Source organism: Helianthus annuus, chromosome 8 (assembly GCF_002127325.2).
Source record: "Helianthus annuus cultivar XRQ/B chromosome 8, HanXRQr2.0-SUNRISE, whole genome shotgun sequence".
Taxonomy (NCBI): domain Eukaryota; kingdom Viridiplantae; phylum Streptophyta; class Magnoliopsida; order Asterales; family Asteraceae; genus Helianthus; species Helianthus annuus.
This window is the reverse complement of record NC_035440.2, coordinates 99,277,524-99,349,612: the sequence shown is the minus strand read 5'-3', so window position 1 is coordinate 99,349,612 and position 72,089 is coordinate 99,277,524. Positions and strand designations below refer to the sequence as shown.

Sequence of the window (72,089 nt, the reverse complement as noted above, 5' to 3'; positions counted from 1 at the left end):
TAAGAAACTCTAAGAACTTAAACAAGCCTTGAAACATAAAGGATGAAGAATGGATAAAGTAATGAAATAGTGTTAAGTGATGATAAAATCATGTTGTTCTTGTGTTTTTATGATTATTAAATGTTATTTGTTAGTAAAAATGAGATGATTCTTCACATGGACTTGCTAGATCATGTTTAAAGGCATGAACTAGCAAGATGTGAAGGTTAAAGATGTTGTGGATGATGGAATCATCCACACATGAACTTTGAACTTGAACAAATAAGTGATTTCTTGGAAAATAAAGTTATAAACTTGTAGATCTAAAGATCTATGAGTGGTTTTTCAAAAGAACCAAGTGGAAGGAATAAGTTTTGTTAAAACTCGGATCTTATATGAACTAAACACATTTTTAGTAAGTAAACAAGTGTATAAACACTTGTGTAACAAGAAAATTTCACAAAGAAATACTTTTAAAAATGTAACTAATCACATTTTTAATGGTAACAAGACTTACTAATTATGCTAGTAAGTTACTACTTGTTTTTATATATTGTTGGTTGATGATTGTTTGAATAATTTTACAAAAGAAAATGATATGCTAAAAAGCATGGACACCTCCATTTACAAAGGAAACTCTGGCGAAATTTTTCTAGAATTTCAACACTTAGAAATATTTTTCTAACAAATGTTAACAAATGTATTTTTAACTTAGTTTTCAAAATAAACTTCGCTATGATTTTTATTCCAAAAAAATTACCAAGTACCGGAGGTGGATTTTCGTAAATAAAATTTGATAAATATATATTTAGAATATATATTTTATAATAAAACGCTTGTGTGATTGTTTGTTATTCTGTGCATTAGATATATTATTTTTAGGGTAAAAATAATATAACTTGAAAATATCATGAAATTACGACTCCAAAATAATACCAACGCTCTCACAAAGTAAATATTTAAAGTTACACAAGTATTGTTGCCTTACGACACGCTAAAACGTAACTTATGTAGTATTTCGGAAAAATACTCTTATATGTATATTTTGATAAATATTATTTTGGAAAATGTATGAGGTAAAATATAATATTATTGGGAAAAATATATATATTTTGGAATTAAAATGTTTTAGACAAGTGATTAAAAATATATTTTCTAAGTGAGACTTAAAATATATTTTTCGGAATTATAACGTGTACATGTATAAAAACCCCCATCCTTGGGAAGGAATATACCTATAAAATAAATAAGAAGTGTGAATACGAAATAGTTGCCTAACTATCTTTCCAAGAACGTTAAACCCTAAGCCAAGGCACGGCCATCCGTCTAATAGGCATTAGTACGTGTAGGTCGTCACGCAGCAGATTGAGTTGGAGATTGACGTTTCAGGATACGCACTTCTGTGAGTTCAGGTCCCCCTTTTCTCTTTACTGTTTTAAGTTTTATACTTCGGGGGTGAAATACATGCGACAATTATTACAAACATTTATTACATGGTATGGTTAGCGTAGGGAGGGTTTATACTACTAGATCATGTGAGGGGTGGGTACAACGCTTGAGGCCATTAATCCTCGTTGTTAGGACCGAGGGACACAAGAGTGTAGATCTATTTGGGTGTAGCGAGCCCACACCCGTGAGGCCGGGGCGGCCCATAGAGGTGAGTGTGTCTTCCAGCCGAAGCCCGGTAACAAATTTGCTAGGTTTGAGTTACCCTGCACTTTCTCACACATACCAGTGGCTTTGCAACCCATTGATGATCTCTTTTTCCTTATTGCTACATACCAGGGACTTTTATACATACTTTAAAGGTTTATACTTACTCACTTTTACATGAACTCGCTCAACTTTTTGTTGATTTTTCAAACTACATGTATTTCAGGAAATTAGTGGATCTGGCAAGGTATGCATTCACGTCAAGCTGCGTAAGGAATAATGATGTCATCCGAGTTTAGGAAATGTGATCCTTGCCTGGACGGGTTACAAGTCTTAAACTGTGTTTTTATTCATGTCTTATGGTTGTGTCATATGAACACATTTTAAATTATGTCATGTTGTAACTTGTTTTAAGTGTCGACTTTTTAAACAATGTTGTTGTGATAACTTTTAAAACTTGATGAATGGATGACTATCATGGTTTTATTTTCATATAGCATTGTTGTGATTATGCTATGGTATTAAGAAGTCACACCAAATAAAGCCACGCTTTCGCAAAAGCCAGGGTGTGATAGCTTGGTATCAAAGCATCAATCATAGCGAACTAGGATTCTTTCTCGAGTCTAGACTATGATCACTAGGGCTCTCACAAAAACATTTTTACATTTCATACACTAAAACGTCCAGACCCAGTGCACAAAACACTTTTACAAATAAATGGCACAAAAACACTTTTTTCAAAATTTATGGTTCAGTCTTAGACACTGAGGGAGTTCAGTCTTAGAGACTGAGGGAGGTTCAACCTTAGAGGCTGGGGAGGTTCGGTCTTAGAGACTGAAGGGTTCAATCTTAGAGATTGGGGAGGTTTAGTCTTAGAGACTGGGGGTTGGCCTTAGAGGTCAGGGAGTTAGTCTGAGAGGCTAGGAAGTTCTGTCTGAGAGGCTGGGAGGGTAGTCTAGGAGACTAGGAGAATTACTTGTTTGCTTTATGGTGACTTACATGTTTATTTGATTCCATGTTGATATATGTGCATATGTGTGATTGTGTTACAGACAACATGGTTTCATCTTTAGACACAGGAGTATCAGACACCTTGGATCCTATGGCAGTTGTGTCAGATGACGAGATACCATCAGAGGGAGATGTATACACCTCAGACACCACGAGTACAGATGACGACGATTTTCAGCCCTTCGCAATGCCAGACATCGGAGTTGAGCCTGCTGATGGCATTCCTTCCGGGGATTTACCTCTTGCGGTGATCCCTGCTCCCATTCCGCTTGCTGCTTTCCCTATGGTGGATGCGCCACTCGATGTCGTATCTGATGACGACATTGATCTGTTCGATGAGGGTCCGCCTGAGGATGACTATGTGTGACAACTCGAATTTTAGACTTACTTTAATGTACCGTTACGTGCTTATGAGAACTGAATTTTATGATTATTTGATATGTGCTATGTTTAATATGTGTGTTTATTATGCGTGTATTAATTGAGCCCAACCCGAACCGCACAACACCATCCGACCGCACAAGCCCGAATTGGGCCGCACCTCTTGTACTCGGAACATGGACAACCCATTAAGGGGTTTCGGCCCACTCCCCTTTCACGCAAACAAACACCCTTAGTGGGGGTTGTTCTCTCATTTGTTACAATTCTCATAACACACACAAAACCCTAGAAGCTCCTCTCTCTCTCTCTCTCTCTCTCTCTCGTTTTGCTTGGAACCCGACGGCACAAGATCACCCTTTCCTTCGGATCATCCTCTCCTACTAGTGATCGGTTAGTGTTTAATGATGATGTGGTCTTAATTGTTACTATGTGTTCTTGGATTGAATATAAATTGTAAACGGCTTTCACATGAACATCGGGTAGGGTCGTGATAATTGAATTGTGAATTCATGAATTCCTGTTAGTGTTTCTAATGTATGTATGATTGATGTTTGGTCCTCGGATTGATTGTTATGATGATAAATATAATCAGATTTTGTATGAATGACAACCGGCTAGGTTGCATGCTAGCTTGATGATATAATTATGATTCGGTTTAGGTTTGTTTGATAATCCGATTGTTTGTTTTGATGCTGTTATGAACATGCTAAATGATGATGATTTGAAGGTGTTATGAATATGGTTGAATGCGGAATAAATGTTGATTTGATCTGTTTCCGAAACTGCCTAAGTTGTTAGCTTGAATCACGGAATAATTGTTGCATGAATTATGGAAACTAGTTACACATCCGGTTGCGACATAGATTGCGAGTCGAAACCAGCCCTTGCGACTCGAGACCATAAGCAGCATAACCCGGAACCATGGTTGCGAGTCCCGTTACGACTCGAAACCTCACACAGCAGCACGAGCCGGAACTACGGTTGCGAGTCCCGTTGCGACTCGTAACCGGACCATGACGAGCCGAGACCAGCTGTTGCGACTCGAGACCGCCGGTTGCGACTCGAGACCAGTCGTGCACGTATACTGTTTGGGCCTACACTGTCACGAGCCAATCAATTGGGCCAAATAATTGGACTAATGCAATTGACTGTTTAATGTATTGGGCCATAAGTATATTCGGTTGGACTGCTATATCGTTGGGCCGGGTACTATTGGGCTTATTAGAATCGTACAAGTATATGTGTTGTGATTGTTACTTGTATTGTTCAACTGTCAAACGTTGCCATGATTTACATGTGATGTGATGCATACGTGTACTACCTTAGTCAAAACCTGACTTGATTAATAACCATGATAGGACGTGGTTGACCATTTACTTGCTACCTGTACTCTTTGTGTATCTGCCGAGCAAACCAAGGTGAGTTCACACAGCCAAGGCATGGGATTCCCGGGTTGGGAATTGGGTTGGATTGTTAAGGTTGCATAGATTCATTCGGATACCATTACTAGACTACCATACCATCGTCCTCGGTTGTGCAGGACACGTACGTAAATCCTGCGTATACTTATGCTACTCGCTATCCTCGGTTGTGAAGGGTACTCACGTAAAACCTGCGTGAACGGATACTCACTACTGCCTCGGTTGTGTCAGGCACTTACGTAAAACCTGCATAAACCCCCACGTACCCTATCCTCGGTTGTGAAGGATACTTACGTAAATCCTGCGTAAACTTGTACGTATTACTGTTCTCGGTTGTGAAGAACACTTATGGTTACACATAGTCTAGTGGATTAATAACATGGGAAGCCCCACCAATAGAAACCTATACTGGCCCAGTAGGGCCACTTGATACTCGTGAACGTACTGTTACGCACTTACTTTCTGTGAACTCGCTCAACTAGTTTGCTGATCATTTGTTGCATGCCTTGCAGGACCTTAGGTACTTTATGGGAGCTTGCACAAGGAGGAGCAGGTCGTTGTGGGCAACGGATTGATAAACACTTATTACGTTTCAAACAAATATACTTATGTTGGGTTTTACATAAATGCTTCCGCCACACTTACTTATGTTGGTTTTGATAAACACCTTTCGTATTGATTTTTATTAATTAATTACATGTTCAATATGATTGGTGGCATGATCCTGATCATGTCACGCTCTCAAGCGGTGATACTCCGCGTGTGGATTTTGGGGGTGTGACAGATTGGTATCAGAGCCATTGGTTATAGAGAACTTGGTTTTAATATGGGAAAACGTTTTTATTAAAACCAGACTATAACCAGAATAGTGCTCTCAACGATCCACAATGACGCTTCGCTCCACGTGCAAGGCTCGACATCCTAGGTAATAAGGTTTATGTTTATTGCCTGTATGCTAGAACTGCTTAGAACTTTGCTCGCATTACTCTTAGATACACATGATCCTATTACATGAGAATACCTATGTGCTTACGCTTTTCTGTCATCGCCCTACTCGCGAACCACTCTCACTTACATTACTTTTTACAATGAAGATCATGTCTGGACGAATCAACATGACTCAAGCCCAGCTAGAGGCTCTCGTTCAAGCTCAAGTTGCTGCGGCACTTGCAGCTGCTCAAGCAGGTAGTATACCCTGCAGTATAGATTCATACTAGGATCCTTAGATCCTGCATTAACTCTCGTATTTAATCTCGTCCTATTCGTACACAATAGGTCAACACGCGCAGCAACCTGTCTGCACTTTTAAGAACTTCATGGACTGCCGTCCAAGTACCTTTAGTGGCACTGAAGGAGCAGTTGGACTCCTCCACTGGTTTGAGAAGCTAGAATCAGTATTCGAAATGTGCGAGTGCCCTGAGGCTCGCAAGGTCAAGTATGCCACTGGCACCTTAGAAGGGATAGCATTAACTTGGTGGAACGCCCTAGTTCAGATCTTAGGGTTGGCAGCTGCTAACGCCACCCCATGGAACGATTTCAAGGAACTCATCAAGCGTGAATATTGTACTCGTGAAGATATTCACAAGCTGGAAGACGAGCTGTATAACCTGAAAATGGTTGGGTCAGAGATTGAAGCATATACTAAACGGTCAAACGAGCTGGCCGTGCTGTGTCCAACCATGGTGGACCCTCCATACAAGCGCATTGAGATGTATCTCAAGGGATTGGCGCCAGAGATCCAGAGCCATGTTACTTCGGCTAATCTTGATAACATCCAGGAGATTCAACGCCTCGCTCACCGCATCACAGACCAGGCAGTGGATCAGAACAAACTGCCTAAACGTGTCAGCGCTACTGCTACCGTTGCTCCTTCAGCTACTCCCGCTACTACTAGCGACAGCAAAAGAAAATGGGATGGGGATTCCAGCAAGGGATCAGCGACAGTTCAGTCTCAGGCCCAGCAGCGGAAGACTGACAGTTATCAGAGTCCCAGTCAGCATTCTTCGGGTAATCACAGGCAGGGCGGATATCGAGGGAACCTCCCAAAGTGCAACAACTGCGGTAGACATCACGGTGGCCAGTGTAACAAGGGTCGCTGTCAAAGATGCCTCAAGATGGGTCATGAGGCTAAGGATTGTAGAAGCCCTCATCCTGCGAACCAGAACCAGCAGCAGCCACAAGCACAGCAGAATCAGCAACAAGGCAACAAAGTATGCTTTCAGTGTGGGGCAGAAGGTCACTTCAAAAGGCACTGCCCTCAGTTAAACAGGAACCAGAGCAATAACAACAACAATATCAACAATCAGGGCAATGGCAACAACAACGGGGGAAACAACAACGGCAACGAGGCAAGGGGACGTGCATTCGTACTGGGTCGAGGCGATGCAGTGAACGATCCCAACGTAGTTATGGGTAAGTTTCTCCTCGACAATATTTACGTTACTGTTTTGTTTGATTCGGGTGCGGATACAAGCTATATGTCTGTGAAAATGTGTCAACTGCTAAAACGTGCACCAACACTTTTACCCACCAAACATGTAGTAGAGTTAGCTAACGGTAAAAGTCTAGAAGCCACGCACGTAGTTCAGGGTTGTAATCTTATCCTAGCTGGTCAAGCCTTCTCTATTGATCTCATTCCCATAGTATTGGGTAGCTTCGACGTAGTGGTTGGGATGGATTGGCTATCCCAACACCAGGCAGAAATCTTATGCAGTGAGAAGATAATTCGCATTCCACGCTCTGGTCAAGAACCTCTCGAAGTACAAGGCGACAAGAGTGGTGCAGTGGTTGGCATCATCTCTTTCTTGAAGGCTCAGAAATGCTTACGAAAGGGGCACACTGCCATTCTGGCACTCGTTACAGACGCATCAGCAAAAGAAAAGAAATTGGAGGATATTCCAATTGTACGCGATTACCCTCAGGTGTTTCCTGAAGACTTACCTGGCTTACCGCCTCATCGTCAGGTCGAATTTCAAATTGAGCTCGCTCCAGGAGCAGCACCCATAGCTCGCGCACCATACCGTCTAGCTCCATCAGAATTGGAAGAATTGTCAAAACAGCTGCACGAGCTCTTGGAAAAGGGCTTCATACGTCCAAGCTCTTCGCCTTGGGAAGCTCCAGTACTTTTCGTGAAAAAGAAAGACGGTACGTTCAGGATGTGTATCGACTACCGTGAACTCAACAAGGTAACGTTGAAGAACCGTTATCCTCTTCCGTGCATCGACGACTTATTCGACCTGTTGCAAGGGTCGTGTTACTATTCGAAGATAGACTTAAGGTCTGTTTATCATCAGCTGAGAGTCCGGGAGGAGGACGTCTCCAAAACTGCATTCAGAACTCGCTACGGCCACTACGAGTTTCTTGTCATGCCGTTCGGGTTAACGAACGCGCCTGCTGTATTTATGGACCTTATGAATAGGGTGTGCAAACCCTATCGACGACATCCTGATTTACTCCAAGAGTCAGGAGGAACACGAGCAGCATCTTCGCCTGATATTGGAACTCCTTCGGAGTGAACAGCTGTACGCCAAGCTTTCTAAATGCGACTTCTGGCTACGTGAAGTCCACTTCTTAGGCCATGTGGTGAACAGGGATGGGATCCATGTCGATCCGTCCAAGGTAGACTCGATCAGAAATTGGCCTGCACCTCGTACGCCAACGGAAATACGCCAATTCTTGGGTTTGGCAGGTTACTACAGACGGTTTATCAAAGACTTCTCCAAGATCGCGCAACCACTTACACTACTGACACAGAAGGGCGTCACCTACCGTTGGGGCAACACGCAAGAAACTGCTTTTCAGTATCTAAAGGATAGGCTTTGCAGCGCACCTATTCTCTCATTGCCAGAGGGCACAGACGATTTCGTAGTATATTGTGACGCATCAATACAGGGTCTGGGTTGCGTATTGATGCAGCGGGATAAAGTTATTGCCTACGCCTCTCGTCAACTAAAGATTCATGAACGGAACTACACGACGCACGATTTGGAGCTGGGAGCTGTGGTTTTCGCGCTTAAGATATGGCGACACTACCTGTACGGTACCAGGTGCACGATTTACACCGATCACAGGAGTCTCGAGCATATTCTTAAGCAGAAGGATTTGAACATGCGTCAACGACGATGGGTCGAGTTACTGAACGATTACGAATGCGCTATCAAGTACCATCCAGGCAAAGCCAACGTTGTGGCTGATGCCCTCAGTCGGAAAGACACACTACCACGGCGCGTGCGAGCGCTACAGCTTACGATTCAGTCTAGTCTTCCTACACAGATACGAAATGCTCAGACAAAAGCATTGAAACCTGAAAATGTCAAAGCTGAAGCCTTACGCGGCTCACGACAGCAAATGGAACAGAAGGCAGACGGCGCCTACTATGTAACGGGGCGTATTTGGGTCCCACTTTATGGCGGTCTACGCGAACTTGTAATGGACGAAGCTCACAAGTCTCGCTACTCGGTACATCCAGGGTCGGACAAAATGTACCACGACATCAGCACTACTTATTGGTGGCCTAGCATGAAGGCCCACATCGCTACGTACGTTGGAAAGTGTTTGACCTGTGCGAGAGTCAAGGTCGAATACCAGAAACCAGCGGGTCTACTTCAGCAGCCTAAGATACCTCAATGGAAATGGGAAGAAATTTCCATGGATTTCGTTACAGGCCTACCTAGATCCCAGCGGGGGAATGATACCATATGGGTGATTGTGGATCGACTCACCAAGTCTGCACACTTCCTACCTATAAAGGAAACGGATAAGTTCTCCACTTTCGCAGACGTTTATCTTAAAGAAGTTGTTTCGAGGCACGGAGTGCCCACTTCCATCATTTCGGATCGGGATGCACGATTCACGTCAGAGCTATGGCAAGCGATGCATAAATCTTTCGGCTCACGATTAGACATGAGCACAGCATATCACCCTCAGACGGATGGGCAGTCTGAGCGAACGATTCAAACACTTGAAGACATGCTTAGGGCATGCGTTATAGACTTCGGCAACGGCTGGGAAAAACACCTCCCTTTGGTGGAGTTCTCGTATAATAATAGTTATCACACCAGCATACAAGCCGCTCCATTCGAGGCATTGTACGGACGTAAATGCCGGTCACCTCTCTGTTGGGCAGAGGTGGGGGATAGTCAGATTACGGGTCCAGAGATTGTAGTGGACGCCACAGAAAAGATAGCACAGATACGACAACGCATGGCGGCAGCACGCGACCGTCAGAAAGCCTATGCGGACAAGCGTAGAAAGCCTTTGGAATTTCAGGTCGGGGACCGGGTATTATTGAAAGTCTCACCCTGGAAGGGTGTGGTACGTTTTGGCAAAAGGGGCAAACTAAATCCGCGGTATGTCGGACCATTCGAAATCATAGAAAAGATTGGCAAAGTAGCCTATAAGTTGAACCTACCAGCTGAACTCGGAGCAGTTCACAATGTCTTTCACGTGTCGAATCTGAAGAAGTGCCTATCAGATGAGACCCTTATCATTCCTTTTAAGGAACTCACTATCGACGAGCGGTTGCAGTTCGTCGAGGAACCAGTTGAAATCACGGACCGGGATGTGAAGGTCCTCAAAAACAAGAGAATCCCTCTTGTTCGAGTACGTTGGAACTCCAAACGTGGCCCAGAGTACACCTGGGAACGCGAAGACAGGATGACAGAAAAGTACCCCCAGTTATTCGAAACCAATACAACCACTGCTGAGGATGAAGCTACTACTTCGGAATTTCGGGACGAAATTCCAGATCAACGGGGGGAGGATGTGACACCCCAGGAAAATCAGTGAACAATACAGCTCACCTAGCTTCCTCAGTGAGTGCATACCAAATTTCGGGACGAAATTTCCAATTAGTTGGGGATAATGTGACAACTCGAATTTTAGACTTACTTTAATGTACCGTTACGTGCTTATGAGAACTGAATTTTATGATTATTTGATATGTGCTATGTTTAATATGTGTGTTTATTATGCGTGTATTAATTGAGCCCAACCCGAACCGCACAACACCATCCGACCGCACAAGCCCGAATTGGGCCGCACCTCTTGTACTCGGAACATGGACAACCCATTAAGGGGTTTCGGCCCACTCCCCTTTCACGCAAACAAACACCCTTAGTGGGGGTTGTTCTCTCATTTGTTACAATTCTCATAACACACACAAAACCCTAGAAGCTCCTCTCTCTCTCTCTCGTTTTGCTTGGAACCCGACGGCACAAGATCACCCTTTCCTTCGGATCATCCTCTCCTACTAGTGATCGGTTAGTGTTTAATGATGATGTGGTGTTAATTGTTACTATGTGTTCTTGGATTGAATATAAATTGTAATCGGCTTTCACATGAACATCGGGTAGGGTCGTGATAATTGAATTGTGAACTCATGAATTCCTGTTAGTGTTTCTAATGTATGTATGATTGATGTTTGGTCCTCGGATTGATTGTTATGATGATAAATATAATCAGATTTTGTATGAATGACAACCGGCTAGGTTGCATGCTAGCTTGATGATATAATTATGATTCGGTTTAGGTTTGTTTGATAATCCGATTGTTTGTTTTGATGCTGTTATGAACATGCTAAATGATGATGATTTGAAGGTGTTATGAATATGGTTGAATGCGGAATAAATGTTGATTTGATCTGTTTCCGAAACTGCCTAAGTTGTTAGCTTGAATCATGGAATAATTGTTGCATGAATTATGGAAACTAGTTACACATCCGGTTGCGACATAGATTGCGAGTCGAAACCAGCCCTTGCGACTCGAGACCACAAGCAGCATAACCCGGAACCATGGTTGCGAGTCCCGTTACGACTCGAAACCTCACACAGCAGCACGAGCCGGAACTACGGTTGCGAGTCCCGTTGCGACTCGTAACCGGACCATGACGAGCCGAGACCAGCTGTTGCGACTCGAGACCGCCGGTTGCGACTCGAGACCAGTCGTGCACGTACACTGTTTGGGCCTACACTGTCACGAGCCAATCAATTGGGCCAAATAATTGGACTTATGCAATTGACTGTTTAATGTATTGGGCCATAAGTATATTCGGTTGGACTGCTATATCGTTGGGCCGGGTACTATTGGGCTTATTAGAATCGTACAAGTATATGTGTTGTGATTGTTACTTGTATTGTTCAACTGTCAAACGTTGCCATGATTTACATGTGATGTGATGCATACGTGTACTACCTTAGTCAAAACCTGACTTGATTAATAACCATGATAGGACGTGGTTGACCATTTACTTGCTACCTGTACTCTTTGTGTATCTGCCGAGCAAACCAAGGTGAGTTCACACAGCCAAGGCATGGGATTCCCGGGTTGGGAATTGGGTTGGATTGTTAAGGTTGCATAGATTCATTCGGATACCATTACTAGACTACCATACCATCGTCCTCGGTTGTGCAGGACACGTACGTAAATCCTGCGTACACTTATGCTACTCGCTATCCTCGGTTGTGAAGGGTACTCACGTAAAACCTGCGTGAACGGATACTCACTACTGCCTCGGTTGTGTCAGGCACTTACGTAAAACCTGCGTAAACCCCCACGTACCCTATCCTCGGTTGTGAAGGATACTTACGTAAATCCTGCGTAAACTTGTACATATTACTGTTCTCGGTTGTGAAGAACACTTATGGTTACACATAGTCTAGTGGATTAATAACATGGGAAGCCCCACCAATAGAAACCTATACTGACCCAGTAGGGCCACTTGATACTCGTGAACGTACTGTTACGCACTTACTTTCTGTGAACTCGCTCAACTAGTTTGTTGATCATTTGTTGCATGCCTTGCAGGACCTTAGGTACTTTATGGGAGCGTGCACAAGGAGGAGCAGGTCGTTGTGGGCAACGGATTGATAAACACTTATTACGTTTCAAACAAATATACTTATGTTGGGTTTTACATAAATGCTTCCGCCACACTTACTTATGTTGGTTTTGATAAACACCTTTCGTATTGATTTTTATTAATTAATTACATGTTCAATATGATTGGTGGCATGATCCTGGTCATGTCACGCTCTCAAGCGGTGATACTCCGCGTGTGGATTTTGGGGGTGTGACACTATGAGGGCGGGGCCCCTATTGATGCTGATGTTATTCTACCCATTGCTGAGGCCCCTGTAGAGGAGCTTCCTGTTGGTTCACCTGTCCCAGATTCATTTGAGTCTGTGGCATCTGCGTCTTTGCACGACCAGGGAGTGCAGCATCACTCTCCTGACACCGACCCCGACTTGGCGATGTCAGCTGCACCTGGTCCCTCACACGAGTCCGAGTTTGACCACGAGGTCGATGATGATCTTGATCCAGCCTTTCCCCTGACTTCGATCCTGAGCAGGATATCGAGTTTATTCACATGGACCAGCCCTTAGAGGCACCCGTAGCTCCTATTGATCCTTTGTTTGACATCCCTGCTGATTTTGACATGGATCTAGTTGATCCTGAGCCCGTCATGGCCCCCGAGCCTATTGTTGACCATGACCCTGTTCTTGATGATGCCCGGGCCGATGCACCGCCTGATATGGGTGCACCAGCCATTGCACCTCTTGTTGATGATATACCCATTGCTGATCTTCCCGTTGTTGCTCCACCCTTGATGGATGATCCTGTTGTTGATGCACCATTACCCGATCCCGTGCCGGTATTGTTTTACCGTGCACCTTTTGCTGCTCACATAGACCCTCGTTATGCCGACACCCACAACGGGTGGATCGATGACGACGACGATTACCCACCGTTTGTGCTGCCTGTCACTCCCCCAGTAGCACCCGTTTCTGCACCCACTGATATCCCATTGTTTCCCCCACACACCACAGACGCTCATCGCACTGATCTTCCCATTACGTTCCTCCAGGACATACCGCCACCTCGTCTTGGAGAGGGGTCATCGAGGCAGCCGCCTGTTTCTGCTCCACCCATGTTGTCATCACCTTTTCCGTTCACATCTCAGTTTCCTCATGTTGCACCACCTACTGCACCATCTTTTATACCATCGATCGAGCCATTTTTATGGACTACGCCCCCTATCATGCCATTGTCTGATCCGTACCACCCGTACCATGTTGGGTACTCTATGGAGGACATACTTACATCCTTGATGATACAGCAGGATGCATTGACACGTCGTATTCAGGAGTTGGAGAGAGCTCTACGACCACCTTGCCATTGTCAGCCCCATTTGCAGCACCACACACTCCTCGTCCACTTTCCCCTGATTCAGACGTTCGTTTCTTGACATCTGAGCAACAGATTGCATATTGGTTGCGCGTCTGTCGTGCTTTAGAGGAGGATTGGTTACATATGCGTCGGTTGCTTTTCTCTTGTTTTCTTCCTCCTCCTCCGCCATCAGCATAGGCATTTTGGTTCGATGAAGGTAGGCTTTTGGTGAGAAGACCGCGATTGTGCCAACTATAGAACATCTTGAAGACCGCATTTTGATGTCATGACTTTTGATGTTTAGTTTTTGGTTGTTGTAGATGACTAGATAGTTCAGACAAGGGCGATGTGGCCATTAGTCACTTTTAATGTACGATACAGTTATAAAACTTGTAAACATTGTATTGTGGTCTTGATTTTATGATAGCACAATCGCAGTATTCTGATTATATGCGTTGTTGGATTAATTGTTTTAATTTTATAACATGCGATGTTATGTGATTGGTGAATGTGATTACGTACGCATACTATTTAATTACTATGACCTGACCAACGTGAAACATCTTTTAGAAGATGCCTCCAAGACGTGAGCCGCGCATGCCCACTAATGAGGCGGAACTCCAATGGATCATTGTTGCAGCTATCGCACAATACGCTGCCTCTCATGCAGAAACAAGTGGAAATATCTCGCACAACCACGTCAATAACAATCCACCCAATGGTATGTTAAGTCGTTTGAGATATACTATGATACATTTGGATATTCATAGCACGTTCGCTAATACCATTTGTAAATTCTAACATATATGCACGGTGCACTTACAAGCATGCAAGCCCATGAATTTCGACGGCACAGGAGGTGTTGTGGCGTTTGTTAGGTCGGCTGAAAAGACTGAATCTGTCCTTAGAATGAGCAAGTGTGCTCCCGAGCAATAAGTGACCTACATCTCAGGGCTGTTTCTGGATGGAGCCCTATCGTGGTGGAATCTGCAAGTGCAAACTTTAGGTGAAGCTGCTGCTTATGCGTTATCATGGAATGAGTTGAAGGAGCTCATGAGAAGGAAGTACTGCTCACGTGCTGAAATACAGAAGCTAGAGACTGAGTTCTGGCACCTAAAGATGGAAGGTCCCAAGATTGCAGAGTATGTTCAGAGATTTCACGATTTGTCCCACGTAGTGCCGTACATGGTCACACCTGAGTTTAAACGTGTTGAGCGCTTTATCTGGGGATTGGCCCCTCAGATCATGAGTATGGTTACTACATCTAAGCCTGCAACCATCACAGAAGCCATAGATCTCAGTGTGGCTCTTACTGAGGAAGCTGTCTGATTGAACAAGTTTTCAGTTACCGAGCAGAAGAAGAAAGAGACTCATGTGGAGTCGTCTAGTGAAAACAAAAGGAAATTTTCCAACTTCAAGCAAGGTACCAGCAATGTGAACAAGAAGGGTGAATCAAGCACACCGGCCAGAGCTGCAACCGGTGTTGAGAACAAAGGAAAAGGTTATATGGGCACTCTGCCCAAGTGCGACACGTGCCAGCGCCATCATTCTGGTCAATGAAGATTGAGGAAGTGTGAATCATGTGGAAGGAACGGCCACACGAAGGATATGTGTTGGGCCGGAACTGGTGTTGGGCGCGTTGGTAATCGAGGTTATGGGAATGGAAATGGAAACCGCCAACCAGGAGGAAATGGCGGAAATGGAAATCGTGGGAATGTTGCGAATCAAGCTGGCAATGGAAATCGCAACCAAAACAACACTCAAGCTGGAAACGGAGGTGGTAATGGTCGAGGACCGGGCTGTTTCAGTTGTGGAGAAGTTGGGCACTTTAAGAGGGAATGCCCGAAGCGGAATCAAGCCCGTGGAAGAGTGTTTAACATTGGAGCAAGGGAAGCGCGCCAAGATCCTAAAGTTGTCACTGGTACGTTCCCTATAAATCAACGCTTTGCATCTGTTCTGTTTGATACTGGTGCCGACTATAGCTTTGTATCGTTAGAATTTAAGAATATGCTTGGGTTAACTGCTAGTAAGTTAGATGTACCGTGCTCAATTGAATTAGCTAATAGGAAGCTAGTTGAAACAAATGAAGTCGTCAGAGGTTGCGTAATTGAGCTGGGAGAACGCGAGTTCACTTTGGATCTACTACCAGTTGAGTTGGGAAGCTTCGACGTGGTAGTAGGGATGGATTGGTTGTCAAGCAACAAAGCCGAAATTGTGTGTCACGAAAAGACCATTCGCATCCCAATAGAAGATGGAGAAACGATTGTGGTTCACGGAGAGAAGCGCGATACGCCCCTAAGAATCATTAGCTGTCTGAAAGCTAGGAAGTGTTTACAGAAGGGGTGTGTTGCCTTCTTGGCACACATCGTGGATAAAGAAGCCGCGGAGCCGAAGATCGAAGACATTCCAGTCATAAAGGAATATCCTAAAGTTTTTCCAGAAGACTTTCCAGGATTACCGCCGCAAAGACAAGTCGAGTTCCATATTGACTTAGTTCTAGGCGCCGCGCCTGTGGCTAAGGCACCCTACCGACTTGCGCCTTCGGAGATGCAGGAGTTGTCGACGCAACTTCAAGAGTTGTTAGACAAGGGATTCATCAGACCAAGCTTCTCACATTGGGGAGATCCAGTTTTGTTTGTTAAGAAGAAGTATGGTAGTTTTCGTATGTGTATCGACTACCGGAAACTGAACAAGTTGACTATCAAAAAAAGATATCCTCTGCCAAGAATTGATAACCTATTTGATCAGCTGCAAGGTTCAAGTTTCTACTCAAAGATCGATTTGCGATCAGGTTACCATCAGTTGAGAATTCCAGAGTAAAGTATTCCCAAGACTGCTTTTAGAACTCATTATGGACATTACGAGTTTTTGGTAATGCCATTTGGGTTGACAAACGCGCCAGCCGTTTTCATGGATTTGATGAACAAAGTTTGTAAGCCGTACCTCGACAAGTTCGTGATTGTGTTCATCGATGATATTTTGCTCTACTCGAAGACGAAGGATGAGCACGAACAGCATTTAAGAGCTATCTTGGAGCTACTTAAAAAGGTGAAGTTGTATGCCAAGTTCTCGAAGTGTAAGTTTTGGTTACGCGAAGTCCAATTTCTTGGACATGTGGTTAATGGAAATGGAATCCATGTGGATCCAACAAAGATCGAAGCGATAAAGAACTGGGAAACTCCAAAGACGCCAACCGAGATCCGACAGTTCTTAGGTTTGGCTGTTTATTATCGAAGGTTCATTGAGGATTTCTCAAAAATCGCTCAACCTTTGACTTCCCTCACCCAGAAAGACAAGAAGTTCGATTGGGGAGACAAACAAGAAGAAGCGTTTCAGTTGTTGAAGGACAAGCTTTGTAATGCACCAATCTTATCGCTACCCGAAGGAACGGATGACTTCGTGGTATACTGTGACGCCTCGCATCAAGGTTTGGGTTGCGTGTTGATGCAATGACAGAAAGTTATAGCATATGCTTCTCGCCAGCTGAAGGTTCATGAGAAGAATTATACCACGCACGACTTGGAATTAGACGCGGTGGTATTTGCATTGAAGATCTGGAGACACTACTTATATGGCACGAAATGTACAATCTTCACGGATCATAAGAGTCTGCAGCATATATTCGACCAAAAGGAGCTCAACATGAGACAAAGACGCTGGGTTGAACTGTTGAACGACTACGACTGCGAGATCAAGTATCATCCAGGGAAGGCGAATGTGGTCGCCGATGCCCTAAGTCGGAAGGAAAGGATCAAGCCCATAAGGGTTAGAGCTTTGGAAATGATTGTCCAGACAGATCTCTCATTGCGCATTCGTGCCGCGCAGAAAGAAGCTCTCAAAGAAAGGAATGTTGAGGATGAATATCTCCGTGGGATGGAGAAGTAGTTGGTACCAAACGAGGAGGGAACTTTATGCTTCATGAAACGGATTTAGGTTCCTCTGTTTGGTGGATTGAGGAAGGTTATTTTCGATGAAGCTCACAAGTCACGGTACTCAATTCATCCAGGAGCAGATAAGATGTACCAGGAAGTTAAGGATTTCTACTGGTGGCCAAGGATGAAGGGCGATGTTGCAGTTTATGTTGGTAAATGTGTGACGTGCGCCAAGGTAAAAGCCGAATACCAAAAGCCTTCAGGTCTACTGCAGCAACCTGAAATACCCAAATGGAAATGGGAACAGATTTCGATGGATTTCATAACAAAACTGCCAAGGACGCCCAAAGGCCACGATACAATTTGGGTAATAGTAGACCGTCTAACGAAATCTGCGCACTTCCTGCCCATCAGGGAAAAAGACAACACGAGCAAATTAGCTGAGATATACATGAGAGAGATCGTTGCACGTCATGGAGTGCCTCTCTCAATCATCTCTGGTAGAGACGGAAGATTTGTGTCAAGGATTTAGCAATCCTTTCAAGAAGCATTCGGATCTCAGTTGAATCTGAGTACAGCTTTTCACCCGCAAACTGATGGACAGAGTGAACGAACGATTCGGACTTTAGAAGATATGCTACGAGCTTGCGTAATGGATTTAGGTGGAAGTTGGGATACACACCTACCATTGGTCGAGTTTTCATAAAATAACAGTTATCATAACATTCCTAACCACTCCTCGCGGACGCCTCCAACTCTCATCCGCCAAACTCACCATGGTGTCTATATCTTCGAGCGGACCAAAATCATACATGTCATATAGATCACCTGGTAACACACTCATGCTCGCCCCGTAGTCCAACAATGCGTGAGGAATTTTTAATTTTCCCACACAGATAGGCACGATTGGTGCTCCATGTTCTTTATCATTCTCACCATCGGCGTCCTTCCCTATACCTGTATTTATTTGACATGAAGAGGTTAGAAATTTTTCATTAAATTCGGTACTAGGAACGGTGCTTACCACATTGATATTAATGCTTTTTATGTTCTTGGGATTTGTCACCGTGTCACAAGGTAGCTGGCCTTTTGCTTTCTTCAATGTCGCCACTTCACTCGCAAGTTGACCCATTTGAGTGGTCAATGATTGAATAGCTTTGTCACGGATTTCATCTTTTTGCATACGAACCTCATCAAGCTAATTTCTTCATTGCATCTCCATTTGCATCGCTTTCAACATCTCCATGACCTCATTTCCACCCGAAGAACCATGACCCGAAAACCCACTTTGTTCATCACCCGGTTGTTGGAATTGCCTTTGGAAACCTTGATTATTAAATTGTTGGCGAGGAGCATAATTTCCTTGGTTTCCTTGAAAGTTCGGGTTAAGTTGATTTGACGAGTTCCCATATCTAAAATTCGGGTGGTTTCGTAACCCGGGGTGGTATGTGTTCGAGTTCATATTATAATTTCTACTATCCCCACCTTGACCTTCAATAACATTCACTTCTTCATATTGCGCTCCACCTCCTTGTCAATTTTCGGCCACATGCCCTAACTCATTACAAAGCGCACCGACATCATAAATTTGATTCGAAGTTTGAACACTACCATCACCTACAACATGAACTTGTGGTCTCGTTATAACATGCCTTGCCCGTCTAGAAGATTGAGCCTTTCTTTTTGAAGTAACCGCCATTTGCTCTAAAAATTGCCAATCATCATGCTCAAAGTTCGTACCGAATGTACCATTAGTGATTGACATTAAGTCACGAGCATCCTCCGAACTCAACCCTTCGTGAAAAGCGTTTAACAACTCCCAAAGTTGTATACCATGATGAGGGCAATTTTTCAACATCATGTTGAACCTTTCAAAAGCCTCATAAAACATCTCCCCCGGTTGTTGTTGTTGAAAACTTCTCAAACTCCTTCTAGCATCATTTGTCTTTTGGGCCGTGTAGAATTCTTCTAAGAAAATTTGTTGCATGTCGGCCCATGTATAAATCGATGCGGAGGGCAAAGTATGAAACCACCTCTTTGCTTTGTCTTCCAATGAAAATTGAAAGGGAACCAACTTGACATCATCCAACGAAAAACCTTGATTTCCAATAGTATTGCAAATGGAGTCGTGTGTCTCCAAGTGAAAATAAGGTTCTTCCGTTGCTAACCCCTTAAACTTTGGTAAACTTTGGAGTGCGGTTGTTCTAACCTCAAAAGTCCTTCCCTCCGGGTGATGAGGAATCACTACAGGAGAAGGATTATTATTGATAACGGGTTGGAAATGAGCTTCGATCCCCCGTACTACCTCCCGGTGATGTCTTCTTGGAGTGCCCAATGGTGCTCTTGATTGACCCATTTGCCCTTGCATAGGCACTTGAGATGCAAATGGTGGCTGAAATTGGTATTGTGGCATTTGTGGTTGTTGAATCGGCCTTTGAAATTGGGGTTGTTGATATTGTGGACGAGCTTGTTGTAAAGGTGTGGGCCGTTGCAACTGTGGCCCGTGTGGCAGAATTTGTTGTACTCCCGTTGGTGGCCTACCCATATCTGGAATTTGTTGCAATTGTTGACTTTGCTGACCCGCTCCTCCTTGAGGTCCCAAATATCCTCCATCACCCCCATAATAAAAACCTTCCTCTTCGTACCCCCCAAATTCGTCGTCATAACCCCCGTCATAACCATCTCCTCCTATTCCCAAAGATTGCCTAAAGGGAAGAGACGAATATTGAAAGCCCAATTGGTTTGACGGTCTAAATGTAGAAGTAGCATGGACAATGGTTGAATTTGGTGGTATTGGATAATTAGAGGATGATTGACCCGTAGTTGGGGGAAAGAAGTGTGACAATGGTGGAATTGTGGCAGAAGGGCTAAAGGTAAGATTGGGTTCAACTTGAGTAGTAATAGGCGGTGTGGTGTTGGTTGGTGTAGTGTGACGTGCTGTCGTGGTACACGCAAATTTAATCCAAATTACAACTAGTAGATAGTGGTAAATGGGTATCGAACTCAGGGAGTATGTGGAAAATGTGTTGATGTTATAGCTTTGAACTTTAACTAAAATTAAACTAATTTGCAGAAATAAAAATCAAGAGTTTGGTTTGTTTGGTTTTAAGGACTAAATTACTAGATAATTGCAAATCAAGATTGGTTGTTTAACAGATTAGGGGAAAATGACCATCTTAGGTTCCGGTTTCCATTAACAATTGTGCATAAATCAAACTAGAATGAGTTACATAGACATATCTCATGCATAAACGTTGCTGTGATAAAAGGGAACGAAGTACTCGGATTATATAAACGCGAGGTTGTTACCCGATGATCAATTAACCAATATCCAACCCTAACCCTTCCCGTGATATCTCGATTGTCAACGACACAAAGAACGTACGATTAAGACTAGGAGCAAAACATCAATTAACAATTTACAAGCAAACATTTACGCACCATAATAAACATAGCAACATACCAAGTTTATTGTTCTATAAATAACAATTCATCACACAAAAGTCATAAGAAACCTTCACCTAAGATGATCACCGAAAGTTTAGCCAGACATTGTTTGGTGGATCATCATAACTTCAATATCCAAGTTCATACGAATCGAAAATACAAACCGAATGTTTAGAAATTGATTAGAACCAACAAGAACCAAGCAAAATCGCCCCCAAAGTGCAGAGAAACTGTCCAATCATGAATAATATGAAAGACACCACTAAAACCGTTTTAATGAGGCAGTTACGAGTTTTTCCGCAGCGTCCACCGTAATTTACGGTCTCCACCGTAAACTACGGTCGACTTCAGATTGTTACGGAGAGAGTCTACTGAGTTACGGTGGGAACTGGGCATGTTTCAGGGCCACCGTAAATTACGGTGGCCACCGTAATTTACGGTGGAGCCCTGAATGTTGGGTTTTGTTTCTTCATTCCTTCCATGCACGACCCGTTCATCTCCAAACCGTCCAAAGCTGCGTTTTATTCCTTTTTAGCTCCCGAACTGTACCTGAAACATATGCAACTGTAGTTATCTAATTCAAGATAATTACATGATTAAGTGAAGGATAAATTCATCTTTTAACATCACTAAGGGTTATCCTATGGACCACCCGTCACATCCCCACACTTAACGGTTGCTTGTCCCAAGCAGCTCATCAAAACGTTTTTAAAACAAGCGACCAATATAAATCAAGTGCAAACATGCAATCCTTTTACTACCCTTTTCTTAACACCCAAAAAATGCACCCCTCGCTATATCTCTCCTCTCGGCAACAAGTAAGCACTAGCAACTACAAGCTAGACACACAAAAGGTAAACGGGCGGTTGCACAACTATAGGCTTGTACCTAAATTGATCCTTCTCCTAACAAGTTCCAAACATGAATGCAAATCAAAGGGGCTTTTAAGGTTGTAACGTGGCTAGCTGTACGGGTAGGAAATGGAATATATATGAAGTAGCGAAAATTTAACCCGGTCTTTTATTACACAAAGAAACAAACAAACAACTACCAAACTTAACTACTATATACAAGATAATTAAACATCACTTCTTTTTTTATTTTGCATTGCTTTTTCTCTCTTTTTTTTTTCTCTTTTCTTTTTCTGATTTATTTATTTTTTTTAACAAGCTACATAACATTAAATAAAATTACATACTACTAAACAACCACTAACACTATAAGACCGGGTCAAATTGGGTAAATTTTTAGGTAACTAGCTAGAGGGGTAACAAACGACAGGCTTTTAGGCACAAAATTGGGCAACTAAATGTCCAAACCCCCACCCCTCTCACTACCAAGCTCATATATATAATTTATGAGGTCCAACCCCCCAAATCCCACACTCGCACACACTAAGACGAGGCTACCTAAATGCCCTTATCCTTTCTACATTCATGTCCAACTAAGGACTCAAACCGTATCAAGGCACAAGTTCTAATGCACCCCCACCCGTTGCCACTCCCATCAAAGACAAGTATTATTTATTTACATGTGTGGCTTCAACTCTCACCAAGAATAAAAGGGTATTAAGGGTTGCCGGTGCATCATTTGGGGTTAATCCAAGATGTTCAAATTCTCACATTGTTTCGCTTGATTTAATTTTTTTTTTCAAAAACCTCAAAAATTTCCCCCCATCCCCACACTTGGGATACATTGACCCCAATGTATGGTTTTAGGAGGATTTGATCGCTTAAAACTCTTTCACACCAACTAAAGCTCAACACTCAAACCACAAATTTCTTTTTGGTATTTTTTCATTTTATATTTTTTTTTTATTTTTCTTCTTTTAAGACATCACACCGCCAACTTCCACCACCCACATAACATCAAAGACTCAACACCACCCAACCACCCGACCATAAACATAACAAACTACATAAATATTCACAAAATATACAAGGAAGGAACACGACCTAACTAGTAATAGCGTGGCTGCGGAGGCCCAAAAATGGAAGACATCATGTCATTCCATTCTCCAAAAGCGAATGCACCGCTACTACTCCCACCTTGTTGTGGAGCTCCTTCTTGTTGGCGTGGGTCGATCCACTGTGAATGATGGAGCGGCGGGGTCGGATATGATACACTACCATCGTAAGGTGGTAGAGACGCATAATCCACATGTTGTGGATCCACAACCACCGGCCGCCCGGCGTGCCAATCTGCATGTATTCTCCTTGCTTGGTCATCATGGTATCGATTATTCATTTCCAATTCATGGGAACGCGTGTGTGCGATTCCATGCCTCTTGATGATCGAAGTTATGCTTCAAAGACCGCTCCATGCTGGCACTCATCTTCGCGTGTTGATCAAATAACGTACGCTCCGAACCCGACCATGACTCAAAAATGGGTGCCGGAGGACGTTGATTCTCGATAACCTCTTGCATCGTGCCATCATAAGCCCAATTTGGCTCATACGAACGCTCCGTGTAATCATAAAAAGCACCACCGTGTCCTCCACTTGGGCCCCCTTGGCCCACATGCACATTCGCACCACCATGAGGTTCGTCCACATAATCTTCATCACCACTTGGAAGTTCCGCATCACTTTCTGGTTCGTCCGCCTCTCCCGGTAGACGTGCTCTTGCATCGACTTTCAGTGCTCGCCATCGCTGACCCTCCGACTTGAGTTTGTGATACCTTTCCGATTGGGTGTAAGTCCACCCGATACCCATCTTCTGTAAAGTAAAAGGCTGATGCCTTTTTGGGTGTCCCCTATCCTCCGACGTAATTGCCTTTTGCTGCTTCATCAATCCCGTGATAATTCGGCAATACGGGACTATATCTCTCCCCAACTTGTTTCGACAAATCCAGAGATGGTTCATAATCAAGTATCGGATTGGAAAACGCGGAGACCCATTGAGTAACGAATAGAGAACGGGTACTTTCGGGTACCTCACTTGCTCCTTATCTCCTCTTCTCGGTATGACATTCAAGATGCAAATGTCTAACAACAACTTCGCTTCAATTTTCAAGTTCTTCCGGTACAAGACTCCACTATAAGTACCGGGCAAGAACAATGTCGTTAACATATCATTCCAACAAGGATGCTTCTCCGGTTTTATCAAAAGGTCATCAAGGCTAGGAATCAAGTAGTCACGAGCTGGAAAACTGTCATATTTCCCCAATTTCTTTAGTGTGTCGAAAGACATCTCTACCGGAATCCCATTCACTTCACCCATTAACTTCATTTGTGACGGCCTATCATATGTGTTGCACTTGAGGGTTGCCATCCATTCTTGGATTTCATCCATGAATAAATTTTTGCTATCCTTGTCATAGCAACTTAGAGCCGACTCCCATCCTAGGGCGCGGAATTGGGCAAACACGTTGAATGGCCAAAATTCAACCTCTCTCACCTCCCTTTCACAAATGAATGCGGCTGCCTTGTTTTTCAATCGGTTCATACTATCATGGTATAGAGTTGGCTGCCATTCTTCCGGTTACTCATCCAACGGACCCGTCTCCCATTTTGGCTTGTTAGTCGGATCCAACTTAACCATCTCTTCATCTTCTCTTTCACTCTTGCTAACTCTACCCAAGTACTGCCTCTTCTTTGGTTGTACCTCCGGCTGTTTGCCCTTGCCTTTCGACGAAGAAGATGAACTAGCTCCCGCTCTTTCCTTCGTTCGTACCATTTTCCTACACATAATAAAGCAAACAACACAACCAAACACAAAAAGTTAGTCCCTTCTCCAAACATCCCCACACTTGCTTGTTACTATGGTTGTAAATGTTAGTGAACCAAAATTTTATAAGTCATTTTCAAAAAAATTTGGGCTTGGTGTCTCTACAATGTAGAGATTCCCAAAAGTTCACTACTTTAATCATCAAGCCTACATCTACAAACCATAACCATGTTCAAGTGACTAGTTTCATGACAGAATCTAAGACAAGAAAGTGGGTATAAACAAGTAACACTAATAACCTTCTTTCTCACAATGCATCAACAAAACATAGTAAATAAACTTCATACCTTTGTTTGAAGATGTAAGAAACACAAATGAAGCAAGAACTTCAAAAACCCCAAAAACTTTCGGACCTAGGGTTTGTGATTCGGACCAGAAAACTTCGTTTTCTCACAAATCTCTTGGCAAAATCAGCAAGTACGTGAAAAATTAGTCAAGATAGACCTAGATTTCACTTGATTTGGTCAAGAATTGAAAGAGATGTGAAGCTTGAAGGTTGAAGAAGGTTATGGAGTTTGGGGATTTTGTGGGGCAATAGAAAGTGATGGATGAGAATGAATGGATGAGAAAAGTGAAGGAAAATAAGTGGCCAGGGATTAATTCACGTGATTCTTTATTATTATTTTTTTATAACTGCTGTACAGGAACGACACCTACACTCGCCAGGTCCACCGTAAATTACGGTGGACACCGTAAATTACGGTGGACTCTGGCAAAAAAGTTCCACCGTAACTCAGTAACATTTCACCGTAAAGCCCCAACTTTTTCACATTCCACCGTAAATTACGGTACAGACCGTAAATTACGGTGGCCTCTGGGCATTTTTGCTTCGCCAAAAACTCCAATTTTAGGTGTCTTTTTTCATATTTTTTCAGTTTTTTCAATTTTTTGTGTTTTTAAAATTTTTCAAAAACATATAAAAATTACCCTACCCCCTCGAAAGTCCCGTGTTGTCCTCAACACAATGTTAGAGCAATTCGTGACCCGAATATCCCCACACTTGTTTCAAACACGGACTTCAAGCAAATACGGCAATTGTGCAAATTATACAAAACAAATAAGATAAAATGCTAACTATTTACACTACCAAACCTGGGCCTCTCGTGGTTGTTCCTCATCGACCGGGCGTAGAATGTAGCCCACTTTGTCAAGTTCCAAGTTGTTAATGTCGTTCCCCTCCAAGTACGGCTTCAACCGATGACCGTTCACCGTTTGTTGTTTGTTCGTTTGCTCGTCTTGGATATCTACATCACCAAACCTCCCAACTCGCCGAACGACATACGGGCCCATCCATTTGCTTTTAAGCTTGCTCGCAAACATCTTGAGTCTTGAGTTGTACAACCAAACCTTTTGACCCACTTCAAATCTTTTCTTCCTCAATTTCGCATCGTGTGCTTTCTTGAGCTTGTCTTTGTAAGCCGATGCACACTCATATGCCTCATCTCGAAGTTCTTCGATTTCACACAATTGCAACTTTCTCAACTTTCCCGCTTCATTATAATCTGCGTTTACCGTTGTGATTGCTCAATATGCTCGATGCGCTAACTCCATCGGTAAGTGACAACCTTTCCCATACACCATCCGGTAAGGTGTTGTGCCAATCGGAGTCTTGTAGGCCGTTCGGTATGCCCACAATGCATCGTCTAACTTGCTAGACCAATCTTTCCTATCTGTTCTCATCGTCTTCATGAGGATTTCTTTTATTTGACGGTTGGAAACTTCGACTTGTCCACTCGTTTGCGGATGGTAAGGTGTGGCAATCCGGTGATTCACGCTATATCTCTTCAATAATTTCCCGAAATTAAAGTTCTTAAATGCGAACCACCATCACTTCTAATAACACGCGGGATACCAAAACGAGAGAAGATGTTAGATTGAACAAATTTACAAACAACCGAATGGTCGTTTGTTCGTGTTGCAATAGCTTCAATCCACTTTGAGACGTAATCCACCGCTACCAAAATATATAGGAAGCCATTCGAATTCGGGAAGGGACCCATAAAGTCAATACCCCATACATCAAATATTTCGACAACCAAGATTGGTTGTAATGGCATCTCGTCCCTCTTTGAAATGCTTCCCATCTTTTGACAATTTATACAAGTTCTTGCAAACTCACGCGCGTCTTTGAAAATTGTGGGCCAATAAAACCCACATGAGAGAACCCGGTAACCCGTTTTATGACCACTAAAGTGACCTCAACATGCGGATGAATGGGCATGAGTTAAGATTTCCAACACCTCCGTTTCGGGCACACATCTCCGAATAACTTGATCCGGCCCGATCTTGAAAATTTCCGGTTCATCCCAAATGTACTGCTTCACTTGGACCATAAATTGTTGTCGTCGCTTCTTGGTCCAATGATTTGGGATGGCACTCGTGGCTAAGTACTTGACATAGTGAGCATACCACGGTGCAACAAAGGTGGATACGGCTAGTAGTTGCTCATCGGGAAACCTTTCCTTTATTTCACTTACATCGTCAATCCCTTCCCCCGGAATCCGAGACAAGTGATCCGCCACTACGTTCTCACTTCCCTTTTTGTCTCGAATCTCTAAGTCAAACTCTTGTAACAACAATACCCACCGAATCAAACGAGGCTTCACGTCCTTTTTCTCCATCAAATATCGGACCGCACTATGATCGAATAAACCACCACTTTGCTCCCCCAAATATACGAACGAAACTTATCCAAAGCATACACCACCGCTAATAACTCCTTTTAAGTTGTGGTGTAATTCAGTTGCGCTTCAGATAAAGTCTTGCTTGCATAATAAATCACCACCGGCTTCTTGTCAACCCGTTGACCCAAAACTGCACCAATAGTAGTGTCGCTTGCATCACACATGATCTCGAACGGCTTTGACCAATCCGGTGGATGCAAAATAGGAGCTTTGACCAAGTGTTCCTTCAAAACAGTAAAAGCTTGCATACACTCATTAGTAAAATCAAATGGAACATCTTTTAATAACAAGTTGCATAAAGGTTTGGTGATAACACTAAAACCTTTTATAAAGCGTCTATAGAACCCCGCGTGTCCCAAAAATGATCTTACACCCTTAACATTTTTCGGAGGTGGCAAAGATGCTATTACCCGTATTTTTGCCTTATCCACCTCCATTCCCCTTTCCGAAATCACATGACCTAGAACAATTCCGTCTTGCACCATAAAATGACTTTTCTCCCAACTAAGCACTAAATTTTTCTCAACACATCTTTTTAAAACTTTTTTGTAATTCGTTGAGACAAGATTCAAAACTAGTGCCAAAAATGGAAAAGTCATCCATAAACACTTCAAGCGACTCTCCAACCATGTCCGAGAAGATACTCATCATACATCGTTGGAAAGTTGCCGGTGCATTGCACAAGCCAAATGGCATTCGCCGAATGGCAAAAGTGCCATATGGACAAGTGAAGGTGGTCTTGTGTTGGTCATCCGGGTGTATTGCTATTTGATTGTAACCCGAATACCCGTTCAAAAAACAATAATACTTTTGACCCGACAGTTTTTCAATGATTTGGTCAATAAAAGGTAACGGGAAATGGTCCTTAGAAGTGGCGGCATTCAATTTCCGGTAGTCAATGCATACACGCCACTCGGTGACCGGTCGGGTGGCAATTTGTTCACCGTTTTCATCTTTGACTACTTGAATGTCGGCCTTCTTAGGCACAACTTGTGTGGGACTCACCCAAGCACTATCCGAAATCGGATAGATGATTCCCGCGTCCAACCATTTGATTACCTCCTTTTTTACTACGTCCCATAGGTTCAGATTCAATCGCCTTTGAGCTTCTCTTGTCGGTTTTGCATCTTCGGTGGTAATAATCTTGTGCATGATGATTGATGGACTAATTCCTTTGAGATCAGCAATCGTCCATCCAATAGCTCCCTTGTTCTCCTTTAACACTTCCAATAAGGCTTGCTCTTGCACCATCTCTAAATTAGAGGCAATAATGACCGGTAGAGTGTCATTATCCCCTAGGAAAGCATACTTCAAGTGGTTTGGCAAGTCTTTGAGTTCCAACTTCGGTGGTTCTTCTAATGATGGTTTTGTACCCGAATTTATCTCCACCGGCAAGCCTTCGAATTTGTGAGTCCATGGCAGTCAACCTTCCTTCAAAGCCATAGCATCCTGCTTTTCTTCTTCAACGCCTAGTGCACACGCATGTACCTGTTCGGAAAAATCACACAAACAAATATCTATGCCATCCTCTTCGTACTCGTGCGGGTTGCATTCATCGACTAAATCTGCCATGAAACACTCATCAACACCAACATCATTAGAATTGTTAGTAAAAACATTCAAGCGCATTTTTCGATTCCCAATAGTCATATCGACTGTACCTAATCTACAATCGATCACAGCATGCGCGGTGCTCAAAAATGGCCGACCCAAAATAACATTTTGTTGTTGCTTTGGGTCCGCGGATGAGTAGTCCAAGACTAAAAAGTCAACCGGGTAATAGAACTCATCAATTTTCACAATCATGTTTTGAATCATCCCTCGGGGTAGCTTATGAGACAAGTCGGCTAAAACAACTGTTGTCTCTACTCTTGTTAACGGACCAAAGTTGTATTGGTCATATAGGCCCCCCGGTAAAATGCTTACCCCGGCTCCAAGATCAAGTAACGCCTTTGCCATTTGAAAATTACCAACTTGTATATTTATCAATGGCATACCCGGATCTTTGAGCTTAGGGGGAAGCTCCCCGTTCAAAACCGCACTTACTTGCCCGGTCAAATCTACCCGCTTAGGCATTTTTTTTCTTTTGTTGCCTTTTTTGTGTACATAATTCCTTTAGAAATTTAGCATAAGCGGGTACTTGTTTTATTGCGTCAAGTAGTGGAAGATTGATTTTTACTTGTTTAAGCATGTCCCACAATTCTTCTTTTTGGGGACATCTTGATGCAATAAAGTTTTTCTTCCCCGGGTCAAGTAAAGCTGATGGAAATAGGACTTGACTCGGTTCACCCTCAACTTTTTCACTCTTTTCATTTTCACCCAACCCCGGTTTGTTAAAATTTGATTCTTGAGGTTTAACCGGTGAAACTTCATCATCACTCTCATTACCCGTAACATCCTCAACTACCCCCTAAACCAATTCCGGTGACAAATTGGCTTTAAACTCCTTACCACTTCTCAATACACTAACATGACTAATATTAATATTATTACCTCGTGACGAACCATGAGAAGGATTTACCTTGGTGTCGCTAGGAAGTTGACCTTTTTTTCTTCAACTCCGCCATGTCGGTAGCCAATTAACCCATTTGGGTCGTCAGTGATTGAATGCTCTTGTCACGAACCTCATCCTTTTGCATTCGGACTTCATCGAGTTGATTCCACTTTTGCATATCTTGTTGCATAGCCCGAAGCATATCCATGACTTCATTCACGCTTGATGAGCTTTAACCCGAACCACCTTGACCCGTTTGTTGAAATTTCCCTTGATAACCATAGTTGTTTCCACCCCGATAATTGCCTTGATTGTATTGTTGACGAGGTGCGAAGTTACCTTGAGCTCCTTGAAAGTTTGGGTTAGCTTGGTTCGCCGCATTCCCATAACAGAAATTAGGATGATTTCGTAACCCGGGGTGGTATGTGTTGGAGTTCATGTTGAAATTTTGACCACCCCCTCCTTGAATTGCATTAACTTCCTCTACTTGCTCATTAACCACCCCCACTACACAAACTTCCGCCGTATGGCCTATTTCATTGCAATTGGTGCACACGTTGTACACTTGATTGGTGGTTTGAACATTGCCACTCTCTACTCCATGCACTTTTGGCCTTTGTGTCACATGCCTTGCCCGCCTTGAAGATTGAGCTTTCCTCTTCGAATTCACTACCATTTCTTCTAAAAATGCCCAATCAACATGTTCATAATTCGTACCGAATGATTTTAATAGTATAGATTTGGGGTATTTGATTGACTTCTAGACTAACTGTTGTGATATAATGCCACTGCCACCTCGGCTTAGTAACGCTCCACACACCGCCTTGGGGCGCCAAAGATGGATTCGCCAAGCCCATAATGTGCGTTTCCATTGCTATGTGTGGGGGCCACCTAAAATCAACCAATCACTTCCATTAGTGATTGACATTAGATCCCGTGCATCCTCCAAACTCAACCCTTCATGAAACGCATTCAACAATTCCCAAAGTTGGATCCCGTGATGAGGGCAATTCCGTAACATCATATTAAACCTTTCGAAGGCTTCATGAAACATCTCCCCCAATTGTTGTTGAAAACTTCTCAAACCTCTTCTAGCATCATTGGTCTTTTGAGAAGTGTAATATTCATCCAAGAATGTTTGCTGCATGTCGGCCCATGTAAAAATGGACGCGGAGGGCAAAGTGTGAAACCATCTCTTTACTTTATCCTCTAGGGAAAACTGGAAAAGGACCAACTTGACATCATCCGCAGAAAACCCTTGACCTCCAATAGTGTTGCAAATGGAGTCGTATGTTTCCAAATGAAAGTAGAGTTCTTCCGTTGCTAACCCTTTGAACTTTGGTAAACTTTGGTAAACTTTGGAGGGTGGTTGTTCTAACTTCAAAAGTTCTTTCATCCGCACGATGAGGAATCACTACCGGCGAAAGATTGTTAGTGATAATGGGCCGGAAATGAGCTTCAATTCCCCGTACTACTTCCCGTTGATGTCTTTGAGGGGCACCTAATGGTGCTCTTGGTTGACCCATTTGCCCTTGCATAGGCCCTTGAGGAGCAAACGGTGGTTGATATTGATGTTGATGCATTGGTTGTTGTTGAATCGGCCTTTGAAATTGAGGTTGCATGTTTTGAGGCCGCACTTGATGTAGTGGTGTAGGGCGTTGCAATTGTGGCCCTTGCGGTCTAATGTGTTGCACTCCAACCGGTAGTCTACCCATATGTTGAAATTGTTGAATTGGTTGACTTTGTTGACCCGCTTCCCCTTGTCGTCTAATGTGGCCCTTGCGGTCTAATGTGTTGCACTCCATTGGTTGACTTTGTTGACCTCGCTGAGCACAGCCCCATGGGCGGGCAATTTTAATTTTTTTTAGTGCTCGTGTGAGTGCCCTTGTTTCCCAAAAACTTGGTTAGAAGACTTACCGATTTAGATGTCAACCCGTTTGTTTGTAACTTACCAGGTATGACGTTGATGCTTTCATTCTTCGATCGTTTGAAGCGAGATTTCCTCCTCCTCATCCTCAATGAATCCTTGATAGAGCTTCAGCCATTGGCCATTGACTTTGAATGGAATTCCATTCCGAGATTTAATTTCTACTGCAGCGCGTGGGAAAATATGGGTGATGGAAAAAGGTCCTACTCGAAATTCATTAGGTTTAATGTGTTTATCATGCAAGTTTTTCATTCTTTCCTTATAAATTTCGGAGTTAGAGTATGCATAATTCCTTAGTTCGTCTAATTCATTTAATTGACAAAATCGATTTTTACCGGCAAATTCTAAATCTAAGTTTACATTTTTAATTGCCCAGTAGGCTTTGTGTGCAATTTCTACTGGCAAATGACAGTTTTTTCCATAGATGAGCTTATATGGGGTTGTACCTATTGTTGTTTTTGTGACAACCCTCACAATTCCAGGTATCCGTACAATTAATTAATAATTAATTTATGCTTAATGATTGTGCTTGATTACAACTGTGATTAAACTGCTTTCTGTTTTCTGTTACATACATACACATGCATCACCTTTTATACTCTCACTCTATTATTTACACACAAACATTAGTAACAAACTTGATGCACAAAGCACAGTTAGCACACTAAACGGATAACCCAGAGACATGCTGACAATGCCAGCACATAGACAGACAATGTCATTGAGGCCAGTATGAGCCAGAGTTAGAATACTACACTAGTAAGGAGTGTAGGGAGGTGAGGACCATAAAACTGCGTCACTAGGAGATAGTTATAGTGCCCGGAAGTGCCTAAAACATACTTTAAGTGCAGAATTCTGCACTAAATAAACAAAATTCAGCATTTAACAATGCTAGTAAAGTGCAAAAACTTGGTAAAATAGTCCTAGATACTTTCCAAAGTGTTGGGAATTTATCGTGTCACTAAAAATAATATAAAAGACACTTTCAAGACTAATTTAGCACCTTAATGGATCAACACCCAACCGAACAACCGGACTTTACCCGGAACATAAAAATATTGTCAAACACATTGTTTTTACTTTTCTGAGCTAGTTAGGGTCCCTGAACACCCTAACACACATTATATTACATAACACACAATAATACACTAACTAAACATTAAAATCCTTACTAGATCCTAACTAAATTGGTAACCTTAACATTACAACCCAACCCTATACCCCCCCTCCCTGACGGTCATGGATGTGGGGACATCCCCACATTTCTTTCCATTATTATATTGTGGATATTGGTGGATTAAAGGACATAATACATGTCGGATAAACAAGAACTTGGTTTATAAATTAACACTTAGGGTCATAGAGAACTCAACACCACCATCACAACACTTGCAAACCTCTCTTCCTTTCCCCCTTGTTCGGCCGCCACCCAATCACCAACATCCCACCACCTTCAAGTCTTGTTCAAGCAATCTACACTCATCCAAAGGTGCAAGAGGTCCAACAAGTAAGCTTGGTGCACTCGGAAGCTCAAGGACCCCTCTTGTTTTCTTTTATCCACCACTTTTACGCTTTGAAACTCCCCTAGCCTTATGCTAGTAGTAAGTGCTTTAAATCTTCGTCTTGTTCTTATTTTGGTGGTTAATAGTTGAAAGAATGATAAAATAATAAGAAACTCTAAGAACTTAAACAAGCCTTGAAACATAAAGGATGAAGAATGGATAAAGTAGTGAAGTAGTGTTAAGTGATGATAAAATCATGTTGTTCTTGTGTTTTTATGATTGTTGAATGTTATTTGTTAGTAAAAATGAGATGATTCTTCACATGGACTTGCTAGATCATGTTTAAAGGCATGAACTAGCAAGATGTGAAGGTTAAAGATGTTATGGATGATAGAATCATCCACACATGAACTTTGAACTTGAACAAATAAGTGATTTCTTGGAAAACAAAGTTATAAACTTGTAGATCTAAAGATCTATGAGTGCTTTTTCGAAAGAACCAAGTGGAAGGAATAAGTTTTGTTAAAACTCGGATCTTATATGAACTAAACACATTTTTAGTAAGTAAACAAGTGTATAAACACTTGTGTAACAAGAAAATTTCACAAAAAATATTTTTGTAAATCATGACTAGAAGTTGTAAATGTTCAAATCCTTTAAAAATAAAGCTTTTAAGAAACTAATCACATTTCTAATGGTAACAAGACTTATTAATTATGCTAGTAAGTTACTACTTCTTTTTTATAAACTTTCAAGTTCACAAGTTTATGATTTATGCTTATTTTTGTCAAGTTTGGTAATTAGAGATTATATATTGTTGGTTGATGATTGTTTGAATAATTTTACAAAAGAAAATGATATGCTAAAAAGCATGGACACCTCCAATTACAAAGGAAACTCTGGCGAAATTTTTCTAGAATTTCAACACTTAGAAATATTTTTCAAACAAATGTTTACAAATGTATTTTTAACTTGGTTTTCAAAATAAACTTCGCCATGATTTTTATTCCAAAAAAATTACCAAGTACCGGAGGTGGATTTTCGTAAATAAAATTTGATAAATATATATTTAGAATATATATTTTATAATAAAACGCTTGTGTGATTGTTTGTTATTCTGTGCACTAGATATATTATTTTTAGGGTAAAAATAATATAACTTGAAAATATCATGAAATTACGACTCCAAAATAATACCAACGCTCTCACAAAGTAAATATTTAAAGTTACACAAGTATTGTTGCCTTACGACACGCTAAAACGTAACTTATGTAGTATTTCGGAAAAATACTCTTATATGTATATTTTGATAAATATTATTTTGGAAAATGTATGAGGTAAAATATAATATTTTTGGGAAAAATATATATATTTTGGAATTAAAATGTTTTAGACAAGTGATTAAAAATATATTTTCTAAGTGAGACTTAAAATATATTTTTCGGAATTATAACGTGTACATGTATAAAAACTCTCATCCTTAGGAAGGAATATACTTATAAAATAAATAAGAAGTGTGAATACGAAATAGTTGCCTAACTATCTTTCCAAGAACGTTAAACCCTAAGCCAAGGCACGGCCATCCATCTAATAGGCATTAGTACGTGTAGGTCGTCACGCAGCAGATTGAGTTGGAGATTGACGTTTCAGGATACGCACTTCTGTGAGTTCATGTCCCCCTTTTCTCTTTACTGTTTTAAGTTTTATACTTCGGGGGTGAAATACATGCGACAATTATTACAAACATTTATTACATGGTATGGTTAGCGTAGGGAGGGTTTATACTACTAGATCATGGAGGGGTGGGTACAACGCTTGAGGCCATTAATCCTCGTTGTTAGGACCGAGGGACACAAGAGTGATAGATCTATTTGGGTGTAGCGAGCCCACACTCGTGAGGCCGGGGCGGCCCATAGAGGTGACTGTGTCTTCCAGCCGAAGCCCGGTAACAAATTGCTAGGTTTGAGTTTCCCTGCACTTTCTCACACATACCAGTGGCTTTGCAACCCATTGGTGATCTCTTTTTCCTTATTGCTACATACCAGGGACTTTTATACATACTTTAAAGGTTTATACTTACTCACTTTTACATGAACTCGCTCAACTTTTTGTTGATTTTTCAAACTACATGTATTTCAGGAAATTAGTGGATCTGGCAAGGTATGCATTCACGTCAAGCTGCGTATGGAATAATGATGTCATCCGAGTTTAGGAAATGTGATCCTTGCCTGGACGGGTTACAAGTCTTAAACTGTGTTTTTATTCATGTCTTATGGTTGTGTCATGTGAACACATTTTAAATTATGTCATGTTGTAACTTGTTTTAAGTGTCGACTTTTTAAACAATGTTGTTGTGATAACTTTTAAAACTTGATGAATGGATGACTATCATGGTTTTATTTTCATATAGCATTGTTGTGATTATGCTATGGTGTTAAGAAGTCACAACAAATAAACCCACGCTTTCGCAAAAGCCAGGGTGTGACAGCTTGGTATCAAAGCATCGATCATAGCGAACTGGGATTCTTTCTCGAGTCTAGACTATGATCACTAGGGCTCTCACGAAAACATTTTTACATTGCATACACTAAAACGTCCAGACCCAGTGCACAAAACACTTTTACAAATAAAAGGCACAAAAACACTTTTTTCAAAATTTATGATTCAGTCTTAGAGACTGAGGGAGTTCAGTCTTAGAGCTGAGGGAGGTTCAACCTTAGAGGCTGGGGAGGTTCAGTCTTAGAGACTGAAGGGTTCAATCTTAGAGATTGGGGAGGTTTAGTCTTAGAGACTGGGAGGTTGGCCTTAGAGGCCAGGGAGTTAGTCTGAGAGGCTAGGAAGTTTAGTCTGAGAGGCTGGGAGGGTAGTCTAGGAGACTAGGAGAATTACTTGTTTGCTTTATGGTGACTTACATGTTTATTTGATTCCATGTTGATATATGTGCATATGTGTGATTGTGTTACAGACACCATGGTTTCATCTTCAGACACAGGAGTATTGGACACTTTGGATCCTATGGCAGTTGTGTCAGATGACGAGATACCATCAGAGGGAGATGTATACACCTCAGACACCACGAGTACAGATGACGACGATTTTCAGCCCTTCGCGCTGCAAGACATCGGAGTTGAGCCTGCTGATGGCATTCCTGCCGGGGATTTACCTCTTGCGGTGATCCCTGCTCCCATTCCGCTTGCTGCTTTCCCTATGGTGGATGCGCCACTCGATGTCTTATCTGATGATGACATTGATCTGTTCGAGGAGGGTCCGCCTGAGGATGACTATGAGGGTGGGGCCCCTATTGATGCTGACGTTATTCTTCCCATTGCTGAGGCCCCTGTAGAGGAGCCTCCTGTTGGTTCACCTGTCCCAGATTCATTTGAGTCTGTGGCATCTGCGTCTTTGCACGACTAGGGAGTGCAGCATCACTCTCCTGACACCGACCCCGACTTGGTGATGTCAGCTGCACCTGGTCCCTCACACGAGTTCGTGTTTGACCACGAGGTCGATGATGATCTTGATCCAACCTTTCCCCCTGACTTCGATCCTGAGCAGGATATCGAGTTTATTCACATGGACCAGCCCTTAGAGGCACCCGTAGCTCCTATTGATCCTTTGTTTGACATCCCTGCTGATTTTGACATGGATCTAGTTGATCCTGAGCCCGTCATGGCCCCCGAGCCTATTGTTGACCATGACCCTGTTCTTGATGATGCCCCAGCCGATGCACCGCCTGATATGGGTGCACCAGCCATTGCACCTCTTGTTGATGATATACCCATTGTTGATCTTCCCGTTGTTGCTCCACCCTTGATGGATGATCTTGTTGTTGATGCACCATTACCAGATCCCATGCCGGTACTGTTTGACCGTGCACCTTTTGCTGCTCACATAGACCCTCGTTATGCCGACACCCGCAACGGGTGGATCGATGACGACGACGATAACCCACCGTTTGTGCTGCCTGTCACTCCCCCAGTAGCACCCGTTTCTGCACCCACTGATATCCCATTGTTTCCCCCACACACCACAGACGCTCATCGCACTTATCTTCCCATTACGTTCCTCCAGGACATACCGCCACCTCGTCCTGGAGAGGGGTCATCGAGGCAGCCGCCTGTTTCTGCTCCACCCATGTTGTCATCACCTTTTCCGTTCACATGTCAGTTTCCTCATGTTGCACCACCTACTGCACCATCTTTTATACCATCGAGCGAGCCATTTTTATGGACTACGCCCCCTATCATGCCATTGTCTGATCCGTACTACCCGTACCATGTTGGGTACTCTACGGAGGACATACTTACATCCTTGATGATACAGCAGCATGCATTGACACGTCGTATTCAGGAGTTAGAGAGAGCTCCACGACCACCTTGCCATTGTCAGACCCCATTTGCAGCACCACACACTCCTCGTCCACTTTCCCCTGATTCAGACGTTCGTTTCTTGACATCTGAGCAACAGATTGCATATTGGTTGCGCGTCTGTCGTGCTTTAGAGGAGGATTGGTTACATATGCGTCGCTTGCTTTTCTCTCGTTTTCCTCCTCCTCCTCCGCCATCGGCATAGGCATTTTGGTTCGATGTAGGTAGGCTTTTGGTGAGAAGACCGCAATTGTGCCGACTATACAGCATCTTGAAGACCGCATTTTAATGTCATGACTTTTGATGTTTAGTTTTTGGTTGTTGTAGATGACTAGATAGTTCAGACAAGGGCGATGTGGCCCTTAGTCACTTTTGATGTACGATACAGTTATAAAACTTGTAAACATTGTATTGTGGTCTTGATTTTATGATAGCACAATCGCAGTATACTGATTATATGCGTTGTTGGATTAATTGTTTTAATTTTATAACATGTGATGTTATGTGATTGGTGAATGTTATTACGTACGCATACTATTTACTTACTATGACCTGACCAATGTGAAACATCTTTTAGAAGATGCCTCCAAGACGTGACCCGCGCATGCCCATTAATGAGGCGGAACTCCAAGGGATCATTGTTGTAGCTATCGCACAATACGCTGCCTCTCATGCAGAAACAAGTGAAAATATCTCGCACAACCATGGCAATAACAATCCACCCAATGGTAATGTTAAGTCGTTTGAGATATACTATGATACATATGGATATTCATAGCACGTTCGCTAATACCATTTGTAAATTCTAACATATGTGCAGGGTGCACCTACAAGCAATTTCTCGATTGCAAGCCTGTGAATTTTGACGGCACAGGAGGTGCTGTTGCGTTTGTTAGGTGGGCTGAAAAGACTGAATCTGTCCTTAGAATGAGCAAGTGTGATCCCGAGCAACAAGTGACCTACATCTCAGGGCTGTTTCTGGATGGAGCCCTATCGTGGTGGAATCTACAAGTGCAAACTTTAGGTGAAGCTGCTTCTTATGCGTTATCATGGAATGAGTTGAAGGAGCTCATGAGAAGGAAGTACTGCTCACGTGCTGAAATTCAGAAGCTAGAGACTGAGTTCTGGCACCTGAAGATGGAAGGTCCCAAGATTGCAGAGTATGTTCAGAGATTTCACGATTTGTCCCATGTAGTGCCGTACATGGTCACACCTGAGTTTAAACGTGTTGAGCGCTTTATCTGGGGATTGGCCCCTCAGATCATGAGTATGGTTACTACATCCAAGCCCGCAACCATCACAGAAGCCATAGATCTCAGTGTGGCTCTTACTGAGGAAGTTGTCTGATTGAACAAGTTTTCAGTTACCGAGCAGAAGAAGAAAGAGACTCATGTGGAGTCGTCTGGTGAAAACAAAAGGAAATTTTCCAACTTCAAGCAAGGTACCAGCAATGTGAACAAGAAGGGTGAATCAAGCACACCAGCCAGAGCTGCAACCGGTGTTGAGAACAAAGGAAAAGGTTATATGGGCACTCTCCCCAAGTGCGACACATGCCAGCGCCATCATTCTGGTCAATGCAGATTGAGGAAGTGTGAATCATGTGGAAGGAACGGCCACACGAAGGATACGTGTTGGGCCGGAACTGGTGTTGGGCGCGTTGGTAATCGAGGTTGTGGGAATGGAAATGGAAACCGCCAACAAGGAGGAAATGGCGGAAATGGAAATCGTGGGAATGTTGCGAATCAAGCTGGGAATGGAAATCGCAACCAAAACAACACTCAAGCTGGAAACAGAGGTGGTAATGGTCGAGGACCGGGCTGTTTCAATTGTGGAGAAGTTGGGCACTTTAAGAGGGAATGCCCGAAGCTGAATCAAGCCCGTGTAAGAGTGTTTAACATTGGAGCAAGGGAAGCGCGCCAAGATCCCAACGTTGTCACTGGTACGTTCCCTATAAATCAACGCTTTGCATCTGTTCTGTTTGATATTGGTGCCGACTATAGCTTTGTATCGTTAGAATTTAAGAATATGCTTGGGTTAACTGCTAGTAAGTTAGATGTACCGTACTCAATTGAATTGGCTAATGGGAAGCTAGTTGAAACAAATGAAGTTGTCGGAGGTTGCGTAATTGAGCTGGGAGAACGCGAGTTCACTTTGGATCTACTACCAGTCGAGTTGGGAAGCTTCGACGTGGTAGTAGGGATGGATTGGTTGTCAAGCAACAAAGCCGAAATTGTGTGTCACGAAAAGACCATTCGCATCCCAATAGAAGATGGAGAAACGATTGTGGTTCACGGAGAGAAGCGCGATACGCCCCTAAGAATCATTAGCTGTCTGAAAGTTAGGAAGTGTTTACAGAAGGGGTGTGTTGCCTTCTTGGCACACATCATGGATAAAGAAGCCGCTGAGCCGAAGATCGAAGACATTCTAGTCATAAAGGAATATCCTGAAGTTTTTCAAGAAGACTTGCCAGGATTACCGCCGCAAAGACAAGTCGAGTTCCACATTGACTTAGTTCTAGGCGCCGCGCCTGTGGCTAAGGCACCCTAACGACTTGCGCCTTCGGAGATGCAGGAGTTGTCGACGCAATTTCAAGAGTTGTTAGACAAGTGATTCATCAGACCAAGCTTCTCACCTTGGGGAGCTCCAGTTTTGTTTGTTAAGAAGAAGGATGGTAGTTTTCGTATGTGTATCGACTACCGGGAACTGAACAAGTTGACTATCAAAAATAGATATCCTCTACCAAGAATTGATGACGTATTTGATCAGCTGCAAGGTTCAAGTTTCTACTCAAAGATCGATTTGCGATCAGGTTACCATCAGTTGAGAATTCAAGAGGAAAGTATTCTCAAGACTGCTTTTAGAACTCATTATGGACATTACGAGTTTTTGGTAATGCCGTTTGGGTTGACAAACGCGCCAGCCGTTTTCATGGATTTGATGAACAGAGTTTGTAAGCCGTACCTCGACAAGTTCGTGATTGTGTTCATCGATGATATTTTGCTCTACTCGAAGACGAAGGATGAGCACGAATAGCATTTAAGAGCTATCTTGGAGCTACTTAAAAAGGAGAAGTTGTATGCCAAGTTCTCGAAGTGCGAGTTTTGGTTACGCGAAGTCCAATTTCTTGGACATATGGTTAATGGAAATGGAATCCATGTGGATCCAACAAAGATCGAAGCGATAAAGAACTGGGAAACTCCAAAGACGCCAACCGAAATCCGACAGTTCTTAGGTATGGCTGGTTATTATCGAAGGTTCATTGAGGATTTCTTAAAAATCGCTCAACCTTTGACTTCCCTCACCCAGAAAGACAAGAAGTTCGATTAGGGAGACAAACAAGAAGAAGCGTTTCAGTTGTTGAAGGACAAGCTTTGTAATGCACCAATCTTATCGTTACCCGAAGGAACGGATGACTTCGTGGTATACTGTGACGCCTTGCGTCAAGGTTTGGGTTGCGTGTTGATGCAACGACAGAAAGTTATAGCATATGCTTCTCGCCACCTGAAGGTTCATGAGAAGAATTATACCACGCACGACTTGGAATTAGGCGCGATGGTATTTGCATTGAAGATCTGGAGACACTACTTATATGGTACGAAGTGTACAATCTTCACGGATCATAAGAGTCTGCAGCACATATTCGACCAAAAGGAGCTCAACATGAGACAAAGACGCTGGGTTGAACTGTTGAACGACTACGACTGCGAGATCAAGTATCATCCAGGGAAGGCGAATGTGGTTGCCGATGCCCTAAGTCGGAAGGAAAGGATCAAGCCCATAAGGGTTAGAGCTTTGGAAATGATTGTCCAGACAGATCTCTCATTGCGCATTCGTGCCGCGCAGAAAGAAGCTCCCAAAGAAAGGAATGTTGAGGATGAATATCTCCGTGGGATGGAGAAGCAGTTGGTGCCAAACGAGGAGGGAACTTTATGCTTCATGAAACGGATTTGGGTTCCTCTGTTTGGTGGATTGAGGAAGGTTATTTTCGATGAAGCTCACAAGTCACGGTACTCAATTCATCCAGGAGCGGATAAGATGTACCAGGAACTTAAGGATTTCTACTGGTGGCCAAGGATGAAGGGCGATGTTGCAGTTTATGTTGGTAAATGTGTAACGTGCGCCAAGGTAAAAGCTAAATACCAAAAGCCTTCAGGTCTACTGCAGCAACCTGAAATACCCAAATGGAAATGGGAACAGATTTCGATGGATTTCATAACAAAACTGCCAAGGACTCCCAAAGGCCACGATACGATTTGGGTAATAGTAGACCGTCTAATGAAATCTGCGCACTTCCTGCCCATCAGGGAAAAAGACAACACGAGCAAATTAGCTGAGATATACATGAGAGAGATCGTTGCACATCATGGAGTGCCTCTCTCAATCATCTCAGATAGAGACGGAAGATTTGTGTCAAGGATTTGGCAATCCTTTCAAGAAGCATTCGAATCTCAGCTGAATCTGAATACAGCTTTTCACCCGCAAACTGATGGACAGAGTGAACGAACGATTCATACTTTAGAAGATATGCTGCGAGCTTGCGTAATGGATTTAGGTGGAAGTTGGGATACACACCTACCACTGGTCGAGTTTTCATAAAATAACAGTTATCATGCAAGCATTCAAGCCGCACCGTTCGAAGCTCTTTATGGGCGCAAATGTCGATCACCGATTTATTGGGCTGACGCAGGTGATAGACAACTAGTTGGCCCGGAAGTGGTCCAGGAAACCACAAACAAGATTGCACAGATCCGAGAACGCATCAAGGCGGCTCGCGATCGATAAAAGTGTTATGTGGACCGAAGAAGGAAACCTCTAGAATTTGAGGTGGGAGATATGGTTCTATTGAAGGTTTCACCCTGGAAGGGAGTGGCACGCTTTGGGAAGCGTGGAAAGTTGAATCCGCGCTACATTGGCCCATTCAGAATCCTGAAAAGGATTGGGCTTGTAGCATACAAATTGGACTTACCTGCTGAACTTAATGGCGTTCATGATACATTCCATGGCTCATGTTTGATTATTTATTTGTGATGAAAGGGAACTAAGTACTCGGATTATAAAATGCGAGGTTATTACCCGATGATCAATTGATAATTATCCAACCCTAATCCCTCCCATGATATCTCGATTGCCAATGGCACCAAGAACGTATGGTTTAGATTAACATCAAACAAAAATCAACACTTTACAAACAAACATTCAAACACCATAATAACTCAAACAGATATTCAAAGTTATTATTCTAGAAATTCAAGCACGAACATAGTGTTTCAAATGCAAACCTTACATCTAGGATGATCCCCACAAGTTTAGCCACTCATGACTTGGTACATCATCATCACACAACGATTAATGTTCATATGAATCGAACACACAAACCAATTGTTTAGAAATGTTTGGAACCAAGAAGAACTAGCCAAAATCGCCCCCATTATGCAGAGAAAACGTCCCAATGATGAATGACATAAAAAGACACTTGAAAACGGTTTTAATGGAGCAGCTACGTCTTTTCCTCGTCACCTCTACCGTAACACGTCATAACGAGCTTGAGCCGCCATCTCGCTAGCATTGAATCGAGTGAATTTCTTGGCCATCTGAAAGGAAACACCAAAATATTAGCAAGAAACAGTGAGAAATTCGGAGAAAACTGAAAACAGTCGACTGAACACGCCCCCATGTTCCGTGGACACGCCCCGAGTTGGACTGATTTTGGCTGGACACGCCCCTGGGCTCAGCGAGCACGACCCCGTGTCCAGGCGTCTATTTACCCAAATTTCCATTTTTCGACCCGGTTCTGAAAACTTGAAAATTTTTGGTCCAGTAGGGGCGGTTTTCCCCGAAAATGAAACCCCAAGTGCCATTTTTCTCAAAACAAACCATTTACCCCTTAAATTTTATCTTTTTCGGTTCAAACACAAGGGTTTGAGGTTTTTGTGAGAAATCGGGCAAATCTACAAACAATACAACTTGATTTACTTCCTATAACATGTATCTAAACTAATGCTAACAGATTTATGCAAAAACTTGAGGTTCGATCCGGTTCAAGTTGAAGAACCCTAGATTTTTTTCCCAAATCTTGATGTTAAACTACATGCAAATGCTTAATCTAACTACTAATAATGATAGAATCGTACCTTGATGTTGTTAGAAGTAGAGGAGACGTCAAAATCTTGCAGAAGAATCGCCTGAACCAGTGAGTTTTCAGGGAAACGGGGCGTGTGGAATGAAGAAACTGTGTTGAAAAGGGGGTTTTATTCCGACAATTGCGTGGACATGGCCCCGTGCTCGCTGAGCACGGCCCCATGGGCGGGCAATTTTAATTTTTTTAGTGCTCGTGTGAGTGCCCTTGTTTCCCAAAAACTTGGTTAGAAGACTTACCGATTTAGATGTCAACCCGTTTGTTTGTAACTTACCAGGTATGATGTTGATGCTTTCATTCTTCGATCGTTTGAAGCGAGATTTCTTCCTCCTCATCCTCAATGAATCCTTGATAGAGCTTCAGCCGTTGGCCATTGACTTTGAATGGAATTCCATTCCGAGATTTAATTTCTACTGCACCGCGTGGGAAAATATGGGTGATGGAAAAAGGTCCTGACCACCTAGACTTTAATTTACCAGGAAATAATCGAAGTCGTGAATTAAACAATAGAACTTGATCTCCTACTTGAAATTCATTAGGTTTAATGTGTTTATCATGCAAGTTGTTCATTCTTTCCTTATAAATTTCGGAGTTAGAATATGCATAATTCCTTAGTTCGTCTAATTCATTTAATTGACAAAATCGATTTTTACCGGCAAATTCTAAATCTAAGTTTACATTTTTAATTGCCCAGTAGGCTTTGTGTGCAATTTCTACTGGCAAATGACAGCTTTTTCCATAGATGAGCTTATATGGGGTTGTACCTATTGTTGTTTTTGTGACAACCCTCACAATTCCAGGTATCCGTACAATTAATTAATAATTAATTTATGCTTAATGATTGTGCTTGATTACAACTGTGATTAAACTGCTTTCTGTTTTCTGTTACATACATACACATGCACCACGTTTTATACTCTCAGTCTATTATTTACACACAAACATTAGTGACAAACTTGATGCACAAAGCACAGTTAGCACACTAAACGGATAACCCAGAGACATGCTGACAATGCCAGCACATAGACAGACAATGTCATTGAGGCCAGTATGAGCCAGAGTTAGAATACTACACTAGTAGGGAGTGTAGGGAGGTGAGGACCATAAAACTGCGTCACTAGGAGATAGTTATAGTGCCCGGAAGTGCCTAAAACATACTTTAAGTGCAGAATTCTGCACTAAATAAACAAAATTCAGCATTTAACAATGCTAGTAAAGTGCAAAAACTTGGTAAAATAGTCCTAGATACTTTCCAAAGTGTTGGGAATTTATCGTGTCACTAAAAATAATATAAAAGACACTTTAAAGACTAATTTAGCACTTTAACGGATCAACGCCCAACTGAACAACCGGACTTTACCCGGAACATAAAAATATTGTCAAACACATTGTTTTTACTTTTCTGAGCTAGTTAGGGTCCCCGAACACCCTAACACACATTATATTACATAACATACAATAATACACTAACTAAACATTAAAATCCTAACTAGATTCTAACTAGATTTGTAACCTTAACATTACAACCCAACCCCATACCCCCCCCCCTTCGACGAACATGGATGTGGGGACATCCCCACATTTCTTTCCATTACTATATTGTGGATGTTGGTGGATTAAAGGACATAATACATGTCGGATAAACAAGAACTTGGTTTATAAATTAACACTTAGGGTCATAGAGAACTCATCACCACCATCACAACACTTGCAAACTTCTCTTCCTTTCCCCCTTGTTCGGCCGCCACCCTATCACCACCATACCACCACCTTCAAGTCTTGTTCAAGCAATCTACACTCATCCAAAGGTGCAAGAGGTCCAACAAGTAAGCTTGGTGCACTCGAAAGCTCAAGGACCGCTCTTGTTTTCTTTTATCCACCACTTTTACGCTTTGAAACTCCCCTAGCCTTGTGCTAGTAGTAAGTGCTTTAAATCTTCATCTTGTTCTTATTTTTGGTGGTTAATAGTTGAAAGAATGATAAAATATTAAGAAACTCTAAGAACTTAAACAAGTCTTGAAACATAAAGGATGAAGAATGGATAAAGTAATGAAGTAGTGTTAAGTGATGACAAAATCGTGTTGTTCTTGTGTTGTTATGATTATTGAATGTTATTTGTTAGTAAAAATGAGATGATTCATCACATGGACTTGCTAGATCATGTTTAAAGACATGAACTAGCAAGATGTGAAGGTTAAAGATGTTGTGGATGATGGAATCATCCACACATGAACTTTGAACTTGAACAAATAAGTGATTTCTTGGAAAATAAAGTTATAAACTTGTAGATCTAAAGATCTATGAGTGGTTTTTCGAAAGAACCAAGTGGAAGGAATAAGTTTTGTTAAAACTCGGATCTTATATGAACTAAACACATTTTTAGTAAGTAAACAAGTGTATAAACACTTGTGTAACAAGAAAATTTCACAAAGAAATATTTTTGTAAATCATGACTAGAAGTTGTAAATGTTCAAATCCTTTAAAAATAAAGCTTTTAAGAAACTAATCACATTTTTAAAGGTAACAAGACTTACTAATTATGCTAGTAAGTTACTACTTGTTTTTATAAACTTTCAAGTTCATAAGTTTATGATTTATGCTTATTTTTGTCAAGTTTGGTAATTAGAGATTATATATTGTTGGCTGATGATTGTTTGAATGATTTTACAAAAGAAAATGATATGCTAAAAAGTATGGACACCTCCATTTACAAAGGAAACTCTGGCGAAATTTTTCTAGAATTTCAACACTTAGAAATATTTTTCTAACAAATGTTTGCAAATGTATTTTTAACTTGGTTTTCAAAATAAACTTCGCCATGACTTTTATTCCAAAAAAAATTACCAAGTACCGGAGGTGGATTTTCGTAAATAAAATTTGATAAATATATATTTAAAATATATATTTTATAATAAAACGCTTGTGTGATTGTTTGTTATTCTGTGCACTAGATATATTATTTTTAGCGTAAAAATAATATAACTTGAAAATATCATGAAATTACAACTCCGAAATAATACCAACGCTCTCACAAAGTAAATATTTAAAGTTACACAAGTATTATTGCCTTACGACACGCTAAAACGTAACTTATGTAGTATTTTGGAAAAATACTCTTATATGTATATTTTGATAAAGTATTATTTTGGAAAATGTATGAGGTAAAATATAATATTTTTGGGAAAATATATATATATTTTGGAATTAAAATGTTTTAGACAAGTGATTAAAAATATATTTTTCGGAATTATAACGTGTGCATGTATAAAAACCCCCATCCTTGGGAAGGAATATACTTATAAAATAAATAAGAAGTGTGAATACGAAATAGTTGCCTAACTATCTTTCCAAGAACGTTAAACCCTAAGCTAAGGCACAGCCATCCGTCTAATAGGCATTAGTACGTGTAGGTCGTCACGCAGCAGATTGAGTTGGAGATTGACGTTTCAAGATACGCACTTCTGTGAGTTCATGTCCCCCTTTTTCTCTTTACTGTTTTCAGTTTTATACTTCGGGGGTGAAATACATGGGACAATTATTACAAACATTTATTACATGGTATGGTTAGCGTAGGGAGGGTTTATACTACTAGATCATGTGAGGGGTGGGTACAACGCTTGAGGCCATTAATCCTCGTTGTTAGGACCGAGGGACACAAGAGTGATAGATCTATTTGGGTGTAGCGAGCCCACACCCGTGAGGCCGGGACGGCCCATAGAGGTGACTGTGTCTTCCAGCCGAAGCCTAGTAACAATTTTGCTAGGTTTGAGTTTCCCTGCACTTTCTCACACATACCAGTGGCTTTGCAACCCATTGGTGATCTCTTTTTCCTTATTGCTACATACCAGGGACTTTTATACATACTTTAAAGGTTTATACTTACTCACTTTTACATGAACTCGCTCAACTTTTTGTTGATTTTTCAAACTACATGTATTTCAGGAAATTAGTGGATCTGGCAAGGTATGCATTCACGTCAAGCTGCGTAAGGAATAATGATGTCATCCGAGTTTAGGAAATGTGACCCTTGCCTGGACGGGTTACAAGTCTTAAACTGTGTTTTTATTCATGTCTTATGATTGTGTCATGTGAACATATTTTAAATTATGTCATGTTGTAACTTTTTCTAAGTGTCGACTTTTTAAACAATGTTGTTGTGATAACTTTTAAAACTTGATGAATGGATGACTATCATGGTTTTATTTTCATATAGCATTGTTGTGATTATGCTATGGTATTAAGAAGTCACACCAAATAAACCCAGCTTTCGCAAATGCCAGTGTGTGACAGTTTTATAAGCAGTTCGAAAAGCCCATAAAGCATCATCTAATTTATCGGTCCATTCCTTTTTATTTAACCCTACGGTTTTTTTTGAGTATTCGTTTTAAACCTCTATTAGTCACTTCGGGTTGTCCGTTTGTTTGAGGGTGATATGATGTTGAGACCCGACGATAGACCCCATATCTTGTTAAAAAAATTTCAAGTTGATGGTTACAAAAATGGGTACCTCTATCACTTATTAATGCTTTAGGTGTTCCAAAACGAGAGAATAATTTTTTTCAGAAATCTTACCATGACTCTTCCATCATTTGTTGGAAGTGCCTCGGCCTCTGCCCATTTAGACAAGTAATCTACCGCCACAAGTATATATTTGTTTCCTAACGGTGGGAAGGTTCCCATAAAGTTGAGTCCCCACACATCAAAGATTTCACAAACAAGAATGCCATTTTGTGGCATTTAGTTTTTGGAGGAAATATTACCTTTTCTCTGGCAAGCATCACATGTCTTGACAATACTTTGGGCGTCTTTGTAAATGCTTGGCCAATAAAATCCTGAATCAAATACCTTTCGTGCGGTACTAGCGGCACCATGATGTCCTCCGTATGGACCTTCATGACAATGGCGGAGAATTCTTCTTGCTTCACTACCATGTACGCATCGGTGGATGAGTTGATCGGCAAACATTTTGAAAAGATAAGGATCTTCCCAAAAATAATGCTTCACATCAGCAAAGAATTTCTTTCTTTGATGATGTGGCCAACCTTTCGCGACTATACCATAGCTAGGTAGTTAGCGTAGTCGGCGTAGCATGGTTCTTCTCTGTATTCCACCATTTCCAGGGACTCCGTTGGAAAATTTTCATTTATTTGCTCATCCATGATTGCCTCCAAAGCTGGGTCTTCTAAGCGCAAAAGATGATCTGCTGCGGTGTTTTCTGCTCCTCTTTTGTCTTTAATTTCAATGTCAAATTCTTGGAGGAGTAGAATCCACCAAATCAAACGTGTTGGTGCATACATCTGTCGTCTTCTTCTGGTATCGAGTCTTGTAACTAGATATGTTAGATCACGGCACGTTGTTCGAGAAAATAGCAGATTTATGTGTAAATTAGGGAGATTCCGCTTGAACATGATGATTTCGCTTGAAATAACAAGTGACTATTTCAAGCGAAATCACATTCAATTGATTCCGCTTGAAATGGTTCCTGTCACTTTCAAGCGGAACCTCATGCACTATATATAGGTGGTTCAAGCGAAATCATGTAGAACAGTTCTGCGTTTTCATACCGAGGTGATGCCGGTTTGTTTTCTGCGTGTAATCAGTGTTACATCAATCAGAAAGGTGTTTAAAGTGAATTGCAACCTGTTTCAAAGTCTGTTTCTAAGTTTCCGCCTCTGAAACAGATAAAAACTCCTCTGAACGACTCGTTTGGGTCATTACACGATCCTTCAAATGGTATCAGAGCTCAGGAGGAGGAGTTCTTACCGATTCAGCTCACAATTTCTGTTTTCTACACCTTCTTTTCAAAATTAACAAGTTTTTATGGTTAAAATTGGCTCATTTTCTCACAGATAGTGTAAAACTGCATAATAACAAACCCTTGAGAGTTTCAGCATAAAATTCAGCCTAAAAATGACTAAAATTTACCAAAATTGTGATTCCGCTCGAATGAACACCTCCTGATTCCGCTTCAAAATTGATATTCCGCTTGAAATTTCAAGCGAAATCTGTTATTCAGCTTGAGTTGTCGTTATTCCGCTTGAAAATTTTCAAGCGAAATCAGTGATTTCGCTTCAAACGATATTCCGCTTGAAATTCAAGCGAAATCAAGTGATTCCGTTTGTAATTATTATTCCGCTTGAAACTTTGATCTCGCTTGAAGTTGGTATTTCAGGTGATTCCGCTTGAAGACCTTATTTCACTTGAAGTAGTAATTTCGCTTGAAGAGTGCAGTTTTTGAAAAACGTGTTACAAAATCATGAGTGAAGAATTTTACAACGCGTTCGCAACATCCCCGACTACACCGGCTTCCATTGCTCAGAACATGAATTTGGAAAACGAAACTGGAACATTGCACAACCCCCGAAGCTAATGAGCATTGAAGAGTATTATGGATGGAAAGATAGATTTGAAAACTGGGTTCAAGCTAACCATCTGAGATCATGAGAGTGTATTTTGAAGAAGTATGTTCTACCACGTACAGAGTTGCGAGTTAAAAAAGAAATATCGGAATTCAGTGACCAAGAACGAGATATGTACAAAGCTGAAAAGATGATGATTAGTCTACTTCAGCAAGCCATTAAAGAAGACATCTTTGTATTACTTCAACATGACAAAACTTCTAAATCAATATGGGATGCTCTTAAAACCAAGTATGAGGGAAGTGAGAAGATGATTAAGAGTAAAAAGGCATTGCTTAAGAAAGAATTTGATCGTTTCACCAGTTTGCCAGGAGAAGATACAAAGAAATTAATCGAAAGATATTGCCACTTAGTGCGATCTATGTCTATGTTAAGTATAACCAAAGATCGAGATGAATGGGTTGACAAGTTAGCTGACGCTTTACCTCAGAAAGAGTGGGGTACATATTTGATGGTCTAGAAAAACACCGAAGAATATGATGGTTTGACGATTTCTCAGTTCATCGAGAAGATTGAGGGTCAAGATCTTGAACAGCAAAAGATTGCAAGGATGAATAATTGGAGGATCGGTTTTGACACCGTACGATTGCGTAACGAACGTTCGACGTGCGAAAACCGTGAACGTGCGTGACCGAACACACAAGAACGTACTAGAACCGGGATTCTATTGAATAAGATGACGTGTACAATGCAAGAATCACGTGGAGAGAACTTTCTCTCTCTAGACTTTCTCTCTCTAAGCTTGAATCTCCTAAAAGTCACAATGAGCAAAAGTCTTCTAAACTATGACATAACTCTCCTATATATACCCCTTGGAATTAATGAGACTTCTCATTAATTACCAAAATGCCACCTTGCTAATTCTATCTAAATATTACAATATAAGCTCGATTTCTTCGGTTTCTCACTACGGCTCGGATTGACGAAGGCGATAGACATTACTGCACTAACAGACTCCCCCTTGGATATTGCCGCAGTCAATCTCGTAGCGTATTGTCTTTCTCTTTCTCGAACAGATTCCTCGTGGATCTGTCTTCGAGCTTCCGTTGCTCCCCCTCTCGGTAGTCTCTTTCTGCAGGCTCCCCCTTTCGTCAAGCTTCCGTGCTTTTGGGATCGACACCTGGATTTCCGTATACAACAGAATCAGAAACCTACACATCTCAACCTCTCGTAAGACAAAATAGTTTTGACTCTAAAAGAATTCACTCAAAATTCTCAAACATATAACACACAATATTGTGATTCAAATTAATGAATCATCTAAACATTTGAGGATTATCTTCCAACTTCTCATAATCTTAACCAAACCAATTGTTCATCTTGTTTAGCCTTTGAGATTTTGAATATCAGCTTTTCAACATCAGTTGTCGAAAATCTTTTTGGATTTTTTTTCAATAATATGAAACATAAGTGCAAAAACAAAATTTAAACGTAGAAATAAAATATGTACAAACACTATTTTTGTGAGTTTGTGAAAGAGGATCATATCAGTTTTTAAGACAAATCACTAGCACCATTAAGCTTTAAACATATTAAGTTCTAAACGATTCACATAGATTGACGATGTAGTTGTTCTCTTAAGCTCAATCTAAAAACTTTCGAAAATGCTTACCGATACGTTAAGGTATATTAATTTTTGCACTAAATTCTTATAGACCCCACAATCTCAGCATATCCCCTCAACATGCAATACACTAACTCAAGTAATGCCTTTAAACTTTCATCAACTGTGATATGTGCGAAAACAAAGCAGAATGTTTAAACATTAACAATCAGGTCGATATTTCCGTATACGCAGAGAAAGTCCAATGTTTAAACAAAATAAGAAAATAAAACAAGCTGAAATTGTTTAGGCTTTAACCACCAGGTTGATACTCCCGTATACGCAGAGGAGGTCCAAAGCTTAAACGAAACACCAAAGAAAATAAAGCAGAACGTTTAGGCAATAACATCCAGGTCGATACTCACGTATACGCAGAGGATGTCCAATGCTTAAACAAAATAAAGAAATAAAACAAGTTTAAATCTTTGCAAAATGAAATGCACAATCACAGTGACTTTTTCAGCAAGTTGTGAAAGTTCACAAACTGACCGGTTTTTATGCTCTTTGCATTCAGCGATTACTGAGTAGGTACACAATCAAGAAGGACAAAACTAAGTACTATGCTTTCAACCGCGTTTCCCACTAGAACTAGGCTTTTTCATTTAAGTTTGTATCATTATCGCAAATCTACTAGTCTAGCTGAGCCTATCGTCACATCTTTAGTGAGACCGTTTATCACATTTGACATTTCATTTCTTTAACGTGCTGTGCTAGTCCATTGATGTACAATCATTTCCTCTTGTCTTAACAAAACTCATTTTTGATTTTTCAATGTTTTTGATATTTTCAAATTTTCTAATTTTTTTAAAATTTTTCTCCCCCGAAAATCAAAATATGTTTCAATTTTGATTTTCTGGGAAAATTTGAAAACAATAAACTGTACAAAGTAAAGTGACAACTTGACGAGAATTGCTTCAATTCTCCATCCACTTGGCGTAAACAATCAGAACTCCCCCTGACAACAAACTATTTTCCCATTATGATTTCAAAACACTTAAGTTTGTTTTAATCAAAATGGTTTTTCCGGAAAATTAGTTTTGTGTGTCGTTTCACAAACATGGGGTTTAATTCATGAAATTGTTTTCAACCACTTGTAAGTTTATCACAAAAATAATTTCCAATATTCATACCATTTGTAAGATAGTTAAATCAAGTACAACTTAATGTCCTTGATTAACCACTTGTAAGTCGAAATATCACAGTTACCAACCTGTGAATTTCTCAAGAAAGATGCCGATTCCTACTCCCTAATTACCAACCTGGGAGTTCCGGCAAGTCAGGTTTTTCATTTGAAAAGATCTACCCAAGCCTGACCTTTCTTGGGAATTTTTGAATTCTTGTTCAACAATGGTGGAAAATGTGCATCATCCATTGTTAGACCAGAATTCTCATTTTTTACCTCAACAACTGGCTCCTCTGGTTTTGATGAACCAAAATCATTGCCTGAATGTGGCTTGTCTGACTTTGAAGAGCCAGATTCATCGCCGACATGTAGCTCCTTTGTTTCCGAAGAAACAAATTCATCGCCAAGAAGTGAAAATTTCACTTTCTTTGTTTTGTTAATCTTTTGATTAACAACTTTGTCTTTCTTCAAAATTCCTTTCTCTACTGTCCTCAGATTTGTATCTGATGAATTCGTTTTGCAAGATTTATCATTCTTTGAAAAGCAAGACGATTTATCAGAACTGCTGTTTGGTTTTCCTGATGTACCCGAGGACAAAATCCTTTCGAGATACTCTCGTGCTTTCTTTCTTTTCTTTCTCAGTCTGTCTTTTTGCCCTTGTGAAAGCTTCACTTTCTGTTCTTTCACTTTCTGTTCTGAAACTTTCAGTTCCTTGGGCTTTTCTTTGACTTTGACTGATTTCATCACCCTTTTCTGAGATGCAGCCCTCGATCTTTCATTTGATCTCATTGGGCAATCTCTGGCAATGTGACCTTTGATTTGGCATTCATAACATCTTCTTGTCTCAAATCTCTGTCTCTGGCAGTTAACAGCAATGTGTCCTTGAAAACCACAGTTGTAACACACCTTGTTATCGTACCAATCTCCTCCATCAATCCAAACACTCAGATCATAGCATTGTCTGGCTTTGTGGTAATCAGCACTCCTCTGGAAAGCTGGATTTGACTTTTAAGTACTGTGGTCAAACCTGCACCACATATTACCAACTTTTTGTGAGTTTTGATTTTTCAATTTTTGTGGTTTTTTATCTTGATTCGATGATTGAACTGATGAGCTTTTATTCTTGTTTTGAACATTTTCTGAATTTTTAACTTTTTGTTTCTGTTCTACTTTCTTCTTCAAAGGTTTTTGCGTAGAACATTCACCCTTTTCAGTTGATTGCGGAACAGTTTATTGAAAGTTTTCTTTTAATTTCAAAAATATTTTCTTTTTCTCATTTTTCTCATTTTCATCATCAGTTTTCTCATCACAATCTTCAATTTTGACTTTGTCAAAATTTGTGACATTGTCACTTATTGGAACAGAATTGATCGGTTCTGGACAAACATATGATGCAGAAGTCACAAAACCTTTCAACTTCTTTTCAAACTCAGCAATTTTATTTCTAGCAATTTCAGCTTCTTTTTCAATTCTAACGATTTTCTGAAGATGAGAATTGATTGCAATTTGTTTTTCAAGATTATTTTTACCAAAAATATCTCTCTCATCTTCTAAAATCTTGATTTGACTTTGAAAATCTTTTTCCATTTTTGATTTTTCATTTTCAAAAACTCTTATCTGATCTTGAAATTCTGTTTCTTTTTCTTTTAAATTTTTGATTTCCAATGTCAAACTGTCCAAACTACTCAACAGTTTGACATTTTCATATTTCAATTTCTCATAATTTTCTCTCATTTCAAGAATCTGTTTATCATCAGATCTTTTCTCATCCTTCAAATGACTGATTTTCAATGTTAAACTCTCCACATCCTTCAAGATTTTGACATTGTCTGCTTCGAATTTTTCGCATTTTGAGCACTTCTCAGTCCTCTTTACAGCTTCAGCTTTCCTCTCAACCTTGATAGCTGAAATTTCTTTAACCTGCTCATCTACCTCTTGAACAATTTCCTTAGATTTGAATTTTGCTTCATCAGCTGCTGCTTTACTCTTCTCTCTTGAATCAGACCTCAATTTTCTAATCTTTTGGAACTCAAGTTCTTGAGCTTGAATCTTCTCGACGAACGAGCTCAAATTGAGACTATAATATTCACCGCTCTTCTTCCAAGCAAACAAATACGTTCCCCACACATCAATTGGTAAAGCATTCGCCAACTTATCAAGCCACTCCTCATTCATTTTGTTAATTTTCAAATTTCTCATCTCTCTATACAACTTAGCATACCTCTCAATCAAATCTTTTGTAGACTCTCCCTTGATACCTGTAAAATTATCAAACTTGTTCAGTGCAATATAAATCTCAGAACCCATGTTTCGATAATGAAAGATTCTCAAAGACGAATTTTCAAACAATACAAAAAATTCACACAATCTAAGATCAGTTCAATCACTCTCTCAAACAAATGAATCAGATGAATATCCGATTTAGTGGCAAAAATCAGGCGACAACGGTTAGAATGTGGATTCGCTCGGGTGAGTATTCAATACTTGACAAGTTACCTGAAACACAGACAAAAAGAACTGATTAGGATCAGGTGGCAACTTGTACAGATTGTTACTCGATTTGATGCACCTTAAACTTTTGACCACATAAAATCTTTTGAATCAGATTGTAACTCAAACAATTTACTTGTTGTCCGAACAGTGTGACTTAATGACTACTGACACAATTCAAACAAACAACCTGAATTACTATCAAACAATCTTTACATTACAAAACTTCAAACAAACTAGACTCTTACAAATGACACAAGGTACTCATGCAATGTGTAACAACAACTCAATCAACTTGATTCAAACAATTTAGTTCAAACAACTGTTTTTGAATCGATTGATTTTATTGGGCTGATAAAAGAAGAGTCACTGACAATACTTGAACTTGATTGGGCCGAGATTATCTAAGAAAGTCACATGGGCCAGTGAACTTTTACCTCAACCAAATTTCAAACTTAAAAACCTTTGATTGGGCCTCTAACAAATGAACAGACTTATAACTTGTTATGATTTTCAACAAAAAAAAAATGATTGATTGGGCCTTCACGTTAAATGAGTCTGATTGGGCCTCAAAATCAACTAGTCCGACATCATTAAATTTTCAACAAAATCGATTGGGCCGTCAAATTCACTAAACCAATGATATTAATGAACCGACACTTTCGACAGAACAGATTCAAAATAGTGATTTTTATCAAATAATCATGCAAGAACCGACAATGTGATTGGGCCGAGATGCCTATTATACACGTGATTACATCAAGTTTTCAATAAAATTGATTAAATGACCGATCAATCTCGATGCAAAACAACTTTCCCGTGAATTGAACTTGAATTAATTGTCAACAAAAGGTGATTGGGCCATTCAATTTCAAACTGAAAACCTTTTGATTGGGCCGCTAACTAAATGTAACGTGAGACACTCGATTATGATAGGGCCGTTTGTAGGGAATTATCAATTTACAACAATTTTAGCCGACAACAATATTAAAGTAAGGATCTCATTGGGCCGCTAATATACTAATATGATTGGAACTTTTGAACTTGGCCAACAAACTGAATTCACATGTAAAGTCTGACAAACCCTTCAATCTCTAAACAATCAAGTGTCAACTTTAATCCTATGAATTGTTTTAGTTGATTTTGATTGGACCTCAAAGTCAATCACACATGGGCTGATATAATATGCAATTCACATATGTTAACAAATTCTTTAAATGAAACAAGTAGTGGCCGACAACAATTAATGTTCACAACTTGAAATCTCAGATTTTCATTTACAAAGTCCGACAATCAGTTTTATCGTAAAATTATAACAGGACCGATGATCTTTAATCACGTGAACTGACACACGCAATTATGAGCTCAAGCGAAATCAGGCAATAAAGTTTCAAGCGAAATCTGATGCTCAAGCGGAATCAAGCCAAAGAGTTCGAGCGGAATCACCGGTTTTAATTTCAAGCGAAAATAGGATGTAATTTGGAACGAAATCTAATTTCGCTTGAACTAACACAAACTGTTTCGAGCGGAATTAACTGTTTACAAGCGAAATTAAAGTATTTTCGAGCGGAATCAAGTGATTTCAAGCGGAATTAGGTGATGTCACTCGATATCGGACCGAAAAATTCAGATTTCTCCTAAACGGCTAGGAATTTGGATCTGAAACTTTGTAGGGTTGTAGATCAGGTGTTTTCGCACAACATATCCAAAAATCAGCTGATTCGGACCGTAAAATCCCGTTCAATTTTGAAAAATTCTGTTAAAAAACGTGAAAGAATGAGTAGAAGTCAGAATTTTCAGTGAAAATAAGCTAAATCGGTAAGAACTCTTCCTCCTGAGCTCTAATACCACTTGTAGGATCGGTTTTGACACCGTACAATTGCGTAACGAACGTTCGACGTGCGGAAACCGTGAACGTGCGTGACCGAACACACAAGAACATACTAGAACCGTGATTCTATTGAATAAGATGACGTGTATAATGCAAGAATCACGTGGAGAGAACTTTCTCTCTCTAGACTTTCTCTCTCTAAGCTTGAATCTCCTAAAGGTCACAATGAGCAAAAGTCTTCTAAACTATGACATAACTCTCCTATATATACCCCTTGGAATTAATGAGACTTCTCATTAATTACCAAAATGCCACCTTGCTAATTCTATCTAAATATTACAATATAAGCTCGATTTCTTCGGTTTCTCGCTACGGCTCGGATTGACGAAGGCGATAGACATTACTGCACTAACAATAATCTGAGTGGTCAACAAGATGTGAAAATGTATTACAAAGGCAGTGTTCAAGAGGTCGAAAGAAGTCCGAAAATACAAACTGCATTTAGTGCTGGAAACTCATCTGAAAATGCTGAACAACGTCCTAACAACAGCAGTGGCTTCTCTTCATATCCAATTGTGAATCCCAAGAGTTCATCATCAAGTTTTCATTCTCAAAGTACAAAAGGTGGTGGTTGTGTGATACAGTGCAATATAGCTTTGAATCTTCCAGAGGGTCAAAGTTTTTCTGAAGAAATTGCAAATGATCACATGTCTTTACTTGCAACTGTGCTACAATCCTATGAAGGTTTAGTTGCAGGGAGGATTGGAAATCCTATGCTGACAAGGGAGGATTACGATCAGATAGATGCTGAAGAATTGGAACTAATGGACATCAAATGGTGTCTAGCTAGTGTCTTGAGGAGAGCAGAAAAGTTCAAGATGATTACTAGAAGAAATGATTTTCTTGATGCACATGTTTCTACTTTAGGTTTTGATAAATCTAAAGTTACTTGTTTTCAATGCAGGGAGAAAGGTCATTTCAAGAGGGAATGCAAGAATAGAGAAGCAAGTGAAGCAAAGAATCCGTTTGGAAAAGATGACTACTACCGGAAAGCCATATATCAACAAGTTGGTCAACAAAAACAACAAGAACCACAAGTGGCTCATGGTAGAAAAGTGATAGAGGATTCTTCAAAAAGAGCATGTTTAGTGAATCAAGAAAATTTTAGCTGGGATAAATACATTTCATCCGACAGCAAAGCATGCTTGATCAATCAGGATGATGAAAGGTTGCCTGAAGGTTTTAGCTGGGATATGTTTGTGGATGAAAAAGGATAATTTAAAGCTTTCATTGCTAAAATTGTGAAAGAACCAGATATGTTTACCGAGTGGATGAAAGCTATTGGTGTTAGTGTGAAGAATGAAGAAGAAAAGTCTGTTTCATTAGATGAAAGCTCACTAAGTTCAGAAGAAATTTCAGAAAAAAACAACTGTTTTTGATCAAACACCATCTGAGTCTAATTTTTCAGATGATAGTTCTGACAAGTCAATAGAGTTTGATCAATCACCAACTGATGACAGTGGTGATGATGAAGAAGAAAGACATATTAATGTTGCAAAAACTCATCAATCTCCTGAAAGCTTTCATTTTTATTTTGCAGATCGCTTGGAGAAGCTTAAGGAGAGACGAGCAGCAAAAGAACAAAAGCAAATTAAGTCTGAAAGTATTGCTCAAGAAGATGAGACTATTCAAAATGATGAAGTTAAAATTGTTGCTGAGAAGATTGGTGAAATAGAAAAGGTGATTAAAAGTGAAAAAGTTGTTGAAACTGATAAGATCATTGAAGTAGAAAAGATTGTGGAAGTTATCAAGCCTTGTTCAATGTGTCTTGAATCTTGCAAAGAATGTACAGCAAAAGATGAAAGGTTGGTTGAGTATGAGAAGATGAAAGAGCAATTACTGTTCAATCTCAATTATGTGAAGGAATCTTACGATGTATTGAACAAGACAGTAACTGGTCTTCAAAAGACGAATTCTGAAAGAGAAAAAGCATTAACCATGATGAATGCTGTGATGATGACAAAACAAAAAGCTATAAATCATTATATTGAAGAATGTGCCAAGTTGAAACAAGAGTTGGAGACTGAGAAAATTGAGAATCATCAGACGATTATTACAGAGTTATTCTAGTTCTAATTATCTTATTGATCGAATTTATCCAACTATTGCAGGTTTCAAAGCATTTCAGGATGAGAAGTCAAAGAAGAAGGATACTGGTAAGAAACTGAGTGTTAGCTATAACAAGTGTCCACCTCCGATCTGGGAAGGTTATTCTCCCAGAAAACTAAATGAGGAGCAAGTTCAAAAGGCAGTCAATATAAAACTGAAGTCTGATATAACCGATGAATTACCAGAAAACATTGATGTCACTTTCACATCGTCTGACACTGATCATGAGTCTGAGTTAATTAAAAAGGTGGTCGATCAGGTGTTGGATACAGATGAGGAGTCTGAGTCAAAGTCTGAGTCTGGAGGTTCAAGTTCATCAGTCAACAGTCCAAAATCGTCGGTTAAACGGGCTTACAGTAAAGAGTTTTTGTTATCAAAATCAAATTTGAATGATGAAACATTTGAAGTAGCATATACTTTGAATGATTCTGATAAATTATATGCTGACTAAGAGTTTCCAATAAGAGGTGTTAAACCAGAAATGATCAAAAAGGTTTTCAAAATGACAGAAATTAATATTTCTAAAATAAAAGATTTAAATCTTACTAGAAAACCTAAAAAATACACTTGAAGAGTTCAACAGCGATTAAACAAGAAAAAGAGTTACAATTCTGGTTCTGTTTTTCAAAAGAAACCAAACCATAATGGTAATTCAAAAAGAAAGGTCTTGGTTTTATTCCACCTGAAAATTGTAAAAATGACAAAATTACTAAAACAAACACAAAATTTGTTTCAGGAGGAAGTGCTGAAGAAGAACAGAAGAAACCTTTCTGGAGACAATCAAACCAGGAGTTTCTTGCTGAGAGGAAAGGAACTGGAGTTTTTCATCGAAAGGAGACTAGAACCTGTTACAAGTGCAATGAAATTGGTCACATTGCATGGAACTGTTCTCAAGCTACAAAGACAAAACAGGGAGTCTCTGAAAAACTTAAAGAAAAAGTTGTCAATGTTGAACCACCAACTGAAAAGTTCAAAATTTTTGAAAATTCAACCTATGAAGTTGGTGAATGTTTAAAGAAAAATGTTTACAAAAAGAAAGCCAAAGACAACCAGATGTGGGTTGTTAAGAAGTTTGATGAGAAAGTCGGCGATGATTCTGGTTCCACAAAGCCAGAAGAGCCACAAGTTGAGGTCAAAGAAGAGAACTCAGTGCCTTCAGTGAATGATGATAATTTTCCATCTTTGAGGGATGAAAAAGTTAAACAAAAGGTTGGTACGGTTGAGATCTCAAATCAATTCTATTCTGAGGAGAAAGAATTTGATGTTGAGAAAGCATTCAATGGAAATGTTAAGAAAATTTTTGGGAAAATGGTCGAGGGAAGGCCAAAGGGGTTAAAGATTTTTATGCAACAAAGAAAGCAACTTATAACCCAACTGAATCAGAGTTAAAATCACCCAAGGTTGGTCAGACTTAAAAAATCTGACTTGCCGGAGATCCCAAGTTTGTAATCGTGGATCAGGAATCGGTATCATACTAGATAAAGTTTTTGTTTTGTGAATGAAGTTTAACATTGATAAATTTTGGCAAGTCATACTGCAGGAATTGCCGAAGCTTCCAGGTTGGTAAGTGTGAAGCAGGAATCGGCATCTTTATCGGTAACATGAATTTGTGTAGATTTGTGATTCCTACAAATGGTAAATCAGGGACATTAAGTTGTACTTGATTTTCTTACATGTGTTTACTTACAAAGTGGTAAGAAGTTTGTTTTGACAAAGTGATTACTCAAGGTCATTAATTTGAACTTGATGTAATCCTCATTCATGTGATTTAAAATTGACAATGTGATGAGTTTACCCTGAACCTATAAGTGGTTAAAACAAAACTTATTTTCCGGAAAAACCATTTTGATTAAAACAAACTTAAGTGTTTTGAAATCTAAATGGGAAAATAGTTTGTTGAAAGGGAGAGTTCTGTTTGTTTATGCCTAGTGGATGGCGAATTAAAGTGATTTGATATCAGTTGTCATTTTTCTTGTACAGTTTGTTTTCAAATTTCTTTAAATGTGTTTGCATTTTAGGGGGAGTGAAAATTTCAGAAAATCCAAAAACATTAGAAAATTTGAAAAAATCAAAAACATGATAAAATAAAAAATGAGTCTTGTTGTAGAAAGAGGAAATGATAGTACATCAGTGGACTATCACAACATGCTAAAGAATTGGATAGTTAAAATGTGATAAACAATCTCACTGATAATATGCCAGTAGGTTTTTTCACATTTAGTAAATTGTGACGAGATATAAACCTAAATTCAAACTTGCTTATATCGTGGGTAACATTTCTTGGATATATGGGTGTTGGTACATTAATGTCTATCGCCTCCGTCATCTCAGTTCGTAGCTGAAACAGAAGAACTTTGTGTTTACAATGTAATATCTTGTTACTAAAAGGCAAGGTGGCATTATTGTAAATAAGGAAAGTTTCCTTATCACCTTTGGCCTATAAATAGAAGCCTTAGGCTTTTAGTTAAAAACTTTTGCCATTTTGATCTTTGGAGCTTAGAGGTTAGAGAGAGAAGCTAGAGAGAGAAAGTAGAGAGAGAAAGGCAAAAGGTGATTCACGGTTCTTGTATCTTTTCAGATCTATCAAAGAATCACATTAATAGTACGTCTCGTGTGTTTCGGTTATTCACGTTCACGGTTTCCGCACGTCGAACGTGTCATACGCAATCGTTTCGGAGTCAAACCGGTCCTAACAAGTGGTATCAGAGCAGGAGCTCGATTGCACAGATCAAACGCACGAATACGCACAGAAATCCTTCAGATTCAGAGTCGAATTTACTCAGATTTGTCAAATTTCTTCATACTTTCTTGTTCTTCACGTTTTTATCTGAAAATCGTAAAATTAACAGTGTTTTTACGGTTGAAATTGGATGAAATTTTGATATGTTGTGCGCCTATATCTGATCTAAGATCCTACAAATTTTCAGGTCAAAATTCCAAGCCGTTTGAGAGAAATCAGTGATTTTGTGTTCGTTTGAGCTGAAACTGTTCGTCATGTTGATGTCAAACTCTGTTCGATCGAACAGCAGAATTTCCTAACCGATCGGCTAGCAATGTCCCACTCGAACAGCAATACCTTCCTACTCGATCGAGTAGGCCAACCGTTCGGTTAGGCTACTCGAACGGCTAGCAAAGTGCTAACCGTTCGAACAGAAAAATCTCACTCGAACAGCATATTTTTCTATTCTATCGGACAGCTCTCTTGTTTTGGATCGAACAGCTTATTAGTGCACTTCAATCGAACAGCTGTTCGATCGGCTAGAAACTCTTGATCGAACAGCATATTAGTGCATTTCAATCGAACAGCTGTTCGATCGGCTAGAAACTCTTGATCGAACAGCATATTAGTGCATTTCAATCGAACAGCTGTTCGATCGGCTAGAAACTCTTGATCGAACAGCATATTAGTGCACTTCAATCGAACAGCTGTTCGATCGGCTAGAAAGTCATTCAATCAAACAGCTGGTTAAAATTGGTTCGAACAGGAAATTATCACTCGAACAGCAACTACACTCAGCCGAACGAACAGAATAAGCATACCTTTGAATCGAACAGTTGTTCGATCGATTGGCCTAATCGAACGGCTAGCATCTCCTGTTCGATCGAACAGCAGTAGGTGTAGCATTTCTAGCCGAACGGCTAGCACCTCCAAGTCGTTCGAACAGCAGCATTCATTAAAAGCCATTGACTTTTTGACTCTGTTCGATCGAACAGCACAACATTCCTAGCCGAACGACTAGGATAACCCCTCTACTCGATCGGTTAGCATAGTACTCCTACTCGATCGGCTAGCATCCATTACTACTCGATCGACTAGTAACCATCCCCATCTATTCGGTTGACAAAAATCAAATTGAATAAATATTTTAGAATTGATTTGAATCTTAAAAATTTTTAATCATATCAAATCAATTAACTTTCAAAATTAAGTTTGTTAAAAGTCTTTGAACTAATTGGTTGTTTACATAATTCATTCAGGTGATTCGAGGTAATTCAAAGAAAAAGCATCATGGCTGAAGAATTTTATAACACGTTTTTCAACGCGTTCACATCTGAATCATCCGAAGTTACAACTGTTACACCAAAAACCATCACGAAGGCAATCAATGAGAACATCAAGCATGATAACTTTTACGGAACGCATTCTAAACCACCAACGCTTGAAAGCATTGAAGATTACACTTGGTGGAAAGAAAGATTTATTAATTGGGCAAAAGCTTATGCACATGAAAGTTGGTTTTGTCTTGAGTACGGATACGAAAAACCAAAAGATGACAAAGGTGAAGATTTACAGTTCAAAAAATTCTCCAGAGACGACAGAGCAGAATTTGCCGCCGAACAAAGGATGATCGCATTGATACAGTCAGCAATTAGAAACGATATATTTGCATTACTAAATCATAGCGGGACATCCAAATCAGTTTGGGAAGCTTTACGTATTAAAGCTGAGGGTGGCAAACAAATTAAAAAGAACAAAATCGCGCTAATTAAAAAAGAATTTGATCTTTTTGATAGTTTAAAAGGAGAATCGGTGAGGCAAATGATAGAACGATTTTGTCACCTAAAAATCGAACTCGAAAGATTTGAAATTACTAAAACAAGAGAAGAAATCATCGATAAAGTGATTGAAGCGTTACCACGAGTTGATCAGTGGCAAACGTTTGTGTTTATTTTGAAAAATGATGATTCATATGATACAATTTCTCTTGATACATTGTTTGAAAAGATTGAAAGTCATGATCTAGAGCTGCAGAAGCAAAGCAAGATGACAGAGTCTTCACGACAACAGAATGTCGGCTTGTATTACAAAAGTAGTGTACTTTCAGAGAAGGGCGTTGGTTCACCAAAGACAGCATTCATTGGTGAAAAGATGAATGAATCTCAAACAACGTCAACAAGTCATCAGTCTGGATATCATTCATCTTCACAAACAAATTCAGAAGACACAGATGAAATTTTATGCAACATTGCTCTTAAACTGAAAAATTCTCCAGCAATGAGTATCAATGCAGCGAAGCAGCAAATGAGCTTTCTTGCATCTGTCCTGGAATCATATGAAGGTCTGGTAGCTGGAAAAATCGGTAATTCTGAACTGACGAAAGAAGACTACGACCAGATTGATCCAGAGGAGATGGAGCTTATTGATATTCGTTGGTGTTTAGCAAGCTGCATTCGGAGAGCTCAAAGATACATGGAAATTACTGGGAAACAATCTCTTGGTGGTCCATCAACAAAGCTTGGATTCGACAAGTCAAAAGTGACCTGCTTCAAATGCAAGCAAAAAGGTCATTTCAAAAGAGAGTGTAAGAATGTAGAAGTTGATGAAAGAAATGAACGTCCTTTCAATGATGATTATTATCAAAAGGCGATCTACCATCGAAGCAGAGAAGAGCCAAAGTTGATTGAAGATAGACCAAAAACAACTTCAAGAGCTTGTCCTGTCATATATCCTGATGAAGGATATGATTGGTCTCAAATTTGTCCAGAAGAAGATCGAAATGATATTGTTCGCAAAACAGCTCATGGGAAAGCTACGACAGCACCAAGAAAGTTTGCGAATGTTGCTGAAATTAAAGAAGAAAAAGAACCTGCTAAAAACCATGAAGAAAAGATTGAGAACAAAGAGAAAACTCGAGAAGAGATCTTGAGTGAGAAAACACATAAAGAAAGAGATGTGGTTTACAGAAGAATGGATGAGATGCAGGAAGAATATGAGAATGCTGTCAGCAACAAACGATGGGACAAGAAGAGAGAGTGTTATTACAACAGAGAAGGAGAACCAGTTGTTCCAAAGAAAGATATAATCTTTGATGATGTTCTTCTTGCTGTCCCGTTGAGAGCTGAATATTACAGAAGAGTGACGAAAGATGATGCATATGTTAAACAATACGAGAAAGATATCCGATATGCTATGCTGTCATGCTTGAGAAAAAGGGATGAAGAGAAAATGAAGAAGAGTATTGAAGAGATGGTAGTTAATCTGAAGAAGGTTGCTGAAGAAGTCGAAACAGAAGCTGTAAAAGTTGAAGCTGTGAAAGAAGTTGAAGAACAGCAAATTGAAGAAGAAGAAATGAAGGATGTCAAATCAGATGCTGGTGATGTTGGCAAAGAAGTCAGTGTTGAACAAAAGCTGAATGATGCTGAGATGAAGCAGCCAGAGAAAGCTGAAAACAACGAAGTGCCAAACACTGAGGTACATTCTGATTCTGAATTCTTAAAACCATTTGAACAGTGCAAGAAATGCATGGTACCGTGCAGAGCTTGTACAGAAAAAGATGAGCAGTTCAGAATAAAAGAACTTGAATTCACAAAATTCGAAAACATTTTCAAAATTAAATGCAAAGAAATGTTAGAAAAAGAAAAAGTTTTAAAAGAAAATGATGAAAAACTTTCAGAAAAATGTAACAAATTAGAAAAAGAAAATGAGGTTTTGAAAGAAAACGTTTTGAAAATGACAAATGAATGTGAACAAAAAGAGATTGCTTGTCAAGAAATGAAAAAGGAATATGATTCAATGAAATTATCATATGAGATTATAAAAGAGTCATATGAAAAGGTGAAAGACGAAATGAAATATGCTCAATCTAGAATGAATTATATGTCTGAAACAACAAAAGAGCTAAAACGAATGTATGCTATAAAACAAGATGTTGTTAATTCATATATTGAGGATGTTGCTAAGCTAAAGCAACAGATTGTTGATTTAGAACAGGAAAACAACAAGTTAAAAAGTTACCATGTGTCGTCATATGTGCTTGAACGAATTTTCAATATAAAACCGGGTGATGGTGAGTCTGAGCAGAACAAGAAAGGCATTGGCTCAGAGTTTCATCAAGTTCCACCACCGGAAAAGTTTGCATTTTATGATGAGGAAAAGGTCGAAAAAGCTTTCAACATGGTAGACAAATTGCCAGACAACATTGACATAACCTATTCCAAATCTGATGATATTCATGATTCAGAGGTGGTAGGTAAAGTTGTTGAAAGTGTCTTGAACGAAGAGTCGGTTCATACAGGTAAATCTGAATCACATGATGAAGATGAAGGAAATCTTCATGATGCATATCTGAAGAACACAAAATCTGAGAAAAGTTTGAATGATGATTCAAAGGGATTGGTTTATACCATGATTGGATCGGACAAATTATTCTTAGACGTTGTATTCCCGATTCAGAATGTGATTTCAGAAAAGATTGACAAAGTTTTCAAGATGGTTGAGATTGAAAAATCTGAAATTCCAAAATTTGTTGGTAAGGGTCACAAAACTTTTTATAACAAACCTGGTTACAAGAAGAAAAACATGAAGGCTGGGTTGGGTTATAAGAAGAAACAAAATTGGAATAAAAATAAAACTCCGAATTTTCAGGCAAAAATGAACTTCGTTCACGGAACAAGTTTAGAAGAAGAGAAAGAACTCAAATTTAGACAACAGTCAAATGAAGAGTTTCAGGCCCAGAAAAAGCAACAACAACAGGTCAAAGATGTTTCAAAGAGAACATGCTTTAAATGTGATCAAACAGGACATCTTGCTCGCAAATGTCCAAATCTGAAACCTGTTGGTGTTGAGACGAAAAAGAAGTCTGTTTATGTTCAAAAACAGAAATATGAAGTTGTGAATCAAAATTCAACCAAGTTTGAATCAAAGCAAACTTGGAAGCCAAAATTGTCAAAAGCTGACTCACAACAAACTTGGAAACCAGTGACACCCGAACTTAGAACAACACAAAGTTGGAAAACAACTGTTGATGCAACAAAACCAAACCAATTTTGGAAACCAAAAGATGTTGTTCAGAGTTCAAATGTTCAAAAAGAGTCACATTTTTACAAACGTGGGACTCCAAAAGGTCAAACATGGAGTGTTAAGAAACATGTTGATTTGGTTAAAAATGAGAAACAAAAACAAATCTGGAAATCGAAAACAGAAACAGAAAGTTCAACTTATGAGGTGAATAAGGCTGAGGAGTCAATTTCGATTGATTATGATGCAAATTTTCCACCACTTAAGGCTGAAAACTTTAAAATTCAGATTGCTAGAGTCAAGGTTACACCCAAGGCTGGTGAGGCTTGGGTGAATACAATGTTTGATTAAACAATTTGATTTGCCGGAGCTTCCTTTATCGCGAAGCATGAATCGGCATCCATCTTTATTGAAAAGAAAATTATTGTGTCGTATTTGATAAAATTTGAATGTGCAGGTGTTTCTGAAGAAAACTGAATGTCAATCAAAGGAGAAACGAAGCAGCCTGGCACCGGAGGCTGCTGATCCCTGCAACGGTTAAACAGGGAGTTTGTTTGATTTCTGTACATAAATAAACAATATTTTCAAAAAACTCTAAAAATTGAAAACTTTTTAAAAAAAAAAAAAAAAACCAAAAATATGTTTTCATTTTGTCAAAAATTTGAAAATCAAAAATATGTTTGTCTCTAAATTTCAAAAATACAAAAATTCAAAAATATGTTATTTGAATTTGCCGGAACTCCCAGGTTGGTAATTGAGGAGTAGGAATCGGCATCTTTCTTGAGAAATATTTTATCAAGGACATTAAGTTGTACTTGATTTAACTTTCGAATTCGTTGATGAAAGAACAAGGTGATGAATAAACCCCGAGTGTGAATTAAACAAAACTTATTTTCCGGAAAAACCATTTTGATTAAAATAAACTTAAGTGTTTTGAAATCATAATGGGAAAATAGTTTGTTATCAGGGGAAGTTCTGATTGAATACGCCGAAACCCTCACGGCTGAACAAACATGATTAATTTCACAAGATTGAAAAACGGTTTTCAAACTGTAAAAGATCAATGTGTTGTAAATCATGGGGGTACATCTGCAAATCTATGCATGAGATGCAGAAAATGGATGGCGAGACAAAGCTATCAGTATTAGGTTGTCAAATTTTCTTTAAATGGTTTTGAATTTTAGGGGGAGTAAGAGATATTATTGTCAGAAAATCCAAAAACATTAGAAAATTTGAAAAAGCCAAAAACATGATAAAATTCAAAAATTTGAGTTTTTGTTGATAAAAGAGGAAATGATAGTACATCAGTGGACTATCACAGCACGCTAAAGAAATGTAATGTCAAATGTGATAAATGGTCTCACTGATGATGTGACGATAGGTTTTCGTACATTTAGTAGATTTATTCGGGATATAAACCTAAAATTTCAAACTTGCGAAATTTGTGGGGAACACTACTTGGATATATAGGTAACCCCTGAAATCTCGTTTGAAAGGTCTCGTATTCTGATATACTAGGTGGTAATACTCTATGATGTCTGGGGTATTATTCCGGGACTTCTGCTGAACGGTAGTTCTGACCTAGTCCTTGGATAATGCTTTGCAGTAAATGCTTGAAACATAGCATTCTAGCCCTCAGTGATTAGACAATAAAATTGATAATCATCTGTTGTAGCTAAAAGATTCTCTAAAGGGGACACACCGCAAAGACGAAATTGATATCTCTCTGCTGAACGGAAGTTCTGACCTGAGATCCCTCAATTCTCGCATTTAACCCCTAATTTATGTACAGACATCATTGTAGTACTCTTGCCTGTAAGACTGAATATTGAGATTCTGGATACGGGAGTATATTCAAGAGGTGGGACACATAAATCGAGCTAAGTTCCTAAAACATCTAAAGCGTATCCTGAATATATTGAAAATTGTGTGAAAATTTAAGAGGACAACTATATCGTTAATCGAGGTGAATCGTTTAGAACTTAAAATGATTAAAGCTTAACGGTGCTAGTGATTTGTTTCAAAAACTGATATGATCCTCTTACATGAACTCAAACAAAAATATTGTCTGTAAATATGGTTGTACATATTTCTTTACTGCTTTATATTTTCAGAAAAATACAAAAAGATTTTGATTTCCGTTCTATTTTCGACAACCGATGTCTGAATGTTGTGTTTCAAAATCTAAGTATGCTAATCGTGTTTCTGGAAATAAATCAAGTTCATTAATTTGAAACTTGAAGTTTTTAAAATTAAAATCAAAATTTAAAAACAGTTTGTGATATCTCCAAGGTCATTAATTTGGACTTGGATGATCAACCGTGAAGGATTTGGATGCTCATATTGTTAAAATCTTAAAAGAGTCAATTTTTCGATTTGGATTCTTTAACGCTGTCAAATCTATAAAGCATTTTGATAGGGGGAGAGAGTCAAGATAATCCTGGATATATTCATATTATTATATCTTAAAGCCAGAATCTTGATTTAGAAAGTTTAAAGAGCCAAATTACGATTTCTGGACAATTTCAAAACACTGTCACTTATAAACGTATGAGTGTTGCAGATGTTATTCCAGACTACGATCCCGACAGCCGAGTCTGAGGGGGAGTCTGAAGACGAGCTCAATGCTAACGGAAGCGTGTAAGAAGCCAGGTATCGTTCCTGGAAGAGCTTGTAACTGGAAAGCCAGGTGTCGATCCCAAAGCACGGAAGCTTGTCGAAAGGGGGAGCCTGAAGAGTTCACCGAAAGGGGGAGCTGAAGCTGAAGATAAATCCACCGGGATTATATTCAAGCTAAAGAAAGAGAAAGAAAAGAAAAGAAGCTACAAGTCTGAAGATTTGAGATTGACTACGGCAATATCCAAGGGGGAGTCTGTTGGTACATTAATGTCTATCGCCTCCGTCATCTCAGTTCGTAGCTGAAACAGAAGAACTTTGTGTTTACAATGTAATATCTTGTTACTAAAAGGCAAGGTGGCATTATTGTAAATAAGGAAAGTTTCCTTATCACCTTTGGCCTATAAATAGAAGCCTTAGGCTTTTAGTTAAAAACTTTTGCCATTTTGATCTTTGGAGCTTAGAGGTTAGAGAGAGAAGCTAGAGAGAGAAAGTAGAGAGAGAAAGGCAAAAGGTGATTCACGGTTCTTGTATCTTTTCAGATCTATCAAAGAATCACATTAATAGTACGTCTCGTGTGTTTCGGTTATTCACGTTCACGGTTTCCGCACGTCGAACGTGTCATACGCAATCGTTTCGGAGTCAAACCGGTCCTAACAATGGGTAACCCCCGAAATCTTGTTTGAAAGGTCCCTCTTTCTGAGATACTAGGTCTTTATGCTCAGTGATATCTGGGGTATTATTCCGGGACTTCTGCTGAATGGAAATTCTGACCTAGTCCCCGTATAATACTTTCTGCAAATGCTTGAAATATAGCACCGCCCTCAGCATAAAAAATGATGAAACATTGAAAAATGCTAATCATGTGCTGTTGAAGAAAATATCCTCTAAAGGGGACACACCAAATGTCGAGTCGTCATCTCTCTGCTGAACGGAAGTTCTGACCTGAGCTCTCACGATTTCGCATCTAACCCCCTACAGATATCATCTAGGTATACTCACCTGTAAGACTGAATATTGGGATCTGGATATGAGAGTATATTCAAGTAGTGGGACACGCGAATAAGTTTAAATGCTTAAGACATTAATTTCATATCTCGAAGCAATTGAACTCTGTGTGAAAATTTAAGTGGATCAATATACTGACAATCTAAGTGATTTGTTTAGAACTTAAAATGAAATGAAGCTTAACGGTGTTGGTGATTTGTCTCAAAAACTGATATGATCCTCTTACACAAACTCACAAAAATATTGTCTGTAAATATTTTCTTTACTGCATTTCTTTTCATTCATAAATCCAAAAAGATTTTATGTGTGTTTTTGCATAAATTTTGAAAAATTCAAAAAGATTTTTAACAAATGGTATTGAAAAGCTGATTTTCAAAATTTCAAGTGCTGAACATGATGATCATTGTGAGGGGGAGTTGGTTAAAATCTAAAACGCTTGAATATTCTTCTGCAAGTGGTCATAGATATTCTGGTTGTTTTGAATAGGAGAGTCTGAGTTAGTGCATACATCTTAATATTAAATTTTTAAAATTGTGGGATTTATTGTGTGGAAGAGACTGTGCAGATTAAGTAAGAACTGGGTTAATCGATCCTGAGAAGCTGGTAATTGAAGAAAGCCAGGTTTCGATACCTGAGGACTCTGAATTGAAGAATAGAGCTAGGTGATCTTGGGATAAAAGCCAGTTTTCAATCCTAAGCATGAATTGAACCAGGATACGATTATGAAGCAGATGATGCTGATGAACTTAAGGAATCAAGAGATCTGATCAAGAGAATTAGAAAGCTCAAGAGCCAGACTCAGATCCTGGAAGTTTTTATTATTGAAAAGGAGGAATCTACTGGAGCTGAATAGAGAAGAGCCAGGTCAAGATTCTGGATGAGAAGAGATTCTAAAAGCCCAAAGACTGATAAAGACTGAAGATGCGAAGGCTCGACACTTAAGACTCGTCAACATCTGAGGGGGAGTCTGTTGGTGCATACATCTGTCGTCTTCGTCTTGTATCGAGTCTTGTAACTAGATATGTTAGATCACGACACGTTGTTCGAGAAAATAGCAGATTTATGTGTAAATTAGGGAGATTCCGCTTGAACATGATGATTTCGCTTGAAATGACAAGTGACTATTTCAAGCGAAATCACATTCAATTGATTCCGCTTGAAATGGTTCCTGTCACTTTCAAGCGGAACCTCATGCACTATATATAGGTGGTTCAAGCGAAATCATGTAGAACAGTTCTGGATTTTCATACCGAGGTGCTGCCGGTTTGTTTTCTGCGTGTAATCAGTGTTATATCAATCAGAAAGGTGTTTAATGTGAATTGC

General features: G+C 40.0%; 2 protein-coding genes across 2 annotated transcripts; both read left to right on the top strand.

The window, feature by feature from the left end:
- The first annotated feature begins 12,810 nt into the window (after positions 1 to 12,810).
- Positions 12,811 to 13,942, top strand: LOC110870395 (extensin-like). Its single transcript, XM_035976095.1, has 2 exons — positions 12,811 to 13,413; positions 13,931 to 13,942. Exons 1-2 carry the CDS (start codon positions 12,811 to 12,813, stop codon positions 13,940 to 13,942), a joined length of 615 nt encoding a protein of 204 aa, XP_035831988.1.
- Positions 13,943 to 36,722: 22,780 nt separating this feature from the next.
- LOC118481018 lies at positions 36,723 to 67,683 on the top strand. Its single transcript, XM_035976094.1, has 5 exons — positions 36,723 to 37,428; positions 64,465 to 64,554; positions 64,891 to 65,158; positions 65,258 to 65,597; positions 67,600 to 67,683. Exons 1-5 carry the CDS (start codon positions 36,723 to 36,725, stop codon positions 67,681 to 67,683), a joined length of 1,488 nt encoding a protein of 495 aa, XP_035831987.1.
- Positions 67,684 to 72,089: the final 4,406 nt, after the last annotated feature.

Coding starts and splice junctions, on each gene's coding strand:
- LOC118481018 (XM_035976094.1), top strand. CDS start 36,723: ATGTCAGCTGCACCTGGTCCCTCACACGAGTTCGTGTTTGACCACGAG. Junction 65,159..65,257: donor CGATGGGACAAGAAGAGAGA/GTGTTATTACAA, acceptor TGAATATTACAG/AAGAGTGACGAAAGATGATG. Junction 65,598..67,599: donor ACGAAGTGCCAAACACTGAG/GTACATTCTGAT, acceptor TTGAATGTGCAG/GTGTTTCTGAAGAAAACTGA.
- LOC110870395 (XM_035976095.1), top strand. CDS start 12,811: ATGGACCAGCCCTTAGAGGCACCCGTAGCTCCTATTGATCCTTTGTTT.